Consider the following 72,089-nt stretch of genomic DNA (forward strand, 5'->3'; position numbering starts at 1 on the left):
AAGAAGGATGTCTGCCCTCTAGGATTAGAGGTGCAGAAGATACATGCATGCCCTAATGACTGCATCCTCTACCGCAGTGAGGAGTACGAGAATTTGAATGCATGCCACATATGCGGTGCATTGCGCTATAAGATCAGCCGCAATGACCCTGGTGATGTTGAGGGCGAGCGCCCCAGGAAGAGAATTTCTGCCAAGGTGATGTGGTATGCTCCTATAATACCACGGTTGAAACATTTGTTCCAAAACAAAGAGCAGGCCAAGTTGTTGCGATGGCACAAAGAAAACCGTAAGGAAGACGGGAAGTTGAGAATACCCGCTGATGGGTCGCAGTGGAGAAAAATCAAGATAAAGTGGCGGGAGTTTGCAGATGACGCGAGAAACCTATGGTTTGGTATAAGTGCAGATGGCATTAATCCTTCTGGGGAACATAGCAACAATCATAGCACCTAGCGTGTGACTCTATTTATCTATAACCTTCCTCCTTGATTGTGCATGAAGCAGAAGTTCATTATGATGCTAGTGCTCATCCAAGGCCCTAAGCAACCCGGCAAAAACATTGATGTATACCTAAGTCCATTAGCTGAAGAACTTTTATAGTTGTGGGACATAAAAGGTGTACGTGTGTGGGATGAGTACAAAAAGCAGGAATTTGACCTATGAGCGTTGCTGTTTGTAACCATTAGTAATTGGCTTGTTCTTAGTAACCTTTTAGGACAGACAAATAAGGGATACCACGCATGCACGCACTATTTTGATGAGACCGAAAGTATATATTTGGATAAAGGTAAGAAGAACTTGTACCTGGGACATTGTTGATTTCTTCCTATCAAGCATCTCTTAAGAAAGAAAGGGAAGCATTTCAAAGGTGAGGCAGATCACCGGAAGAAGCCTGACCACCGTACTGGTGATCATATACTTGATATGGTCAAGGATTTAAAAGTAATCTTTGGAAAGGGTCCTGGCAGACAATCTGTTCTGAATGACGTTGACGGACATGCACCCATGTGGAAGAACAAATCTATATTTTGGGACCTACCCTATCACTAGTAGAAAACAGGGCATACATTCGGGCCATATAAACCCATTAGTCCCGGTTTAGTCACGAACCGGGACCCATGGCCCATTGGTCCCGGTTCGTGAGGCCAGGGGGCCTGCCGGGCCTCGTGGGGGCATTGGTCCCGGTTCGTCTAGCACCTTTGGTCCCGGCTGGTGGGATGAACCGGGACCAATGGGCCTCGCTCCTAGCCAACCACCATTGGTCCCGGTTGGTGGCTTGAATCAGGACCAAAGGCTGCCATTTAGTCCCGGTTCATGCCACGAACCGGGACCAATGAGTTTCCTATATATACCCCCTCACCCGCGAGCAGAGCACTCCAGTGCTCTGTTTTTCTGCCCGGCCGTTGGAGAGCTTTGTGGTGCTCTAGCTCACCTCCTATGCACGCAAGATGTTCGATGGAATGCCCGAGCCATACTACTTAAGCTTTCTCCTCCCCAAGCTCGACCTCCAAGATCCATTTTCCTCAATATTTGTCTAGGTTTAGCGTTCCATCACGTCCCGTCCCCATCTTCACAGCCGTCAATCGCCCGCGCCGATCTCGTCGCCGGCACCACCATGGTGAGCCTCTTGTTCTTATCTTCTTTCTGAAAGGGAAATTTTTTTTATTTGTATGTTTATATAGATACTTGTATAATTTTCTTACTTTTACTATTGCTTCTTATTATTTAGTGCGATGGTTTTGGTATCCGCCCCCGTCGGCCCTCGTCCAGTCTATGATTTGGATGTGGTATATACTATCTTTAAAACTATTTGGTTCATTTATTGTTTATGACAATTATGCCGACCAATGTGACATAGATTTTATTTATCTAGGAGGTATGTAAACCGGAAATTCCAACCAACCCTATTGTCGAGAGGTTAAATTTAGTTGAAGAAGAAAATAATTTCTTGAAGAAAAAAATAAAAAAAATTGAGGAGGAGAAGATGATATTGGAGTTGCATGTTGCGGATGTCGTCGATGATCACAAGATGAAGATGGGTGCAATGCGCTTGAAGATTAGGAAGATTAGAAAATATGCCATTCATACCGAGGCTTGGTATCATTATGCCGTTGGATCAATTGTTACCTTGGTTGCTATTATGATTGCATTTGTTTTCACATTGAAATGTTTTACATAGTTTCAATGTATGGTTTAATTAATTAGATGCTCTGGAGAGCTATATGTTGTTCAACGAGAACTATGTATGTGCTTTGGTTTTAATGTGATGTGAACTTATATTAATTTGGTCACTTAATTATCTATTCATGATGTTCTATAATGGTTTTTGACACACTTAATTATATATAATGCACATAGATGAACCGGCAATGGATGTACGGTGACAGACACACCTCCGAATACATTAAGGGCGTGCATGATTTTCTTGAAGTGGCTGAGGCAAACAAGCAGAATGGTTTTATGTGTTGTCCATGCCCTATCTATGAGAATAAGAAGTCTTACTCTAATCGGAAAATCCTTCACATCCACCTTCTTGAGAAGGGTTTCATGCCACACTATAATGTTTGGACCAAGCACGGAGAAATAGGGGTTATGATGGAAGACAGCAAAGAAGAAGAGGACGATGATAACTATGTGCCCCCTGAATACGGTGATGCTGCAACGGAGGAAGCTGTTGAAGATCAAGAGGAACCAGACGATGTGCCCGATGATGATCTCCGCCGGGTCATTGTTGACGCAAGGAGTCAGTGCGAAAGTGAAAAGGAGAAGGTGAAGTTCGATCGCATGCTAGAGGATCACAAAAAAGGTTTGTACCCCAATTGCGAAGATGGCAACACAAAGCTTGGTACCGTACTGGAATTACTGCAGTGGAAGGCAAAGAATGGTGTGTCTGACAAAGGATTTGAGAAGCTACTGAAAATATTGAAGAAGAAGCTTCCAAAGGATAACGAATTGCCCGACAGTATGTATGCAACAAAGAAGGTTGTTTGCCCTCTAGGATTGGAGGTGCAGAAGATACATGCATGCTCTAATGACTGCATCCTGTACCGTGGTGCGTACGAGGATTTGAACGCATGCCCGGTATGCGGTGCATTCCGGTATAAAAATCATATGAGATGACCCTGGTGATATTGACGGCGAGCGCCCCCAGAAGAGGGTTCCTGCCAAGGTGATGTGGTATACTCCTATAATACCACGGTTGAAACGCCTGTTCAGAAATGAAGAGCATGCCAATGTGATGCGATGGCACGGAGATGACCGTAAGAAAGACGGGAAGTTGAGAGCACCCGCTGACGGGTCGCAGTGGAGAAAAATAGAGAGAAAGTACTGGCAGGAGTTTGCAGGTGATGCAAGGAACGTATGGTTGGGTTTAAGCGTGGATGGCATTAATCCTTTTGGGGAGCAGAGTAGCAATCACAGCACCTTGCCCGTGACTCTATGTATCTATAACCTTCCTCCTTGGTTGTGCATGAAGCGGAAGTTCATTATGATGCCAGTTCTCATCCTAGGCCCTAAGCAACCCGGCAACGACATTGATGTGTACCTAAGGCCATTAGTTGAAGAACTTTTACAGTTGTGGATTGGAAACGGTGTATGTGCGTGGGATGAGCACAAACATGAGGAATTTGTCCTGCATGCATTGATGTTTGTCACCATCAATGATTGGTCTGCTCTCAGTAACCTTTCAGGACAGACAAACAAGGGATACCACGCATGCAAGCACTGTTTAGATGACACCGAAAGTATATACCTGGACAAAAGCAGGAAGAATGTTTACCTGGGGCATTGTCGATTCCTTCCGACTAACCATCAATGTCGAAAGAAAGTCAAGCACTTCAAAGGCGAGGCAGATCATCGGAAGAAGCCCGCCATGCGTACCGGTGATCATGTACTTGCCATGGTCAATGGTTTAAAAAGAAATCTTCGGAAAGGGTCCCGGTGGACTATCTGTTCCAAAAAATGCTGAGGGACACGCACCCATGTGGAATAAGAAATCTATATTTTGGGACCTATCCTACTGGAAAGACCTAGAGGTCCGCTCTTCAATGGATGTGATGCACGTGACTAAGAACCTTTGCATGAACCTGCTAGGCTTCTTGGGGGTGTATGGGAAGACAAAAGATATAGCGGAGGCACGGGAGGACCTACAATGTTTGCACGAAAAAGACAGCATGCCTCCAAAGCAGTATGAAGGTCCTGCCAGCTACGCTCTTACCAAAGAAGAGAAGAAAATCTTCTTTGAATGTCTGCTCAGTATGAAGGTCCCGTCTGGCTACTCGTCAAATATGGCAGAGAAAAAGTTCCAGAACCTAAAGTCTCATGACTACCACGTGATTATGACGCAACTGCTTCCGGTTGCATTGAGGGGGCTTCTACCGAAAAACATTCGATTAGCCATTGTGAAGCTATGTTCATTCCTCAATGCAATCTCTCAGAAGGTGTTCGATCCAAAAATCCTACCAAGGTTAAGGAGTGATGTGGCGCAATATCTTGTCAGTTTCGAGCTGGTGTTCCCACCATCCTTCTTCAATATCATGACGCACATCCTAGTTTATCTAGTCGACGAGATTGTCGTTCCGGGCCCTGTATTTCTACACAATATGTTCCCCTTTCAGAGGTTCATGGGAGTCCTAAAAAAATATGTCCGTAACCGCGCTAGGCCAGAAGGAAGTATCTCCATGGGTCATCAAATAGAGGATGTAATCGGGTTTTGTGTTGACTTCATTCCTGACCTTAAGAAGATAGGTCTCCCTCAATCGCGGTATGAGGGGAGACTGGGTGGAAAAGGCACGCTAGAAGGGGACTCAATAGTATGTAGGGACGAGCATTATTGGTCTCAAGCACACTACACGGTTCTACAATAGTATGTAAGGATGGGTGTATTATTCTTGGTGTTTCCCATAACCGCACATGCACTTTTTATGCTCAAATATGTGCAATGTTGGCCTCTTTGCACATGGTGTGAAAAGACGGTGCAAAATTTGGTTCTCTTTGCGTATGATATTCTACATGTGGTCGTGTACGAAAAAGTAAATGATGCAAGCCTATTATGTTGTGTTGGATGTTGTCTCTATGGAATGTTACTCATGGCGGACGCGCAGGAACAATTTCCAGGTGTGTCTGAGATTACTAATATATGCGGCTCTGCTCAAACCTACAACGAAGTCTTGCATAGATTTAGTACACATGGAAGATGTTATGTATGGCGGCAGCCAAACCTTTCCAGATTGTTGGCTTCGCCACTGATTATCATGCCTTGTCACAGTAGAATGTCTAAAAGGCTTACACGACCTCTAATTAGCATACTTCACAAAAACATTAAAGAGGCGAGGGGTTGTATGCCCTGGGCGCCCAGATGGCGCGGCTAGCAACAAGCAGTTGGCTTCATCTTTTTTGTTGTGTTTGATTGTTGGTCCAGATGGACTCAACATTCCATAAAAGGGCTTTATTCTATTTCAATGGTAGCCAATATTTACCATACCATTTTTTTGGTCGTGATCAAAAACAAGGTCTATGTTTGGTTGGTTGTCATTTTTTTGTCATGTCAATTACTTAATGGCCATTCTAGTACAAATTTTGCCAACTCATTGGTAAGTAAAGAGCTAAGTAAACATTTAGCATGTCAATATTTGGGAGCGAAAGTTCGGGCTAAAAGAAAACAAGGTGAGTGAAGGCCTTTTTTCTAAAATTAATGACATTTTCAAGGGAAGAATGTGGCGTCGTGTTCTACCTCCTACTTATCTTAAAACTTTCAGACGTATGCGATCATCGTGTCATGTGGCCATAACTTTTTTTCCTATATGTGTTACCAAAAGTGAAGCAACGTTTCCATCTCTCCATTGCTGGTAATAGCTTGTGGATCTTTAGTGGATAGCGATAACGCATGTGATATCTTCAATCTTTGTTGCTTTTTGCCATTTCTTTCTATTATTTTTATATTCTTGATATTTTTCCTTTGTTCATTAGCACACGATTACTCGTGGATAGGGATATGAGATAGGCTTCATCCTTTGTTTGGATTGTGGGCATTCCTTTCTTTTCTTTCAGCGTTCTTAATATTTGTGTGCACTCTATTCTTTTGTAAAGTCGGGATCTTACTTCCTAATTTGATGTTTGTTACGTAACAACTACCTTATGGGAAAACATGTTTGCTAATTCTCTACCGACAGTCGGAGGAACTTGGTCTAGAATTTTTTCTAGTTCTTCTGAACCCACTTTATAAACTCAAAACTATTTTCCTATGTTTTAGAAAATTATGGAAACAACACGCATATTAGAGTATAGGTAGATTAAGTCCTCTCCGTGTTAGCTGGGCCTCAGCCGTGCTTGCCCTATTTATCTTGTGTGTTTATCGAAGCTTTATTTTTGTTATGATGTGAATTAACAAGTTTGTGAAATCACTAGTTAAGGGACACCCCTTGCAAAGGTTACTTCCAAACTCCTCTGGTGGCAACAACTGGCGCAACGCACGTGTGCCCCTTGTCACCACCAACGAGTTTTGGTGGGCTTTCCCATGGATGGGGATAGGAGGGTTGGGCGTACGAGAAATTTTTTTGGATCCGATTTTCAAAATGAAACAACTCTTAACCAAGTGTTAAAAATTTTAACCGTTTTCATTCCATTGTTCCTCGGAACGATATCTTCGATTCCATGGGGATAGGTTTCGACATACTTTTTTGGGACCCAACTTTATGCTCCCTGAAATGACATACATGTACTCCCTGAGATAACATATTTGCATTGCCTCGTGGGTAGTATACTTCCATTTAGTGAAATTTGTCCTCGTGCATGTGTTATCCATGCAATATAACTTATACTTTGTGTGCAACGCAACGTGTCCTTCCATCATTTTACAACTTGTACTCCTCGGTGTAACATGTACCCCCGACATGGTGCAACATGGTCTCCCCTACAGCAACTTCTACTCCATGCATGGATCAACCTGTACTCCAAACACCAATTTGCATTTTGCGTGTGGTGTAACATGTGCTTTTTAGATAGTGCAACACATGCTCAGCTTGCAGTGCAACCCATACTCCCGTTGCAACTTGCACGCGAGAGAACTCAGTAAACCCCCAAAAAAATAAAGAAAGAAGAAGGGAAAGATAACAAGGAGAAAATCCCACCGAATGCCACAGCATCCTCTTGATTGAATTGGCCCCCTTCCTCGCGATGTGTGCACCCTCCTACTGATCGCCACGTGAAAGGCCAACATTGATCACATGTGTAACCCTACAGGATGTTACCCTTTGGCAACCTCCAAGTAGTTACTCCCACATCTTTTGTTCTTTTATTCTTTCTTTTTTTTTCTTTTTCTTTTCTTGTTTTCCTTTCTTACTTCTTTGTTTTTCTTTCTTCTTGGTTTGATGAATTGTTTACAAATACGTGAAATTTTTCTTCAAATCGATGATTTTTTGTTAAATTCGAGGAACTTTTTTAAAACTGATGAACCTTTTTTTGAAATTTGTGCACATTTCTGAAAGTCCATGAGCTTTTTTCATTTTCAATGACCTTATTTCAAAATGCATGAACTTTTTTTCAAATGCGATGAACGTTTTCCAAATTTGATGAACTTGCTTTCAAAATCAATGAACTTTTTTCAAAATTGATAAAAAAACAATCCGATGAACTTTTTTTCAAAACCGATGAACTTTTTTTATAAATTCTTTTTCAAAATCGATTAACTTTTCTTCAAAGTGATGAACTTTTTTCAAGTTCATAAACTTTTTCAAGATCCTTGAATTTTTTTGAATTCTAGATTTTTTTTGCTTTTTGTGTTTTTACCCTCTCTCTTTTTTTCTCAAATGTCAATGTGTACGTGGGCCAGCCCACCAGCGCCGGCGTGTGGGCGCCAGGGAGCTGCCCTGGCGCCTGAAGCGCCCAATTGGAGCTCGCAATTTAAGTGCTTGTTTTTATTTCCAAAAAAATGGCGACAAAGAGGGGAACTTTATTAATGGGGAATGTAGTTATAATCTACGGTCATAAAGGTTCGCTACATGACTAGGAGCAGCTTGCTGGAATTTTTATCTATTTGGGCCTAGCCCAATAGCAGTTTCAGAAATTCCTAATAAATCCTATAGGCCCACACAACCCATTCATGCAAGGCAAGAGGTGGAACTAAAGTTTAGTCCCACATTGCTAGTTTAGAGGGAGTTGGACCTCTTTATAAGGGAGGTTCTTTCCCCACTTGTATGAGCATGAGAACAAGAGGGACATCTACGCGCGCTCCTCCTCCGTCTCCCGCCTCGGCACGACGCGCCGCTGGTTGCGGGAATGAGCTGATGTCTAAATTTTTGCCACGCACTACGGGCGCCTCCTTCTCTTGCGCCTATAAAAGGGAGGTCGCTCCTCTCAGAGAGATGCACCAGAACTACTTCCTCCTCTCGCCACCGGGTCCTGAGTACTGCGCTGCTGCTACGATCTTCCCCATCCCGGCTTGCGGCGTGCACCGCAGGTTGGGACAGTAGGCCTACGAAACCGCACCTTTTGAGTCCTGTACGGGAGAAGGGTGATAAGGTTTTTGGGGAGCGCTCTACGCGACTACTGACTCCACTCCTTCGTCATGGACTCCGATGACTACTTCCCCGACGACGACTTCTTCCCCGACATCGACAACCTCCTCGACGACATGGCTGGCGAGGACACCGACCCCATGTCCAGTGCTACCGCTACTGCTGCCGTCCCATATGTGTTCTTACTCTTTCTGTTAGACGTCATGTCACAGTTCCTTGTTCTACTGTTTGCCCTACATATGTTAGGCTCTACTTCATATATGTTGCCTGCCCTAGTTATGTTTGCCTACAGTTCATATGTGAAGATGATATTTATCTTCTCTTTGTCAGATCGCATGACTTGCTTTATCTTTGCTATTTTAGTCATGCTTTATTCAGTATTTCCGTTAATAAAATCATATGGTAAATTGCTCATATTTCCAACAATCCAAAAACCTTATGATAGGCAATTTACCCCAAGTGGTTTTGCTGCTTCCATGAGACCTCCTATGTTTGAGGGTATCCACTATAAGAGGTGGCGCGTGAGAGCAGTCTTATGATTTCAAACCATGAGTTGCTATGACGCCACTCTTGGCAAACCTGAAGGAGAGCAAGATGCACAACATGCACAAACTTTTCAGAAAATGGATACCTTGTTTAAGGCTGCTCTCTTGAGTGTTCTTGTTGAGAACATAGTTGACGCTTATGCGTCAATTGATAATGGAAAAGATATGTGGGATGCACTCGAGGCCAAGTTTGGGGTCTCGGATGCTGGCACTGAGCTGTACATCATGGAGCAATTCTATGACTACAGGATGACTGAAGAGCGCCCCGTGGTTGAGAAAGCTCATGAGATACAGTCATTTGCTAGAGAACTTGAGAACTTCAATTGTATCCTACTAGACAAGTTTATTGCCAAAGGTATCATCACTAAGTTTCCTCCCACGTGGAGGAACTTTGCTACCTTACTGAAGCATAAAAGGCAGGATTTTTCCGTTCCGGATCTCATTGGTACTCTTGATGTGGAAGAAAAGATGAGAGCAAAGGAAAACCGTGGTCGAGGTATTGAGGGAGGTTCTAGTTCCAATCTGGTACACAAGAAGAATTTCCAGCCCCACAAGTTCAAGAACAAGGGCAAGTTTGATGGTAAAGCAAAGTTTGATGGGAAGAACAAGGCCGTACAACACACGAACTTCAAGAAGAAGAATGACAAGAAGAAAGGTGTTTGTCATGTGTGTGGGGATCCTGATCATTGGAATCCTAGTTGCCCTAATCGCTATGACAAGCGTCATCCTGGGAAAGGCGGCAAGACCGCTAATGTTGTCATTGGAGACACTGACATGAAGGATGTTGAGTATGGTATATTTCCCACTATTCTTTCAGTATGTCATTCTCCTGATTGGTTGATTGACACGGGTGCTAATGTGCATGTATGCGGCGATATTTCCATGTTTTCCTCTTATCAGACCGCAGGGACTTCCACCGTGCTGATGGGCAACAGTTCAAGTGCTTCTGTTCGTGCTGTTGGCACGGTCGATCTGAAGTTTGCTTCGGGGAAGATCGTGCGGCTGAAGAACATGCATTATGCCCCCTCTGTCAATAAAAATCTTGTTAGCGGATCTCTTCTATGTAGAGATGGCTACAAGCTTGTCTTTGAGTCGAATAAATTTGTAATATCCAAGTATGGAACCTTTGTTGGTAAAGGCTATGAGCCAGGAGGCCTGTTTCGTTTATCCTTATCAGACATTTGCAATAAAGTTGTTAATCATGTTTGCAACAATAGTGAATCAAATGTGTGGCATTCATGTCTTTGTCATGTTAACTTTGGTTGCATGTCGCGACTAGCGAAGTTGAACTTGATCCCTAGTTTCACCACTGTCAAAGGATCTAAGTGTCAAGTGTGTGTGCAAGCTAAGCAACCTTGTAAGTCTCATGTGACTGCGGAAACGAGAAATCTTGCACCACTAGAGCTCATACATTCAGATCTATGTGAAATGAATGGTGTTTTGACAAAAGGTGGAAAGAAGTATTTTATGACGTTAATTGATGACTCCACTAGATACTGTCATGTGTATCTTCTGAAATCTAAGGATGAGGCTTTGAACTATTTCAGGATCTATAAAGCTGAAGCGGAAAACCAACTTCATCGAAAGATCAAGAGGCTTAGGTCCGATCGTGGTGGAGAGTATTTCTCAAATGAATTTGATTCCTTTTGTGCAGAACATGGTATAATCCATGAGAGGACACCTCCCTATTCACCTCGGTCAAATGGGGTGGCCGAAAGAAAGAACCGTACTCTAACCAATTTGGTTAATGCCATGTTAGACACATCGGTTCTCTCCAAGGCATGGTGGGGGGAGGCGATATTGACTGCATGTCATGTCCTAAACTGAGTTCCCACAAAGAACAAAGATATAACTCCATTCGAGGAATGGGAGAAGAAAAGGTTAAAGCTCTCTTATCTACGAACATGGGGTTGTTTGGCGAAAGTAAATGTGCCAATTCCAAAGAAACGGAAGCTTGGACCAAAGACTGTGGATTGTGTTTTCTTGGGATATGCTTTTCATAGCATTGGTTATAGATTCTTGGTTGTAAAATCTGAGGTACCTGACATGCATGTCGGTACGATCATGGAGTTGAATGATGCGACTTTCTTTGAAGATATCTTTCCCATGAAGGATATGGCTACCTCATCTAATCAGAAGATGCCTAGTTCATCGAATCAGGAACCAGTTACAATTACTGAACCTGCCATTTTGATGGAACGCTTTGAAAGTCATGTGGAGGAGAACAATGAAGTTCCTACTAGGAGCAAGAGACAGAGGACTGCAAAGTCCTTTGGTGATGATTTTCTTGTGTATCTCGTAGATGACACTCTCAGTTCTATTTCAGAGGCCTATACATCTGAAGATGCTGACTACTGGAAGGAAGAAGTTCGTAACGAGATGGATTCCATCTTGGCGAATGAAACTTGGGAGATAACTGATCGTCCTTATGGGTGCAAACCTATAGGATGCAAATGGGTATTCAAGAAGAAGCTTAGGCCTGATGGTACTATTGAAAAGTACAAGGCTCGGCTCGTGGCTAAGGGTTATACCAAAGGTGAAGACTTCTTTGATACTTACTCACTTGTGGCTCGATTGAGCACTATTCGAGTTCTACTTTCACTAGCTGCCTCACATGGTCTTCTCTTTCATCAAATGGATGTTAAGACTGCTTTCCTAAATGGAGAGTTGGACGAGGAAATTTATATGGAACAACCAGATGGGATTGTAATAGATGGTCAGGAAGGGAAAGTGTGCGAGTTGCTGAAGTCTTTGTATGGACTCAAGCAAGCACCCAAATAGTGGCATGAGAAGTTTGAAAGAACTTTAACAATTGCAGGCTTTGTTGTGAACGAAGCTGACAAATGTGTGTACTATCGCCATGGTGGGGCGAGGGAGTTATCCTTTGCTTGTATGTTGATGACATACTGATTTTCGGAACAAATTTAAATGTTATTAAGGAGGTCAAGGATTTCCTATCTCACTGTTTTGAGATGAAGGATTTAGGAGTGGCTGATGTCATTCTGAACATCAAGTTGTTGAGGGACGATGATGGTGGGATTACATTGCTTCAATCTCACTGTGTGGAAAAGATCTTGAGTCGCTTTGGCTACAATGACTGCAATCCCTCTCGAACACCATATGATGCTAGTGTGTTGCTTCGAAAGAATCCAAGAATTGCTAGAGACCAATTGGAATATTCTTAGATTATTGGCTCGCTCATGTACTTAGCCAGTGCTACAAGACCTGACATCTCTTTTGTTGTTAGCAAACTGAGTCGGTTTGTCTCAAAACCATGAGATGTGCATTGGAAAGCTCTAGAGAGAGTTTTGCGTTATTTGAAAGGCACTGCAAATTATGGAATTCACTACACTGGGCACCCAAAGGTGCTTGAAGGGTATAGTGACTCAAACTGGATCTCAGATGCTGATGAGATAAAGGCAACGAGCGGATATGTATTCACTCATGGAGGTGGCGCTGTTTCTTGGAAGTCTTGCAAGCAGACCATCTTAACGAGGTCAACAATGGAAGCAGAACTCACAGCACTAGATTCAGCTACGGTCGAAGCAGATTGGCTTCGCCGACTCTTGAATGACTTGCCCGTTGTTGAGAAACATGTACCGGGTATCCTTATGAATTGCGACAATCAAACTGTGATCACGAAAGTGAACAGCTCAAAGGATAACATGAAGTCATCAAGACACGTTCAGAGAAGGTTAAAGTCTGTCAGAAAAATGAGAAACTCCGGAGTTATTGCATTGGATTATATCCAAACGTCTAAAAATCTGGCAGATCCTTTTACTAAGGGTCTATCATGTAATGTGATAGATAATGCATCGAGGGAGATGGGTATGAGACCCATAATATGAGTTGTTCATAGTGATAACATATTCTTTGTGATCGGAGATCCCGTGAATTAGATGTGGAAGACAAGTTGTTGGTCAACTGGGAGGAGAGTACCCTTAGTGTTAAAAAATACCACTCCATGAAGATGCAATACTCTCCTAATCTGCATGGCAGGTTTATTTATATCTTAATGTGTTCTAAGTGGCTCTTTGAATCAGAGATGTTGTCCTGCAGAACATCTTTTGAAGAATGCACCTATATGAGTCTGATTGTTAAACGTCGCAATCTATGAGATTAGGGTTCTCTCTAGTAAACTCATGAAAGGTCTCAGAGTATGACGCATAAGCTCCACCCGCGGGGAAGACCCACGGTAGCCACGTATCGGTCAAGGCTTTGTGTGAAGCTAGATTCGCAGAAAACTAGCAGGTCAAGGCCCAGTCCATTGTTCAAGTTTCTTACCAGTGTAGCATAGAGTTCTAGGTGGAAGTTCAACTTAACAGTCTCCACTGCAGTACCAGTATATAAAACAGTGTTTTGGAACCAAAGGCAAATTTTGTGTGCCTCTGGGATCTCGTGGGGGATTCCTGGAATTTTTGTCTATTTGGGCCTAGTCCAATAGCAGTTCCAGAAATTCCTAATAAATCCTAGAGGCCCACGCAGCCCATTCGTGCAAGGCAAGTGGTGGAACTAAAGTATAGTCCCACATTGCTAGTTTAGAGGGAGTTGGACCTCTTTATAAGGGAGGTTCTTTCCCCACTTGTATGAGCAAGAGAACAAGAGGGACATCCACGCGCGCTCCTCCTCCGCCGCCCACCTCGCCACGCCACGCCTCGCCTCGCCTCGTCACGATGCGACACGGTTTGCAGGAATGAGCCGAGCCGATGTCTAAATTTTTGCCATGCACTACGGGTATACGAAAGGTCACTCGGAAGCTGAAACGTTTTTCTGTAGTGGACACTGAATCCGAACGATGCGCCTCTTCGGCTGCTGCCCGTGTTCCCTTCAGCTCCCAGTGTAGCCTCTCGCCTCCTTCTCTTGCGCCTATAAAAGGGAGGTCGCTCCTCTCAGAGAGACGCACCAGAACTACTTCCTCCTCTCGCCACCGGTTCCTGAGCACTGCGTTGCTGCTACGATCTTCCCCATCCCGGCTTGCGGCATGCACCGTAAGACGGGACAGTAGGCCTCTGAAACCGCACCTTTTGAGTCATGTACGGGAGAAGGGTGATAAGGTTTTTGGTGAGTGCTCTGCGTGACTACTGGCTCCACTCCTTCGTCACGGACTCCGGCAACTACTTCCCCGAAGACGACTTCTTCCCCGACGTCGACAACCTCCTCGACAACATGGCTCGCGAGGACACCGACCCTAAGTCCAGTGCTACCTCTACTGTTGTTGTCCCGTACGTGTTCTTACTCTTTCTGTTAGAGGTCATGTCGCAGTTCTTTGTTCTACTATTTGCCCTATATATGTTAGGCTCTACTTCATATATGCTGCTTTCCCTAGATATGTTTGCCTACAGCTCATATGTGAAGATGACATTTACCTTCTCTCTGTCAGATCGCATGACTTGCTTTATCTCTGCTATTTTAGTCATGCTTTATTCAGTATTTCTGTTAATAAAATCATATGGTAAATTGCTCATATTTCCAACACATCCTACAACCATCCATTAGTTGTTCCAATCTACAATATTAGCTAACAAATCTATAACATTGTATGCAAGCGTTTAACTTTTGCATGTCTAAGTGCCTCCTCCCCCGACATGACGTTTATCTCATGGATGATGTCCCCGACATGACGTTTATCTCATGGATGATGTGTTGTAGGTTAGATCTGCCTTCTCTCTCTTAGGCAGTCAACCAACTTGGCGCAGTCAGACTGAATTACACAATGATGGGTTATGATTGGAGCATCAATTTAATGGCTTCCTTCCGGATAATACCACCACCTCAAAAGCATACTACACTAAAGCAAGGGCGCACTAGATGTTGCGATGGAGTGGCCGATGTGGTCACGAGCGATTGTTCCCATGCCTGCACTTCCATCTTTATCCGAGAAAGAGCCATCCTTCAAGACTGAGATCTAGAAGAATAGATAATGTTAGTAGCATGCAATCACGTCGTGATCTTTCCTTGCTAACTAACCCTCCTATTATTACCATTCCTTTTAAACGTTGGTACGATCTTGGAGTGCAAGTATAGGTTGGATGTAATGTGTATTTATATGTGTAGTATGTGCATCAATACAAGTGGTAGGTACTCTCCACAATATACCGACATATGACACACTTGATTAAAGTATTGTCACTAATGATGAAACTATGTCTACTTGCTGAATTTTTTATTTTTTTATTTTTCTAAAGTGCAATAAAACAAAATAATTATGAACAGAAAGTAACTAAACAAAGTAAATAACAAGGAAGTAAAAAATTTAAATGGCAAACCTATGGACTTCTGAGGAACCTCCCTGGCAACAACGCTAGACGATTGCTTTCTAGCAAGTTGACGGGAGATTTCTTCACCAAGTATACATGTAAAAGACACTCCCCGGCAACGGCACCAGACATTTACTTCCTGATACCCTCCTAGTTAAATCATATTTGTAGAATATCTGTTGGACCATGAAGAACAAGGGTTTGTAGTATCGAAAGAATCGTCCCTCAATATTTTGGAACCAAGGTAAAACTTGCTTTCTCTATTACTTCTTTTGTCCTAATGATATTCAGATCATGTGTATTGATGTGGATATTTGATGATTGTGCATGTAGTCAATCATACATGAATTCCAATCATACTTTTACTACTACGTACTTCCAGATATTTCCAACTTCATGCTACTCAATATTCTGTTTTATCTGTCTTAGTTTAGTACTTAGTACTTCTTCTGTTATTCATGTACAATTTATAATGACATAAGCTACATGCTTAATTGAGTCCATGTCTTGGGTCTTGGGTAAAATGTTGATCAACAAGGTGTTCATTCATTCCATTTCTATTTCGTACATACAGTCATTTGTAACCGGCTGGGTGGACATTAGGTGAGGTAAGATTGATCAGGCCAAAAGCGCCTCTTTTGTTTAGAAATGCTAATTTTTGCTGCTATTACTTTCTTCCAATCATTCCAATCTAGAATGAATCCTTGTGTGGTTGGTTGATGATTAAATTGTTTGTTTATAAATATATTTTTTTCATGTGATTCAAGGGATAATTGCACAAAGAATAAATAATATTTCTTTTTTTGTGTATGAAATCATATTTTTCCATGAATAGGGCTTGTGGTAAGCTTTATTTTCTAGTTCCTTTTTGGCATTCCCATGTTTTCTTTTAATGTTTGTTATCTTGTCGTGTACTTTGTTGCTGGATAAATAGGTACTCTTACATGTCAAGTCAATAATTTTACGGTAATATTGATTTTTGGAAGAACGGATTCTCCAAGTGTCTTTCAACAATTGGAGGCGCTCAATCCGCCCAATTTTTTAAACTTACTGAAAATCTAATTCCTAAGTCTTGAGAAAACATGCATATCAATATAGGGTAGAAACTTACACATACACATGTAAACATTTAGAAAACAATATGAACATTTATGACATGTGTGAAAAATACATAATGGAAATTCTATGGTACAAGTTGTGAAACATAAATGGTAGCATTTCATTTTTCTTATTTTCACTTAGTTCGTAAATGGCCATAACATTTGATGAAATTTTACATGGGTATGTTTCTACTCGATACCTATGTGTGTGATCTTTTCAGAATATTTCAAAACATATATAAAATAAGAATTATAAGAAATTTTAGCATGTGGGTTCACATGCATATAAGACTACGTTGAGCATTTTCTCGGACTCATTTAGTCTATAAGTCTTTTCTGTTTTTTTCTAGTAGAAGGTTTGTTTGGATTATAGATCATATGGCCATATGGGAGGTATAGGCTTATATATTAATTCTTTTCATTGGGTTTGGTAGACCAAAGTTCCACATACCAATATACCTGAGTTGTATAATTTTTTAGGCAACTCATGTTATGCACAAGTGTAATTTATGTTTTGTAAACTTTTGTTTTAACTTTTAAGTTATTAAACTGGGTTACAACTACTCTTATTTAACTAAAACTATATGTATTAACAAATTTTCTAGCTTACTTTTAGCATGATAGTACTTAAGTTATAATCAATTTGATGAAGAGAGGCAATCTTGGTCATTTCCTTGCGCATCTATTTGGATGGTGGCCAATACCTATCCAACCAATTTTTTGGGCATGACCAAAACTTTTGTGTTTGTTTGGAGAGTTACCAATACTTTGGCTTGCCAGTGCCTCCATGGCAACTCTACTTCATTTGCATGCCAGTATTGGCCAAACCATGGACAAAAAGTTTGACCAAAATTGTGGCTAGCCAATGTAGAGCAGACTTGGGCTAAAACCAAACATACCCCAAGTACAATTTCTTGAAGCGATCTTTGCGGGATATGGTAGAATGGTTTTACACATGAGCAGGCCAAGGTCAAAGGTGGAAAGAGCTATAGCCTTGGGGCGCTTTTATGTGGTGCTTATTGGGAGCACTGGCAATGCACAACTCAGCCAGGGTGACCATGTTGTTGGTAGCTCACTGTCTGCCAAAAAATGGTTGCAATCTGTGTTACCCACTATATATTGTATGTTTTTCCTAATTCAATAAAAATGTAATAATCAAATTAATAATAAGGTGATTAATTCTTTTTGTTTGGCTCAAAAATGCATGTATAACATTTCATGATTTGTTTTATTAAATTATGTATTTTTTGATTCTAAAATTGTTCATATTTTATTAAAAAAATCATGTAACTAAAAAAATTATAAGTCCTTCAAAAATGTTCATGTAACTATAAGAAGAGTTCATGCATATCTAAAAAATTCATGTAATTAAAAAAGTGTCCACACAATAAAAAATATTCATTTAATCTCAAAATATGTTCACACATTTTTTTTATATTCATGTAACTAAAAAATGGCCACATATGTAATAATGTATTCTAGTAATGTTTGTCAATGTTCATGCTTGTCCATTTATTTTTGAGAAGTGTCCACGCATTTCGAAAAATGTAGTATATTTTTTAAACATGTTCATATTTTATTTAATTGCCCATATGATGTTAAAAATCATGTACTTACATTCAAAAAAGCATTGTGTGTTTATAGAAAAATAAGTATCTCTTTCAAAACGGAAGTGGAAAATCAACGAGAAAATAAAATTTGAAATAAAAGTAACAAACATACAAATAAAAACCAAAAGAAAAATAATAATTAAACACCAGACAAAAAGTTCCCAAAAAACTCGACAAAAAATTGAGAAACCATTGTTAGAAAAAGAACTATTAAAAGACTGCCGGTCAACTGGGCTCAACCCAGTATACCCACTCCCTCCCCCACCCACCGCGTAGGCGATTTGATTGCTACATATGTCGTGCGATAGGTGGGTGATATGTATAGCATCTAGCAATACAACGCAGATGCTATATTTTGCCTACTACGGTGCGTATTGCGGGCCTGTTCGGAAGCTCTCCAGGTTCAGGAAATCCATGATTCCAGCTCCGTGTACTAGCTTCCATCTTTCCGTGAGGAGCTGCGTGTGTTCGGGACTATGTGACCAGCTTCTCATGGGCTGGCGATGCTTTACAGGGCTATCTGGAGTGAATGGTGTGGACATGGGCTATTAGGGAACACAGATGGTGACATGGGCTGCAGGCCCAATTGGGAGTGAAGCATGTGGATGACCCTAATGCACCCACGTCTACTTTTTTTTTGAGGGAAGGCCTGCACCCACGTCTACTAGCTGGTTCGTACGAGACCTCGGGAGAAAAGAAATCGGGAGGCTCGATGAACCGGTACGCAACTTAGAGGTGGCATTCCCATATAATTTCAGCAAACACCAACTACTCATTTTAGCGAAGCTGGCTGACCGCTGCTTCTCGTCTCCGCGAAATTTGCACAGGTCGGATCCTCGTCTCCGTGAAGCTGGCTCCTCAAAGCTGGAGCGTTTGGTATTCCGGGAAGATAGCTCGTAGAGAGGATCCGAACAGGCCCTACGTATCACATGTAGCAACATAGCAAGGATGCTATATCTCGCCTATGACAAGTTACAACATATGCTCACCAACAAGCGCTTCGATCTGGGCGCCCTAATCTATCGGTTTTTCTTTCCCGTCTGATTGATCACTCGAAGCGTGGACTGCGAATTTGCTGGTTTCTTTCTCATTTATTTTTTTACTTGCATTTACTAGTTTTTTGTTTGTGTCTTCTTTTTTCTTTTCCTTTTCCCTTTTCCGTACCTTTTTTCAATGCTTATTTTTCCTAATAAATAAACTAAATTGTTTGTATTATTTTTTATCTTTATTTAAATACATGTTCTTTCTATATATTGATCGGTTTTCAAAAAATGTTCACCATGTATTTCAAAATTATTCACCATTTTCAGGAAATATTCATTGCATATTACGAAGGATGGTTGGTGTGTATTGAAAACTTATCATTCTGTGTTGAAAAAAAGCTTCATTGTGCATGTAACAAATGTTCATCACATTTAGTGAAACGTTCATTGTGTATTTTTAAAAGATCATCAAGCATTTTTATAAATTTGAGTATTTGTAAGATAATTCATCTTGTATTTCAAAAATGTCCATATTGTATTAAAAAAAACCGCCAGGGGCTAATAAATTTTGACCACATATTAAGCAAATCTGCAATGAGTGTTTTTGGAAAATTTCTCCATGTAGTTAAAAGTTTGATTCACCGTATAATTCAAAAAATTTAACATGTTTTTTTAATTCATGTTTATTTTAAAAAGGTTGTGAATTTAAAAATATCCATTTTGTACCTAAAAAGGGCAACTTATATTAAAAAAGTTCATCATGTGCTTCAAAAGGACAATCAAAAGCTAACTAATTATTATGCATTTCAGATAAGTTCAACTGACGGTGGAAAATTATACCGACGGCCTAATTACAATAGCACACCAAGTTAGCACCTAGTCAGATGCCCCTAATTACAATACCACCAGCAAAACCGCTTTCAGATGTGACATGAAACCACTGAGGGCTTGATTAGGGGGTGACAACTATACTTCTTTCAAGTACGTACGAGAACGAGGTGCTGTGCTGCTCGCTAGAGCAAGATATAGAAGTTGGCGCCCCGGGGCTATCTAGCAGTATCCGTGCCTATGGGCGGGCCCAACACCGCACTTTTATTGGTTCCTCCTTTCTTTTTTTATCTTACCTTATTCATTTGTTCGCTTTGCTTTTTATTGTTTTCTTCTTATTTTTCTTTTTAGTGTGTTTTCCTTCCATTTCTCATTGATTTTCTTCGCTTTTCTTTTGTTTTATCTTTCTTTTTTTGTGTTTTTCCTTTATGGTTGCCATTGGTTTTTGTAAATTTCTTTATTCTTTTCTGGTTTTGCGTGTTTAGTTCATGGTTTTCTTCTCATTTCAGGGGATTTTTTATTTTATTTTTCTCTATATGTGTTTATTTACGATTTCAATGGTTTCCTTTTTTGGAGTTTTATTTTTAGTGTTTGTTCATCAGTTTTCTTTGGGTTTTTGTATTTATTTTATTTTATCTTTTATTTTTCCCCTTTTTTCAAACACATGCATATTCTTCTATACACATTATATATTTCTTATAGAAGTTTAACATTTTTTTTTCAAATATATGTTTTAGTCTTCACAGTTTTTGTGCATGTTGTACATTTTTATACAAATCTAATATTTTTCCTAATATTTCTTTGCCTATGTTTTTCATACATTATATATATTTTCATATACGTATTCATCTGTATATTTTCATATAAAAAATGTAGTTTATTAGACACGTTAAATAATTTCAAATAATTATTTTTTATAAAATAAATATTTTGATGCCTATGATTGCACATTTGCCATATACACCTGAAAGATTTTTAAATACATGTTTAACCATTTTGAAAACATGATTAATAGTTTCTCAAACACATGAATTTGATCATTTCTACGCATGCATGTTAAAAAACTGAAATACACGTTGAAATATTTTTTAATGATATGAAACTTTTTTTCGGAACTACGAAAACATTTTCTGGAAATGACACAAACTTAAATTTTGAAACGTGAGAACATTTTCTTAATTTTGCATGCCTTTTTTGAAATATATGAAATAATTTTCAAATTCTTTGTTTGAAAATTTGTAATTGGAAAATTTACACAAAAAACAAAGGATCTAAACAAATGTAAGCTGTGGAGGTGAAAAACAAAAACAGAGGAGAAAAACTAACAATCCTATGCAGGAACCTGGGCCATCCCATAGGTCTCACGGACGACGCTCCCATACATCTGCTAGGGCTATTTCTCGCATTAAGCAAGACCTATGAATCTCTTGCAGCGAGGGACTAGAGTACCGGGCAGGCCCGTCAGTGCATAATTTTGGAGAGAACAAATATAGTTACAAATGGTGCGCGTGAGCGATCGATCTTGGGATCTCCCTGATTCTTCGAGGAACTACTAGCTAGTGCGCCAGCATGGAGTTAATGTACAACATTTTTCTTCATTTTTATTCATTTTTTCCGGGGTTTCATATTTCTTCCTCAATTTTTTTATTTTTCTTTTGTTTCATTCAAGGTTTTTCCCGGTTTTTCTTTTCTTACCCATTTTCATGTTTTATCCTTCGGGTTTTCTCAACACTTTTTTTTATTTTGTTTCTTTTCTTTTTTCTTCTCGGTTTTTTGTTTTGTATTCATTTTTATTCTTTCTGCATTTGTTTCTTCGGTTATATATTTCACTTTCTTTTTTCTTTGGTTCATTTTGTTTCTTTTTTGGTTTTGTTTGTTTCTCTAGGAGTTCACTCTTCATTTTTTGTATGTCTCAACAACATTTTTCAATTATACATTTAACATTTTTCCAATACAAATATAACATTTTTAATGCATGGTTAATATGTTTTCTATACACATTTTTAATATTTTTCAAATGCTTGAGTAACATTTTTCAAATATAATATTAACATTCTTTGAATAGATGGTCAGCTTTTTCCTGCACATACTTCTAACAATTTCTAAATGCTTGATTGACATTTCTCAAAAACAAGATTAACATTTTCTAATACATGGTCAACTTTATTTCTATGCACATTTTTTTTTTCAAATGCTTGATTAGCATTATCTAAATGCAATACTTAACATTTTCTGAACACATGGTCAATATTTGTTGTATACAAATTTAACATTTTCCAAATGCTTGACGGCAAAAATTCAGATACTTGTTCAACATTTTTTCAAATGCTTGGTTAACATTTTTTATATACATGATCAATAAAAACTGTAATTTTTAGTACATGGTCAACATTATTTCTATACACAATTAACTCAGTTCAAATGCTTGATCAACATTTTTCAGTTACTTGATCTAGCTTTTTTTCAACTGTTTGATTAACATTTTTGTATACATCATAAAAAAGTTCATCATTTTTTAATACATGGCCAACATTTTTTCTATGCACATTTTACATTTTTGAAATGCTCGATCAAGATTTTTAAAATACTTTTTAAAAACAAATTCAAATGCTTGATTAACATTTTTGAAATGCATGATCAATTTTTTTATACACAACTGTTATACATTTCTCATATACATGGTAAATATATTCTCCATACACATTAAACATTCTTCAAATGCTTGGTCAAGATTTTTCAAATGTTCTTTATAGAGTGTTTTTCAAATGCTTGGTCAACATTTTCCAAAATATTTTTTTATACATTTTCCAAGTGTAAACATAAGTAAAAAATAGAAAAATGAAAATCGAAAGGGCCGGCTCATCTCGATGTCCACTTCAACGAGGGTTCCTGCCCTCTTGCTGAACGCGAGATAGGGTCCCCCCCCCCCCCCCAAATACAACTCCCTAGAAGCAAGACATAGCTTCGACCAACTTGGCCTCGCTCGCATGGCGGCTGTCGACCCATGAAACCGCCATACACCCACATTCACTGACATAGTGTAGTCTGCCCAGTAAAAAAGGTACAATTTGGTTATGAGCATGTACCTCTCAAAGTGTGAGCTAAAGCACACACAATTTATTTTTATGTCGACAACCTTTTTTGTTTGGTTGGTTTTCATTTAAAAATGTTTACTATTTTATAAATACGAATGTTTTGGTAAAAAATATGTTTATTATTTGCAATTTTTCTAAAAATCATGAATATGAAAAATATTTTTGAATTTTATGAAAGTTTGTGAATTTGGAATTTTTTTCATGATTTCAAAAGACAGTTCATGAATTTTTTAAAACTCACATATTAGAACAATGTCTTAAAAAAATTCACGTTCAGAAATATTTCCTATGCTAGTGACTTATTTAAAAAAATACTTGTTTACATTTTCTTACAATTTCATAAACATGTTTGCAATTTGAAAACAAGTTGACGAATTAGAAAAAAATATCAAAGATTGAAACAATGTTCTTGAAGTTTTACAAAGTTAATAAATTTTAAATATGTTTACATATTAGAAAAAATGTTTCCAAATTCTAAAAAATGTAAATCAATTTATAAAATATTCATAGTTTCGAAAAATGTTTACTAATTAAAAAATCTTCTTGAATTTACAGTGCTCGGAATCTAAAAAATATTCATGAATTGAGAAAAAGGAGAAATAAGAAAGGAAAAAATGAATACAAAAGGGAAACTAGAATATAAAAAACAAATCAAAACACGTAAAAAGTGACTTATGCAAACAGGGAAAAAGCACCCGGAAGCATCCTAAACCGGTGGAATCTTCCCAAAACCGCTCAGGAGCACTTCCTATTTGTGGATGGGGCCACCAAAGGCTCTATGTGGGTGATTCGTCAGATATGTCGGAACAAGGGATACATACCATTTGCTCATCAGCCGTATAAGGTGTTTGAAGGAAATATGCCCTAGAGGCAATAATAAAATTATTATTTATTTCCTTATATCATGATAAATGTTTATTATTCATGCTAGAATTGTATTAACCGGAAACATAATACATGTGTGAATATATAGACAAACAGAGTGTCACTAGTATGCCTCTACTTGACTAGCTTGTTAATCAAAGATGGTTATGTTTCCTAACCATGAACAAGGAGTTGTTATTTGATTAACGAGGTCACATCATTAGTTGAATGATCTAATTGACATGACCCATTCCGTTAGCTTAGCACCCGATCGTTTAGTATGTTGCTATTGCTTTCTTCATGACTTATACATGTTCCTATGACTATGAGATTATGCAACTCCCGTTTACCGGTGGAACACTTTGTGTGCTACCAAACGTCACAACGTAACTGGGTGATTATAAAGGTGCTCTACAGGTGTCACCAAAGGTACTTGTTGGGTTGGCGTATTTCGAGATTAGGATTTGTCACTCCGAATGTCGGAGAGGTATCTCTGGGCCCTCTCGATAATGCACATCACTTAAAGCCTTGCAAGCATTGCAACTAAATGAGTTAGTTGCGAGATGATGTATTACTGAACGAGTAAAGAGACTTGCCGGTAACGAGATTGAACTAGCTATTGGATAGCGACGATCGAATCTCGAGCAAGTAACATACCGATGACAAAGGGAACAACGTATGTTGTTATGCGGTCTGACCGATAAAGATCTTCGTAGAATATGTAGGAACCAATATGGGCATCCAGGTCCCGCTATTGGTTATTGACCGGAGACGTGTCTCGGTCATGTCTACATTGTTCTTGAACCGTAGGGTCCGCACGCTTAAGGTTTCGATGACAGTTATATTATGAGTTTATGTATTTTGATGTACCGAAGGTTGTTCGGAGTCCTGGATGTGATCACGGATATGACGAGGAGTCTCGAAATGGTCGAGACATAAAGATTGTTATATTGGATGACTATATTCGGACACCGGAAGTGTTCCGGGTGTTTTCGGAGAAAACCCGGAGTACCGGAGGGTTACCGGAACACCCCCCCCCCCCCCGGGAAGTAATGGGCCTTGATGGGCCCTAGTGGAGAGAGAGAGGGGCCGGCTAGGGCAAGAGGCGCGCCCCCTCCCCTTGAGTCCAAATAGGACAAGGAAGGGGGGGGGGCTGCGCCCCCCTGCCTTCCCCCTCTCCCACTCCTTCCTTCCCCCTCCTTGGAATAGGAAAGGGAGGGGGCAAACCTACTTGGAGTAGGTTTCCCCCTCCTAGGGCGCGCCTCCCCTTAGGCCGGCCCCCTCCTCCTCTCCCCCTTTATATACGGGGGAGGGGGGCACCCCATAGACACACAAAATTGATCTTCGTGATCGTTCCTTAGCCGTGTGCGGTGCCCCCCTCCACGATATTACACCTCGGTCATATTGTGGCGGTGCTTAGGCGAAGCCCTGCGACAGTTGAACATCAAGATCGTCACCACGCCGTCGTGCTGACGGAACTCCTCCCCAAGGCTTAGCTGGATCGAAGCCCGGGGTGCGTCATCGAGTTGTACGTGTGTCAAGAACTCGGAGGTGCCGGAGTAACGGTGCTTGGATCGGTTGGACCAGGAAGACGTACGACTACTTTCTCTACGTTGTGTCAACGCTTCCGCTTTGGTCTACGAGGGTACGTAGACAACACTCTCCCCTCTCGTTGCTATATCATCACCATGATCTTACGTGTACGTCGGAATTTTTTTTGAAATTACTATGTTCCCCAACAGTGGCATCCGAGCCTAGGTTTTATGCTTTGATGTTATATGCACGAGTAGAACACAAATAAGTTGTGGGCGATATAAGTCATATTGCTTACCAGCATGTCATACTTTGGTTCGGCGGTATTGTTGGATGAAGCGGCCCGGACCGACATTACGCGTACGCTTACGCGAGACTGGTTTTACCGCCGTGCTTTGCACACAGGTGACTAGCGGGTGTCAGTTTCTCCAACTTTAGTTGAACCGAGTGTGGCTACGCCCGGTCCTTGCGAAGGTTAAAACAGCATCAACTTGACAAACTATCGTTGTGGTTTTGATGCGTAGGTGAGATTGGTTCTTTCTTAAGCCCGTAGCAGCCACGTAAAACTTGCAACAACAAAGTAGAGGACGTCTAACTTGTTTTTGCAGGGCATGTTGTGATGTGATATGGCCAAGACATGATGCTATATTTTATTGTATGAGATGATCATGTTTTGTAACCGAAGTTATCGGCAACTGGCAGGAGCCATATGGTTGTCGCTTTATTGTATGAAATGCAAACGCCCTGTAATTGCTTTACTTTATCACTAAGCGGTAGTGATAGTCGTAGAAGCAATAGATGGCGTAAACGACAAACGATGCTACGATGGAGATCAAGGTGTCGCGCCGGTGACGATGGTGACCATGATGGTGCTTCGGAGATGGAGATCACAAGCACAAGATGATGATGGCCATATCATATCACTTATATTGATTGCATGTGATGTTTATCCTTTATGCATCTTATCTTGCTTTGATTGACGGTAGCATTTTAAGATGATCTCTCATTAAAAATTATCAAGAAGTGTTCTCCCTGAGTATGCACCGTTGCCAAAGTTCATCGTGCCCAGACACCACGTGATGATCGGGTGTGATAAGCTCTACGTCCATCTACAACGGGTGCAAGCCAGTTTTGCACACGCAGAATACTCAGGTTAAACTTGACGAGCCTAGCATATGCAGATATGGCCTTGGAACACGGAGACCGAAAGGTCGAGCGTGAATCATATAGTAGATATGATCAACATAAGATGTTTACCATTGAAAACTACTCCATCTCACGTGATGATCGGTTATGGTTTAGTTGATTTGGATCACGTGATCACTTAGATGACTAGAGAGATGTCTGTCTAAGTGGGAGTTCTTAAGTAATATGATTAATTGAACTTAAATTTATCATGAACTTAGTACCTGGTAGTATCTTGCTTGTCTATGTTGTTTGTAGATAGATGGCCCGTGTTGTTGTTCCGTTGAATTTTAATGCGTTCCTTGAGAAAGCAAAGTTGAAAGATGATGGTAGCAACTATGCGGACTGGGTCCGTAACTTGAGGATTATCCTCATTGCTGCACAGAAAAATTACGTCCTGGAAGCACCGCTGGGTGCCAGGCCTGCTGCTGATGCAACTGACGATGTTAAGAACGTCTGGCAGAGCAAAGCTGATGACTACTCGATAGTTCAATGTGCCATGCTTTACGACTTAGAACCGGGACTTCAACGACGTTTTGAACGCCATGGAGCATATGAGATGTTCCAGGAGTTGAAGTTAATATTCCAGAAGAATGCCCGGATTGAGAGATATGAAGTCTCCAATAAGTTCTATAGCTGCAAGATGGAGGAGAATAGTTCTGTCAGTGAGCATATACTCAAGATGTCTGGGTATTGTAATCACTTGATTCAACTGGGAGTTACTCTTTCGGATGATAGCGTCATTGACAGAATTCTCCAATCACTTCCACCAAGCTATAAGAGCTTCGTGATGAACTATAATATGCAAGGGATGGATAAAACGATTCCCGAGCTCTTCGCAATGCTAAAGGCTGCGGAAGTAGAAATCAAGAAGGAGCATCAAGTGTTGATGGTCAACAAGACCACCAGTTTCAAGAAAAAGGGCAAAGGGAAGAAGAAGGGGAACTTCAAGAAGAACAGCAAGCAAGTTGCTGCTCAAGAGAAGAAACCCAAATCTGGACCTAAGCCTGAAACTGAGTGCTTCTACTGCAAGCAGACTGGACACTGGAAGCGGAACTGCCCCAAGTATTTGGCGGATAAGAAGGATGGCAAGGTGAACAAAGGTATATGTGATATACATGTTATTGATGTGTACCTTACTAGAGCTCGCAGTAGCACCTGGGTATTTGATACTGGCTCTGTTGCTAATATTTGCAACTCGAAACAGGGACTACGGATTAAGCGAACACTAGCAAAGGACGAGGTGACGATGCGCGTGGGAAATGGTTCCAAAGTTGATGTGATCGCGGTCGGCACGCTACCTCTACATCTACCTTCGGGATTAGTATTAGACCTAAATAATTGTTATTTGGTGCCAGCGTTGAGCATGAACATTATTTCTGGATCTTGTTTGATGCGAGACGGTTATTCATTTAAATCAGAGAATAATGGTTGTTCTATTTATATGAGTAATATCTTTTATGGTCATGCACCCTTGAAGAGTGGTCTATTTTTGATGAATCTCGATAGTAGTGATACACATATTCATAGTATTGAAGCCAAAAGATGCAGAGTTGATAATGATAGTGCAACTTATTTGTGGCACTGCCGTTTAGGTCATATCGGTGTAAAGCGCATGAAGAAACTTCATACTGATGGATTTTTGGAACCACTTGATTATGAATCACTTGGTACTTGCGAACCGTGCCTCATGGGCAAGATGACCAAAACGCCATTCTCCGGTACTATGGAGAGAGCAACAGATTTGTTGGAAATCATACATACAGATGTATGTGGTCCGATGAATGTTGAAGCTCGTGGCGGATATCGTTATTTTCTCACCTTCACATATGATTTAAGCAGATATGGGTATATCTACTTAATGAAGCATAAGTCTGAAACATTTGAAAAGTTCAAAGAATTTCAGAGTGAAGTTGAAAATCATCGTAACAAGAAAATAAAGTTTCTACGATCTGATCGTGGAGGAGAATATTTGAGTTACGAGTTTGGTCTACACTTGAAACAATGCGGAATAGTTTCGCAACTCACGCTACCCGGAACACCACAGCGTAATGGTGTGTCCGAACGTCGTAATCGTACTTTACTTGATATGGTGCGATCTATGATGTCTCTTACTGATTTACCGTTATCATTTTGGGGTTATGCTTTAGAGACGGCCACATTCACATTAAATAGGGCACCATCAAAATCCGTTGAGACGACACCTTATGAACTATGGTTTGGTAAGAAACCAAAGTTGTCGTTTCTTAAAGTTTGGGGCTGCGATGCTTATGTGAAAAAACTTCAACCTGATAAGCTCGAACCCAAATCGGAGAAATGTGTCTTCATAGGATACCCAAAGGAGACAGTTGGGTACACCTTCTATCACAGATCCGAAGGCAAGACATTCGTTTCTAAGAATGGATCCTTTCTAGAGAAGGAGTTTCTCTCGAAAGAAGTGAGTGGGAGGAAAGTAGAACTTGATGAGGTAACTGTACCTACTCCTTTGTTGGAAATTAATACATCACAGGAACCGGTTTCTGTGACGTAAAAACCAACTATTGAGGAAGTTGATGATGATGATCATAGAACTTCAGATCAAGTTACTACAGAACCGCGTAGGTCAAACAGAATAAGATCTGCACCAGAGTGGTACGGTAATCCTATTCTGGAAGTCATGCTACTAGATCATGATGAACCTACGAACTATGAAGAAGCGATGGTGAGCCCAGATTCCGCAAAATGGCTTGAAGCCATGAAATCTGAGATGGGATCCATGTATGAGAACAAAGTATGGACTTTGGTTGACTTGCCCGATGATCGGCACGCAATTGAGAATAAATGGATCTTCAAGAAGAAGACTGACGCTGACGGTAATGTTACTGTCTACAAAGCTCGACTTGTTGCAAAAGGTTTTCGACAAGTTCAAGGGATTGACTATGATGAGACCTTCTCACCCGTAGCGATGCTTAAGTCTGTCCGAATCATGTTAGCAATTGCCGCATTTTATGATTATGAAATTTGGCAAATGGATGTAAAAACTGCGTTCCTGAATGGGTTTCTGGAGGAAGAGTTGTATATGATGCAACCATAAGGTTTTATCGATCCAAAGGGAGCTAACAAAGTGTGCAAGCTCCAGCGATCCATTTATGGACTGGTGCAAGCCTCTCGGAGTTGGAATAAACGCTTTGATAGTGTGATCAAAGCATTTGGGTTTATACAGACTTTTGGAGAAGCCTGTATTTACAAGAAAGTGAGTGGGAGCTCTGTAGCATTTCTAATATTATATGTGGATGACATATTGTTGATTGGAAATGATATAGAATTTCTGGATAGCATAAAGGGATACTTGAATAAAAGTTTTTCAATGAAAGACCTCGGTGAAGCTGCTTACATATTGGGCATTAAGATCTATAGAGATAGATCAAAACGCTTAATTGGACTTTCACAAAGCACATACCTTGACAAAGTTTTGAAGAAGTTCAAAATGGATCAAGCAAAGAAAGGGTTCTTGCCTGTATTGCAAGGTGTGAAGTTGAGTAAGACTCAATGTCCGACCACTGCAGAAGATAGAGAGAAAATGAAAGATGTTCCCTATGCTTCAGCCATAGGCTCTATCATGTATGCAATGCTGTGTACCAGACCTGATGTGTGCCTTGCTATAAGTTTAGCAGGGAGGTACCAAAGTAATCCAGGAGTGGATCACTGGACAGCAGTCAAGAACATCCTGAAGTACCTGAAAAGGACTAAGGATATGTTTCTCATATATGGAGGTGACAGAGAGCTCATCGTAAATGGTTACATTGATGCAAGCTTTGACACTGATCCGGACGATTCTAAATCGCAAACCGGATACGTGTTTACATTAAACGGTGGAGCTGTCAGTTGGTGCAGTTCAAAGCAAAGCGTCGTGGCGGGATCTACATGTGAAGCGGAATACATAGCTGCTTCGGAAGCAGCCAATGAAGGAGTCTGGATGAAGGAGTTCATATCCGATTTAGGTGTCATACCTAGTGCATCGGGTCCAATGAAAATCTTTTGTGACAATACTGGAGCGATTGCCTTAGCGAAGGAATCCAGATTTCACAAGAGAACCAAACACATCAAGAGACGCTTCAATTCCATCCGGGATCTAGTCCAGGTGGGAGACATAGAGATTTGCAAGAAACATACGGATCTGAATGTTGTAGACCCGTTGACTAAGCCTCTTCCACGAGCAAAACATGATCAGCACCAAGACTCCATGGGTGTTAGAATCATTACTGTGTAATCTAGATTATTGACTCTAGTGCAAGTGGGAGACTGAAGGAAATATGCCCTAGAGGCAATAATAAAATTATTATTTATTTCCTTATATCATGATAAATGTTTATTATTCATGCTAGAATTGTATTAACCGGAAACATAATACATGTGTGAATATATAGACAAACAGAGTGTCACTAGTATGCCTCTACTTGACTAGCTTGTTAATCAAAGATGGTTATGTTTCCTAACCATGAACAAGGAGTTGTTATTTGATTAACGAGGTCACATCATTAGTTGAATGATCTGATTGACATGACCCATTCCGTTAGCTTAGCACCCGATCGTTTAGTATGTTGTTGTTGCTTTCTTCATGACTTATACATGTTCCTATGACTATGAGAGTATGCAACTCCCGTTTACCGGAGGAACACTTTGTGTGCTACCAAACGTCACAACGTAACTGGGTGATTATAAAGGTGCTCTACAGGTGTCACCGAAGGTACTTGTTGGGTTGGCGTATTTCGAGATTAGGATTTGTCACTCTGAATGTCGGAGAGGTATCTCTGGGCCCTCTCGGTAATGCACATCACTTAAAGCCTTGCAAGCATTGCAACTAAATGAGTTAGTTGCGAGATGATGTATTACGGAACGAGTAAAGAGACTTGCCGGTAACGAGATTGAACTAGGTATTGGATACCGACGATCGAATCTCGAGCAAGTAACATACCGATGACAAAGGGAACAACGTATGTTGTTATGCGATCTGACCGATAAAGATCTTCGTAGAATATGTAGGAACCAATATGGGCATCCAGGTCCCGCTACTGGTTATTGACCGGAGACGTGTATCGGTCATGTCTACATTGTTCTCGAACCGTAGGGTCCGCACGCTTAAGGTTTTGATGACAGTTATATTATGAGTTTATGTATTTTGATGTACCGAAGGTTGTTCAGAGTCCCGGATGTGATCACGGACATGACGAGGAGTCTCGAAATGGTCGAGACATAAAGATTGATATATTGGATGACTATATTCGGACACCGGAAGTGTTCCGGGTGTTTTCGGAGAAAACCTGGAGTACCGGAGGGTTACCGGAACCCCCCCGGGAAGTAATGGGCCTTGATGGGCCCTAGTAGAGAGAGAGAGGGGCCGGCCAGGGCAAGAGGCGCGCCCCCTCCCCTTGAGTCCGAATAGGACAAGGAAGGGGGGGCGCCCCCCTTGCCTTCCCCCTCTCCCACTCCTTCCTTCCCCCTCCTTCTTGGAATAGGAAAGGGAGGGGGCAAACCTACTTGGAGTAGGTTTCCCCCTCCTAGGGCGCGCTTCCCCTTAGGCCGGCTCCCTCCTCCTCTCCCCCTTTATATACGGGGGAGGGGGGCACCCCATAGACACACAAAATTGATCTTCGTGATCGTTCCTTAGCCGTGTGCGGTGCCCCCCTCCACGATATTACACCTCGGTCATATTGTAGCGGTGCTTAGGCGAAGCCCTGCGACAGTTGAACATCAAGATCGTCACCACGCTGTCGTGCTGACGGAACTCCTCCCCAAGGCTTTGCTGGATCAAAGCCCGGGGTGCGTCATCGAGCTGTACGTGTGTCAAGAACTCGGAGGTGCCGGAGTAACGGTGCTTGGATCGGTTGGACCGGGAAGACGTACGACTACTTCCTCTATGTTGTGTCAACGCTTTCGCTTCGGTCTATGAGGGTATGTAGACAACACTCTCCCCTCTCATTGCTATATCATCACCATGATCTTGCGTGTACGTAGGAATTTTTTTTGAAATTACTACGTTCCACAACAGTGTTTTCCCAATATAGTACATTATCGGTCCTACTCTGGGTTGGGTTTATATATGTTTCTTCTCAGTATAAAGCGTTGACTTATTTTTGCCTCAATTAAGTGTTAATCTTACTAAAGAATTACCTGTTCAAAAAGTTAGTTAATCACTTCATCAATAAAATTTGCAGTGAAGCTAGTTGGTACTTGATTGAACTTGTATGTTAATCTCTTTTTTTCGAAACAACAGGAACATCTCCTCCCACTGATCGCACATCGCTGGAAGGCCTTGTAATAAATCTTGAAAAATGTGAGCACCAGTATCAAGTCTAGGACTTGAACCCTGGTGGGCTGGAAATATCACTGTCCTCCTAACCAGTGGCGGTGCCAGCAATCCAATCGTGTGTAGTCAATTGAATGTTGTGCAGTCAGATATATGCATTTATAAGATTTTTTGGCATGATTTCTACCTTATGCATGTAGTTTTTGCAAAAAGTTGTGTAGTCATTTGACTACCCAGCCCAAGTGTGGCTTCGCCACTGCTCCTAACCATCTAATCACAGGTTGATTCGCGTTAATCCTTTTCATAGGCCTCAATAGAGAAATGTGGGAGGTACACTTTCTCCATCAATATACCTAAGTTGTCGACTTTTTATGCAAATGTGGATAGGTACACTTTCTCCAACATTATTTCGTGTTAAACTTTTTGTTTAATACTCCCTCCCGTTCATATTAATTATCATTGATTTAGTATAGGTTTTACTAAATTAGCAAAGTTAACATTGATAGGAGCGGATATAATACTTACGAATAAGCAAAGTATTGTTTCTTGATGCTAAGATTAATATGAGTTTTAGATGTCGGAGAGAAGAGAAGCAGAATACCATTTCCATTCAAAATCTTCACCTGCTCTTTCAGCGCAACTACATCCTTGTTGCAAAAGGAAATGCATCTTGTCCTCTTGTCTGCCAGTCACAACAAGGTTTCCTAGTCAGAGGAAATAAAAAAAACACAAGACACAAAACTACACACAACACGAAGGAGAAACGGCCAGATCAACACATGGAAAAATTAACCTTGTCCACATACGGCGTCCTTCGTTGTGCTCCATATGTCGTGGAGCTAAAACTAGTTGTCTGCTGGTGGATCATGTATCATACACTTTGACATCATCTCTAATACATAACAGCTAGAGTGTTACTTGTTCAGTTAATGGACCCAATCAATTATATATGGATCACCTAATCATCATCGATTATTTGCTCAGCGGCCTAATAAGGTGCCCTCTCGACATAGTGCATTATCGGGCCTGCTCTGGGCTATGTTTGTATATGTTTCTTCTCACCATAATGCCCTGATATTCTATACCTCAGTTAATTGTTAATGTTACTCAAAAAAATTGTTTATCCATTCAAATAGTTCGTTAATCACTTCATCATTAACTTTTTCAATGATGCTTAGGAGCTAGTTGATACTTGATTGACCTTGTATGTTAATCATCTTCATAGGGCTCAATAGATATAAGGGGGAGGTACCCTTTCTCCATCATTACATACCTAAGTTGCCCCCTTCTCTGTGCAAAACTATGGGTAGGTACACTTTCTCCAATATTATTTCGTGTTAAACTTTTAATTTAATACAATATTTCCCAATAAGCAAAGTATTGTTCCTTTCCTTTTTTTTACATGGTAATACATGTCTCGTTCATATCATAAAAAATAAAGTACAAGTCATGTAAAGACCGACATGACAAAATTGAAAAGACAGTAGAACGTCTCTGAGCTTGAAACCAACGCCCTTCACCTGCCTCCGGCACCACCATAGCAGCCACCAAAGGAAAAATAATAATGGATCACCTCCTCATCTGAGCCCGACGCGGCTTCATCATTGATATGCACCTTTGCAGACCTTCAAGGTGGCTCACCAAAAGTGAAGCCATTGCCATTGAATGAATCAAACTGGGGCAACATCCCAAACACACCAGATCTGGCACCCCAGCACGGCTAAGACGCCGAAGGAGGAAACAATACCTGCCATCCATCAACCACGAGCCTAGTACATGTTTTGGCTTCCAGATGTCGTCGATGTAGACCACAATCTGCATCCGCTACTCGACTACCTCCCAAGCTCCGCACCGGCGTTGGAGCAAACGTCGTCGCAACTGCGGAGCCCGAGGATACAGGTCCACCACGAGGATGACGCCGCTGCCGCACCATCCTTGCTTGAACAAACTGATTTCCATATTCGTCCCCAACCATAGGACCAATTGCCTCGTTGGGGACATATCTGAAACTTCATTATACATCGTCGCCACCTCCGCCGCCGAAACAAAGACTATGTACAGCCAAACCTAAGATACTAGGGCCTAACCTAAAGCTACACGATCCACACGCGTAGATCCGGCGACACCCCCCCCCCCCCCCCCCCCCCCCCCCGCCTCCCTCACTGGGATGACTCTCCTGGCGGCGGCTAGGGTTTCTTGATTAATATGAGTTTCCAATGTCTGAGAGAAGAGAAGCACAATACCATTTCCACTCAAAAGCTTCACCTGCTCCTTTCAGCGCAACCAATTCCTGGTAGCAAAAAGGAAGTTCATCTTGGCCTCCTGTCTGCCAATCACAACAGGCTTTCCAATCCAAGTCAAATGAAAAACAAATATGATAAAGCACAAGACACAAACTACACACAACACAAAGAAGAAACGGTCAGATCAACATGTGCAAAAATTAACCTTGTCCATGTACGGCGTCCTTCGTTCCGCTCCATATGTCGTGGAGCTAAACCAAGTTGTCCGCTGGTGGGTCATACACCATACCCTTTGACATCATCTCTAAAACACAACAGCTATTACTTGCTCCGTTAATGGACCCGATCAATCAGTGGATCACATAATCATCATCGATCATGTCATGCGCTCGAGAGGAACGGGTCCACGGCCGCCGGCCGGTCACCTTGTCACGTCGACTAGTGGGCATACATATATGGCCACAAAGCCACGAGACTGGTGTCCATCACCGCACGTCAACGCCATCTCCATTACCTACCTAACCCTGTCATCAACCTCGATCAACAGGTTTTGTCAAGAAACATAAGCTCGTTCAACAAGCATCCGTCGCTCCGATCCGATATGCCGCCGTCTCACTGCTGCCGGCTGCTGGCGGTGGCCCTGCTCTCCGTGCTGCTCCTGTGGCGGCCGGCCGGCGCGGCCGAGTACCCGGTCGGCGACGGCATCAACGGCTGGGACACCGGCACCAACTACGCCTCCTGGGCGCAGAGCCGCTCCTTCGCCCCCGGCGACGTCCTAGGTCAGTATCTCCATCAACCTAGACAGCCGATTAGCTAACTAACCACGCGCATGATTTGATTCGATCGATTAATCTGGGGTGGCCGGTGCACGCAGTGTTCGAGTACGTCAAGAGCCAGCACAACGTCTACCAGGTGACGGAGGCCGCGTACCGGACGTGCGACCCCTCCGCCCCCGGCTCCGTGCTCGCCACCTACGACACCGGCTTCGACAAGGTCCCTCTCCCGGAGGCCAAGAGCTACTGGTTCATCTGCGAGATCTCCGGTCACTGCATGGGCGGTATGAAGCTCGCCGTCAACGTCTCTGCGGGCTCTTCCGGAGGGGGTGCACCGGCGCCTGACACGCCGCCGTCCCCGTCAGCCGGTGCCGCTTGCCGGAGCAGCTGGGTGGCCTGGGCCGCCGGCTTGGTGGTGCTCGGCGCAGTGCACGTCTTGGTCAACTGAGCTAGCTAGTCTGACCTGTTCAAAATTGGCTCCTGTATGCTACTAGCTGTTTATTCTTCTGTCCTTTTCCATTTTTTGTATTTAATTTATGATTTTTGGCGGATCAATCATGATTCACAGATACAACATTCGATTCAATTGCAGCCGCTGTTTGCCGCAAACATTTCCATGAAATTTGTATGTTCAGTTGAATTTATTCGGCAAGTTTTTTTTGTTTTTCCACCCTATCTATCTAGCTCTGTTCAACAACAAATCTTCGTCATTTTAAGTCTTGGCGTATGCAAAACGATGCCAAATCCAGCCAGTGCAAACTCCAATTACTCGTTTTGCCAGCAAAAGTCTTCCCACTATCAATGAGATGAGAAGTTGTTATACAAAGGTGGAAAGGTGCACGCCGGGATAACATGATAGCCGTTCAATTACATTCCAAAAGTTCCTTTTGTTGCTTAGTTTCAAACAGAACAAACCAATTGCTTACCACAAAACAGAGAAGCAACACTATGATGGTAGAAATAATGTATTTTTTTGGGGAAACATAGAAAATGATGATGATGGTGGAGCAATAAGCCACCGGTGGTGGCTGACAGTGACATCGGACAAGCCTACCTGTCCCTAAGATAAAGAACATTAGCGAAGCAAACTAAAGCTTAATTGTGTACCCATGAAAATGTGTTTCTTCACGCGTGCGTGTGCACACACTAGATAAAAATAGGAATTTCCCAAGGTTTCCTCTCTCTTTCTCCAGTAGCCCATGTGGTACTAATTATGTACCCCATGCATGAAGTATTATCGGTCGTATTTTTTGGATATATAAGAAACACATATTTCTATCATGGGTCCCACCATAGTATCGCTTTCTTTTTACATTTGGTGAATCAATAAATGTTATGTTGTTGCTATTTGTGACGCTCAACAAGAAAGTTAAAATAGTACTATCTATTTACTATGTTTGTTAATTGTCATGTGTCAAGAGTTCTTCCTTCCACTGTCATGAAAAGATGTTGAGAAATACACAAATGTGGAAAGGTGGGCATGGGGATAACATGATATATATATATATAACCATTCTCAAAGTGCTAAATTCCATTACATTCATTACGCTCGGTGTTAAACAGAACAACCGTGTGCTTATTGTAGTACTTGACAACTCTTCAAGTACATAAAATATAATTAGAGTTGTGTTTGGTGATAATACAAACAATACTATTAAACTAGCAGAGAAAACAATACCATCGTGGTAATAAAAAAAACAGAGGCCAGAAGAGCAATAATATTCTTCATTTTAAATAAAATTACGTCATAGGTCTTAATGTCAAGGGGAGTGGTGCATCGACCCAACTAATGGCAGAGCTAGCACTTCGCCCAAGCCTGGGCAGACTGCAGACTCAAACAACAAAGTATCAATGATGTGCTCAATATGTCTCTAACGAATAATGGCCAGACAGTACTCCGGTCATCTCCTGGTCCGCCTACAACAGCACGGTTTTTGGGCTTCACATGTTGCATATGACCTCGAAGGGAGATGATGAAAAAAAAAATGTTCATGTCGACGAGATCACAACTTCCGTGCTGAACATTTTTCAATTTAATGTCATCTTGAGGCCAAAATTGCTCAATTTCTAACTGGTCAAACCAAAAAAAAACATGGGCCAGAGAAGTCCCTGACAGTCCAACCACTTGTTAAACAAATCATTTCGGAGGCTCATGGTTTGAAATAATCTAGCAATATAAAATATAGTATGATACTATGCTAAATAGACCAGTATTAAGTCTAAGATTTTTAGAGTGGACGTTAAAGTTCACTATCTTGGAAAATGAAAACATAGAATGGTCGTGCTCGAGACATGCCAAAATATTGATAAAACAGTAAATTTTAATGAATAATTTGGACGAAGGATGAAATTATTTAAAGAAAAAAAGTTTTAAGTCAGTGATACTTGAACACGTGACCTTATATTTGGTTGCTCCTACCAAGATGTTAACTTATATATTTTTGACAACATTTGGTAACATGGACCTTTTCTCCCGAATACTTTTTTCAGGTGGGTCGGTGGGGAGGGGGACTATGTCTTGCTTATGGCGAGTCGGAAGATACAGTAGCCTGGAAGTTTTTTTTTTGACTTGCGGTGTCATGGGACGACCCATTCTTCTCCTCGCTCGCTCGCTCGGGATCGGTCAATGTACCGGTGTTGGTACGGATTTCCGCTGGGATTTTTGTTTTTCTTCCCTTTTCATTTTTTTCTTTCTATTTTCTTTATTCCTTCACCTATTCTTTTTGTTTTTTTATGCTTTTCTTTGTTTCACATCGTTTTTGTATTTTTGGCAGTTTTTCACTGTTCTGCAGCAGGTTTTCTTTTACCTTTTAATTGTTTACATATGGTTTCTTCTGTTTTTCTGTGATTTCTTTGGTTTTGTTGTTTTTATGTGCTCTATTTAAGGTTTTCATTTATTTTTTATTTCTTAATTTTTATGTATTTTCCTTTTTTTTCTTTGGGTTTTCAACGCCTTTTGTTCTTCTTTTTCAGTTTTTTGTTTATTTATAAGTTTTCTTCGGGGTTTTTTAACACGAGTACATACTTTTCATATATATCAGATTTACATGTTTAAGATTTTTCAAATACACGATTTTTTTAAAATATATGTTCTTATGCCTATTTTTCTTTTTCATAAATTTGTACATTTTTTAGTATACATCTAAAATTATTTTGTATACATTTAACATTTCTGAAGCACATGATTAATTTTTCACATTTTCTAAGTACATGATAACATTTTCTTATATTCATGTTTTGCTGCCTACATTTTTCATACACGTTTTACATTTTACATACATCTTTTACCATTTTCTTCACATTTATTAAATACGCGATTAACATGTTTCCATATTTATGTTTTGATGTCTACTTTTTTCATACACGTTTTACATTTTCCCCATACATTAGAAAGTTTGTTTATACAGTTTTAACATGTTTTTAATACATGATAAACATTTTTTTCATTTTATGTTTTGATATCTCATTTTTCTCATACATATTGTACATTATGTATACACCTTGCACATTGTTTTATACATCAGGAACATTTCCTAATACATGTTAAACATTTTGAAAATACGTGATTAACATTTCTTTCCTTATTTATATGTTTTGATGTCTACTTTTTTCATACACATTGTACCTTTGTGATATACATTAAAAACATTTTCTGTACATGGTTAACATTTTTCAAATGTATGGTTAATACTTTCAAAAATAAAAAAAGAAAAAATAGAAAGAAAAAACGAAAAATAAATACGAAACAAGGAATGAAACAAACGAGGACTTCTGCCCCTGTGCGCTGGCCCGGGCCGTTAGTGCAGGCGTTTCAGTTAGTTCTGCATCCTACCCTGTGAAGGCCCAAGTCTAGTTGTTTTCTTTCAAAGAAGGCCCAAATAGAGTTATACAAGTAAAGGAATAGTATGTTGTTTAAGGGCCGAGCCATGGGTGCAACATTTTATTCAGCCCAACAAGCAGTAGGTCATGTTCTTCAGGAAAAAAATATGTTCAGCCTCTTCTTAAAAAAAAAGTTCAGCCTGTCACGAGGCCCTAGCTTTGGACACTGGTCTGATGTCATCTCATGTCATAACTCGTAAACTCATAATTTCTTCGAAATGTAAGGGCGTTGTTAATGATATCAAGCAGGAATCAGGAGGAACTTATGCTAGTATTGTGAAGGAGATTAGATCAACTTGGCTGCAGTTACATCAATGCACCTTCGTCTTCGAAGGCCGCTTTGAGGCACATAGCCTTGCCAAGCATGCTTTCGGTCTTGATGTGCGGCGCCATTTGTGGCTGCTCAATCCAACCACTTACATTGTATCCCAATGAACGTTATTGAGTAATACAATGAGTGTGTTTGGACTAAAAAAAGCCTTTTGGGATGCTTAACAAGAAAGTAAATAAATAATTAATAATAATAGCAAACCGGTACAAGGTGTGAAGCATGGCCGAAATACCCATTGTTATGTGCAAATCAACAATAATAAATTTGAATGTAATGCCCGCACAGCAATACCGAATTAGGCGGTGCAAATTACAATTTGCTCTATTTGTTAATTGTCACGTGGCAAAAGTTCTTCCATCTGCTATCACTAAAAGTGTGCTGAGCGCACAAATGTGGTAAGGTGGGCGCCGGGATAACATGATAGCCATCCAAAGACTGCTTCCATTATATTCCAAAATGGAATGAGCACTTTGCACCCACCTTTTTTTGCTCAATTTTAAACAGAACCAACCTACACTTATTGTCCAAGTAAAGAAAATGTTATCCGAGTTCACTGCAGTTGTCCTGTGACAATACAAACAACAGTAGGAATATAACAAATAAAGCAAACCATAATGGTAATAAATAATTATAAAGAGGCCAGAAGAGCAATAAAAATTCTTCGGACGCACACAAGGGGGGAGAACTAGAACCCCTCTCGTCTCAGAGCTAAGGAGAGTGGTGCGTTGACCGAATGTTGCGACCACGTAGGCTCAAACTCCATGGATCAGGGCTTATCATCATGTCCTACCCATGCGGGGATTACCTCGGTTCAAGACGGTGGTTGCTGTCTTGCTGACAGAAGGCACTTTATCCCAGCAAAGCACTAGGGAAAAGTGGCAAGATAGGTTAGTCTGAACAAAAACACAAAAAGTTAATTCTCCACCGACGAAACTCCGTTTCTTTCTTTTTACAGACACACACAAAAAGGCCCAAGAGCATTTATAGGTTTGGATCGATCATGTACATAGCTAGGTATACACACACACAGAGTAGACGAAATGTGCAGAGGTTTGATTAATTTTCTCCTAAATTTGTACTGCCAAAATGCGCTTTTGCTCTGCGTCTTGGGCCGTCCGATCCCCTTTCAGAACTGGGTGGATGCGGTTCGCCGTAGAGAGCTCTTGGTGGGCAGGATCAGGGCGGCCACCTCCCGCTTCAGCTGCCGATCAGATTGCAGAATCAAAGGACAATTAAGTGTGGTCAGATTACAGAACCGAAGGATTATATGTTGCTAATTGAAGAGAGTAATTTTAAGATGCTCCTTGTTATCCCTTCTTTTCGCATGACAGGTAAGAGTACATAATTTTAGCATTTGGATGTAATATGTTGCAGAGGTTATGGAAAACTTATAAGATAAGCGTCTCTAAGCAGATAAATGAGAAGCAAGAGAAGATCACTTTGAGTTGCACTGGTGAGGTAATTTTTTGCAGTTTCATAAAGTACAATTTGGCGGTGTTCAGAAATTAACTACTTCCTTCGTCCCACAATGTAAGACGTTTTTACAAGGGACGGAGGGAGTAATAATTGGTTGAGTGCTGCGTGGGTACCTCTTTGCACTGTTTCTTCAGCTTGAGGTTGTCATCCACCAGACGTCGAACCTCCTTCTCGAGTTCCTCCACATATGCCTGCAAGTGCATTATTTACTTCACTAATCAGTGTTAATTCCTGCTAAAAGCTTGCAAATCTTGCAGAATACTAGTGCTCCTGCGGGCAATTGTGGTTTGATTTCAGGTGTATGCCTACTTGTGCCGCACTAGCTAGCACTTTAGATAAGAACATGCATGAGAGAAAGCCATAGAGAATTATTGGTTCATTTGAAGTTGTTATCTTCTGCGAAGTCTTGTCAACGTAATCATGAGCACATGAAGACAAAGTTAATTTGGAGCAGTTAGTTGGATGGATGTCAGCAGCTGAACTGACACCGCTCTATCGATGTCTACCGTGATGTGCTGCTGAACAGAGCCGTGGAATATAGTTTGGTTTTAGGCTTTTTAATATAACTTAAAGTGCACATATGTGTTGTTAATATATCTTAATCAAGATGTTGCTTTTCAACCGGAAATGCAATTTGGCTCCCGGGAGCGCATGCTCCAGCCTGTAGAAAATGATTTTTGAAATGTCAAAAAAATCACAACAAATCCCCAGAGTTTACTTACTTTTATCTTGTAACAGCCTGGATGTTTATGTATTGATGTCTATATCCAGCTGATCACAAACTTCCAAGATGCAAGGATATATATGCCGTCCAAGAGATGTATATTGTTCCTTCTGTTGTTCTTTTGCTAGAGTTGGATTAGGTCGACGAACTCGCTTGTTTTCTTAAAGCTATATTTTCTAGGGCCTACTGGGGTTTATATTGAAATCAACATTCTGTATTAGGTGAAAGCAGAGCACTAATCACAGAAGGGATATATATTTTTAGCCCATGTTGACCAAAAAATATTTGCGTGAATGCAACATGATGCGAGACAGAAAGAGATGCCACATTCCATTTGCCTTTCGGGCTGCCTTTCAACACATTGACCAAACTTAGTCACTAGTTGAGAGTTTGTCCGGAGACACTTATCTTTTGCTACGAAGTTGATAAGTTCCCACGCGAATTCAAACATTTATAGCTAGTGAATCCTCTTTTTCTTAAAAAAAAGGGACTAGTGAATCTCTTGGTGTAACATAGTCAAAATTTCACCCAGGTTTACCTGGAGTTAAAAGGTTTATTGAACTAGAAGATCCAAGGTTTGAACTTGTAAATAAGAATCCGAATTTTGAAACCAAAAGAAGAATCAAATTTTGAGCAAATGATAGAATTCCTTCTGCAATTCTATACTTATATACGAAGGAATGTGGGTATTCGTGTACGTACCCTCTTCCTGGCCCTGGAGCGCAGGGCAGACTCCCTGTTGCGCATCATCCGGACCGTCCTCCGGTCGTCGCCGCCACTGCTGCCACCCTGCTGCTGCAGCTCCATGTCGACCTCATCACCGCCGGCGAACCCACCAAACGAGACAGGCGTGGACGGCAGCGAGCGCGCGCCGGCCAGGAGGTGGAGGTCGGCATCGTCGTCCCGCAGGCCGGAGATGGAGAAGAGGGAGCTACACCCGCTCATGAGGCTCAGCTGCGGGCTCTCCGGCCCCCTCCACGCCGCGGCCGCTGCCGCCGCCATCTCGTAGTGCCCGTTGCCGCCGCCGCCGAGCCGGTAGTTCGCCATGGGAGCCGGAACTCAAGACACCTAGATCGATTGATCGACCTGATCGAGCAACCGATGCCAAGAACCAACTACCAGTGGTGCTGCTTTTTTGTGCTGGGTGGGTGCTGGGTTAAGCTAAACTAAGCTGCTTTGTTCGATCCACGTATCCACATATCTATCTATCCAGCTTTTGCTCCCATATATATCATGCTGCTGCTGCTGGTGTGCTGGCTGTGCTGGCTCTCAGGGTCAGGGACCAATGTTCCACTAGCGTAGCTAGCTGGGCTGTAAGATTGTGAGGAGGGTGATGGGTACAACTACAAATATATACTCGCTGGCTGATGCAGCTGCCTGGCCGAGCTGTCGAATGCCTACCTGATTAATTAGCTAGCTAGCTAGCTAGGTCTCTCTCTACTCTCTAAGACTAGGACTCCATGCGATTAATTAATTGTTAATCATTACTCCTACTGTAGTGATCTCAACTCTCTTATATTATTTTTTACAGAGGGAGTAGTTGTTTTCATTCTTTATTTTTTGGGTATTATCTCCACACAAAAAATGTGATAAGACAGGGATGTTGTCTTGATTTTTGGGAGGCAGGCAGTTGACTAAACACACTCGGTGATGAGGCTGCGTAGCCATGCTGTCGAACGGCTACGTGCTTAGCCGGGTCCCCCTGTGTCGTTAACAGTTGATAATGCATTTTTTACTCTGTTATCCATTTAAAAGAGAGGTTTGTGAGATCGACAGAGAGTTGCGTGTGTAGATTTTTCCTGACAGTGCCAGTTAATCATGGACGATTATCTACGTAATTATATATTGCTTGCAGTTCTAGGTTTCATCTTGGAGGCTAGATGCGACCGGCGTATGATGCCGCCTACATGGGCGATCGACGGCGATCGCCCAATCTATCCACACACACCGTACGTGCGCGACGGTGACAGTAAAGTTGGCACGTCCGAAAAATGGGAAGCTGAAGAGATTTTTTGAGAGCACGTGTGAAATGGAGATGAAATCAGATGCACAGCTACGACGGATGGCCATGAGATATATGGGCAATCTTGTCCTTAACCTCGGACTGAGAGACAGCCAATTGAGTAAATTGATTGATGCCATGCCACGACAACACAGAAGAAAGAGGAGTAAATAGCATAACACTACTACTTTACAGGCCATGGTTCCAAAAAACTACCGGTTTTTATTTTTTTCTCAGATAACTTCCAAGTCAGGCGTTGGATGTTTCAAAAACCCTAAACACTCGTTGCTAGCGATTTAAATCGTTTTATGACAGGTCGCGCGCCCACTCATAAACAATCTGTTGGTTTGACCGTTAACTTGCATGTGGGACCCACGTGTAAGTTGCCTCTTCTTCCTTTTATTTTCTCTTCTCTCCTCCTGTCTCTGTCTTTTTCCTCTCCCCCTCCCGACAACCACCACCCACCGACGGCCACCTCCACCACCCGTCGCGCGCTAAGACAAGCTCGACTGCAGGAACGAACGCCGCGCGGAGGGCAGCCGCATCGTAGGGGCACGGGCCGCCGCCAGCCGCGCGCCATGGCTAGGAGCAACGGCAGCTGTCGGCAAGGAGCTCCTCCACCTAGCCCGGCGCCCGACTAGAGAACCCCGCCTTCGCGACGAGGAATGCGGCGGCCACGCCGTCTCCTTTCGCTTGGTCGGCGACCTGGACGCCGGCGAGCTGCTCCTCGATGCCGCCGCGGGCTCCGGCGTGGCCGTAGACCTGTAGGACGTGCTCGGGCGCTTTTTCTTTGACAAAGTCTATGGCGTGACATTCGGCGTCGAGAGCACCACTCTGCTCGAGCTCGAGGTAGGGGATTGCCGCAGCTGGAGGCATGAGGCGTTCTTCGCGGCGTTCGACAACGCCGTCGAGATCTCCTTCGCGCGGCGGGTGGAGTGCGGCGGTCGACGGCGACCACGCCGGCGATGGTGTAGCGCTGCAGGCCGCGACCCTCACGGCGGCTGCTGGCGCACGGCCACGGGAGGGATCCGATTGCTTTTTTCAAAAGCTTGCATGGACCCAGTTGCATTTTTGAAAGTTTACAGGGGCCCGTGGCATTTTTGAAAAGTTTGCAGACACTGACATGTGGGACCCACATGTCAGTTAACGGTGAAACAAATGGTCAAATAGACGGATCGTTTAGGTGCGGGCCCGACCTGTCATAAACCATGTTTAGTTTTGTAAGAACGAAGATTTTAGATTTTTTTTTTTTGAAACAGCCGACCACCCATTTGATAGTTATCTGAGGAAAAATAAAAATCGATAGTTTTTTAAAAACCTAGCATGTAAAGTAGTAGTTTTATGCTATTTACTCAAGAAAGCGAGATATGCTTAAAGTTGTAATCAGGCCGTAGGATCACTGCTAATGCTATGGAAATGGTCGTCCGTGGTCACATATCACTGACGGGCCACACATACTCCGTCAGTGGTATCAACAAGACCGAGGACTGGGTGGTTAGTTGTGCTGTCGAGTAGTTACATGCTTAGCCAGGTCCGCGTATGTAGTTAATCATGATTGGTTCTATTTTTTTTTTGTTATATCCTATAATAAAAGAAGTTTGTGAGAAAGAGTTTTGTGTTGTTTTTAATGTCTGATGATGACAGTCATTTTATTGTATATCTAAGAAAAGTAATAAGGAATACAAAGCAGCGGGTTGGGGCTAGGATATGACAAACATCATAAACAAGCCCCTACATAAACAAGAAATTGTACAAAATTCCACACAAAGCACCCTCCTCAACCTCGCCGTCTTCTCCTTCTGCCGCGCTCCCTCCTCCCATCTCCATAGCAACACCCGCAGAAGGAAGGCATAAACTCATCAACTTCCGTCAAGCCTGCCCAGGTAGTGGCCACCATTGGATTTGAACCGTCCTGGACGGCGATCGTGATCAAAGAGAAAGAACATCAACCAAGAATCTACCCATGCACAACAGACCACCCTCCACCCTCACCGTACGAAAGAGGAATAGGAGCACAAACAACCTCGACGACGATGAAGAAACAACCATATCTCGGTGATGAGGCTGCGTAGCCATGCTGTCGAACGGCTACGTGCTTAGCCGGGTCCCCCTGTGTCGTTAACAGTTGATAATACATTTTTCACTCTGTTATCCATTTAAAAGATGGCTTTGTGAGATCGACAGAGAGTTGCGTGTGTAGATTTTTCCTGACAGTGCCAGTTAATCATGGACAATTATCTATGTAATTGTATTGCAGTTGGAGGTTTCATCTTGGAGGCGTGATGCGACCGGAGGTCCCGACGGCGTAAGATGCCGGCCCGGCGATCCACGGTGATCGGCTGATCTATCTACGCACTGTGCGTAGGGATGACGAGGCAGATTAGCCGCAGCTCTGCACGCAAGCACAGTAAGTTGGCACGTCCCAAAAGTGGGAAGCTGAAGAGATTTTCCAAGAATGTGTGTGAAATGGAAATGGAATTGGATGAGCGACGGACAGCCACATATACGTGCAATCTTGTGGTTAACCTCGGACAGATAGGCAGCAAATTGATGTCATGACGTATCATGATAAAACAAGAGAAATGTATGTTTTTGGTCCCTCAAGTTTCCAAAACATATAGACTTGGCCCCTCAAGATTTTTTTGGTACAAATTTGGTCCTTCAAGTATCGAAACCGGGTAAGTTTTGTCCAAAACCAGATTTTTGACCGGGTTTGACCGCCCAGATTTTGATCGGGTCTGACCGGATGAACAGTAAATTCAAAAAAAATTCAAAAAGATCTGAATTTTTTTGCCACCCAATATGCTTACATGCGCGCCAATTTTCATGGTTTTTTGACACTCAATAAGCTCGTGGCAAAAAAAAATCTACTCTAGGTGAATAGTAAATTCGAAAACAATAGCAGAAAACTCAAAAATCCTGAAATTTTGGCAGCTTGGGTGCGTTACGTGCGTCCAATTTTTGTGTGAAATGACACGTGATGAGCTCTAGCAAAAAAATAAATAAATTTGGTTATGGTTTGTGAGAGAAATTTTGTTCTTGTTGCTGCGAGCTCCTCAAATGTCCAACGATGAAAAGTATTTGCAATCACCCAAAATATTTCAGAGTTTTTAATCCTTTTTGCTTTTTTTTAATTTACTGTTTTCCCATAGTAGATGTTTTGTGTTTTAAAAGCAACGGGCTCCTCGAGTGTCAAAAGACCATGAAAATTGGCACGCACCTTTCGCATGTAAGCATATTAGATGGCAAAAAACTTCAGTTTTTTTCGAATTTACTGTTCATCCCATCAAACTCAGCCAAATCTGGGCGGTCAAAATGGTTAAAATCTGGTTTTAGACTAAACTTACACGGTTTTGAGACTTGAAGGATCAAATGTGTACCTAAAAATCTTGACGGATCAAGTCTATACTTTTGGGAAACTTGAGGGACAAAAACATACTTTTCTCAAATAAGAGATATCCTTGCAATCAGGCCGTAGGATCACTGCTACAGCTACGAAAACGGTCGTCTGTGGTCGCATATCAGTGTCAGGCTACACACAACCCTTCAGTTGTATCAGACATATCAGTGTCAGACTAGACACAACCTGTCATCAAGCTCGATCAACAACACCAACAAATGGAAAATCGGGTCGCCATGGCGACTTGAGCAGAGGGGAAAAGGGGAAATTGAATGTAGTACAATTGTAGATGCCCATAAACACAAATATACATTCACCTCTATGAATGCACACACACTCTATCTCTATAAGCCCATTCAAGATACTGAGCCAACACAATATCTTGAGATTGACAAAGTCACAATACGCACCTTTGTAGTTGATAGGCAGGTCTCCTCCCTCTAAACGAACATCGTCAGAAAGTCTGAAATAAATTCAGAAAGATGCAAGCACCATTGCCATGTCTACGTTGGTGGACTGGTTCCACCATAAGGAACGTAGCCATCTGAACTACGCTCAATCTGTGCACATAGGCGAATTTCGACGGATTGGTTTTTATTTTTTTCGTCTCTTGGTCTTGAAAAAGATATGATGAGAAAACGATGTTAATACTTTTGATTTTTTTTTGAGGCAAACAGTTGACTAATGACTAGAAACTCACTTACTTACGAGATAGTTTTACTTTTTTGGAGTATATGAACTAGTTACTTGTGACGTAGGGATAAGTTAGACCATGTTTCATTTTTGTTCCACTTTAATTAATTTAGAATTTGCATAAATGATTTCATTTTTGAACAGTGTTTGGTACCAACATTGGCTTCGACGTATCTGCTTTCAGAACACCTAAACTTAGCCGCCGCCTCCCAAAAACCCTAGCTTTCTGCCTCTCACCGGCGCCGGCGCCGGTCCATCCCGTCTCCGGTGGCCCTATGGTCATAGAGGCGGGGTGGATCTCGGCCCTTGTCGGTGGGAGGGCTTCATTTTTAGATCTTTTTTCGAGCTTTGCTAGGGTTTGTGTCCTGCTCAGGAAGGCGAGACGGTGGCGGCTCCCTGAAGATGGAATAAATGTCTCCCCGCCTAGCCCCCGTTCCAGTGATGCATCTTGCATCATCGGTGGGCGTGTGGAGTTGTGTCTCCGGCGGATCTGTCTTTGGTGGATTTGTTCGGATCTGTTCGTCGTTCATCTTCGTTCGTGTGTTTTCAGGTTGGATTCTTTTGATCTACACTCTTCATCAGCGGCGGTTGCTGTTCTGGTGTGTTGGTTCTACGGGGCCTTAGCACGACGACTTCCCGACTGTCTACTACAACAAGGTTTGCCCGGCTCCGGCGATGGAGGGGCGATGATAGCGGCGCGCCTTCGGCTCGCTTCAGTGCTTGTAGTCGTCGCTAGGTGGTCTACGGATCTAGATGTAATTTTTATTATTTCTAGTGCCCGTTGTACTACCATGATTGAAGATGAATAGATTTAAAGTTTTCCCTGCAAAAAAAAAAAACATTGGCTTCGACAGGTAGCCCGACATGTGTGCTAGCAATAGGGTGCACATTTTTGCAAGTAACACATCTAATGTTTCCTGACACGCAAATCAATTAGCATGCCACTGCATGCCCAACAATAAGCACCGAATCGATGAATGGGTCCAGATGGCACTCTAAATCGTCATTTGGCGTGAATTACATGGAAAATCTAAATCGGAGAGACACAGAAAAAAACAAATTTGGCCTGTCATCATGCCTACATCCCAACTGTGGTTGACCTATAATGAAGCATCAAGCGGTTACAAGTACCACACCCAGCCTCTGCAAGGTCAGGCCAGCCCACACCAATGCACACGTAAAGGATCATCATCGTAAAGAAGCAAAGTTATACTACAAGACAGCCATCAAATGCTTGGTTCAAAACAAAATTTAACACTGATTGTTAGCCGGTGTAACAGAAAGACAACAAGAGCATATTAAATGTACATGTGCTGGACACTCTGGCTAAATCTATAGCACCGTGCTGTACTATATTGTTTTTTTTAAATACACCCAAAGAGCATATTAAATCACACACTGATTGTTAGCCGGTGTAACAGAAAGACAACAAGATACAAACTGCTAGTAAAAAGAACACTACCAAAACCATATCGATCATCCACTTCTTTCTATTTGTGTCTCATGTCATCTTATGTTCGTGATGATCTAGACCGTCCGATGTTAGAAGTGAACAAGAGTTAGTTAGGGCATCTCCAACACTGACTGTCAAATCGGACACCGATCCGTTGTGGACCGATGGAGACTAGTGCGTAGACACTGATACAGGAACCGGTCATCCGATTTTATATTTTTTATTAACTAAAAAATGATTAGTAATTTTTAGTTTGACGGAAGTCTTCTAATCATAGTTTCCGCCTAATCTGGCCGGCTAAATCATGGCTACTAAGCACCAAGAAGGAGAAAGCTAAGCATTTGGCTTCCGCCAAATGAAGTTGCTAAACGTTTGGCGCCAAATGAAATTTGCTTCCCACACCTTCCGCCAACTAGTGATTGTCAAAAAAAAAAAAAACTAGTGCATATGGTACCTTCTGCCAAATGACTGTCTAATTTAATTGCATAATAAAAAACTATTTGCAAAATTAGCACTAAATGCAAAAATACTTGGCAGTCTTCCGCCAAATTAGTATAAGCTAGCGATCCGTGGCAATTAGCACAATGCCTTCCGCCAAATGCTAGCCATCCCGAATGATGGTTTTTGTTTGGTCAGACGGATGTCCGGACTACCGAAAGGCCCTCCTATTTTGCTTTCGGTTTGCCGAAAAACGGACGATTAGACCGTTCCACAGACAGATGGAGTACCGTGTTGGATGACCAAATGCATCCGAACCACTTAGGAATTGGCAACTAATTAAATAATTAGGCAGATAACCTCTTGAGATAGGCAAAAGTAATGCACATCCAAAATTAATAAGCTTACGGCCGGAACAGGGGATGCAGTGATTTTTGCTGTGAGCAGGAAAATGTCGTCTTCTCGATTAAGGAACTTCCTGCTCTGAGTTTGTCGACATGCATGGCACTGCGTTTTTCTGAACCGGCAAGATATGTTTGTATTTGCCGACCTTAATCAGGTTGCCACACAATTAGTTAGTTAATTAATGGGTAGTCGTAGCCCGCACCATGGAAAATGACAAGACAAGCTACATCATCAACATCAGTTGTAAACTGAATACAGTTCACAGTTGGATACGATTGTTGCAGAAAATAATCAGGGATGGTGAATGTGGGCACAGCTTTAGATTCGATCAAGATGTAATTTTGGTTATTTTTTTACTCGCTGGAAAAAACTACTCCCTCTGTCCCAAAATATAAGAACGTTTTCAACACTATACCAGTGTAAAAAACGTTTTTATATTATGAGACGGGGGGAGTAGTTAACTAGCTGCTCTAGTGCAACTTGTCCACTATGAAAGGATCAGTATGGTGAAATGCCTCAGAGTTCACCGTTCTCTTTGAAATGCATGTACTTGGCCGGGCTTGGTCGCTGTCAGAGTTCACCGTTCTCTTTGAAATGCCTCAGATTTTAATTTGACTTGCAAACTGATCAATATTAGAATAACAAAACTAAGCAAGCACAAAGTGCGAACACTAGTGCAGATCAGCGCCATTAAGCACTACCCAGTAGTGGATCCAGCCCAATGCTCCAGGACTCCAGGGCTGGCTAATAGTAGAACTGTTCATAAAAATACTCCCCCCTTTCTAGAATATAAAGTGTATTGATTTTCGTGTCAGTCAACCATTTGAATGTTTGACCAAGATTTATAGAATAAAATAACAATATATGCAATACTTAATAGATATAATATGAAGCTACTTTTCATGATAGATCAAATGATATAAGTTTCATATTGTGGATATTGATATATTTTCCTAAAACCTCAGTCAAAGACGCACTCGTTTGACTTTCAAAAAAATAAATACACTCTATATAAAGGAATGGAGGGAATAATAAAATTGCTATGATATAAAGCTATTGGAAAAATCCCAGGTGTCGCCCTCTAGCTCAGCCACTGTCCCCACCTATCACATACTCTACGTCGAACTGTGTGCGATGAATGCATTGCACACACTATAAATATAAAAAGAGAAATTTTACGGTACATTATGCTACTGCTTTTAGTGTGTATTATTAATCTAATCCAACGGTAGATGTAAAGGGCATTTTAGTCAACTGAATTTCTTTTCAATCAGCGTTTTCCACCCCTGAAGTCACCGCGCACGGGACAAGTTTCTGTTCATATTCTCCTTGCCCTTGCCGTTCACCGCCGCCGTCACTCGCCCCAGTACAACCACGGACGTACCAGCGCCCATGCCCCTCGCCTCCCGCTGCGCTGCTCCTCATCATAGCCATGAGCTAGGTTAGGTAACTAGCACCTACCTGCAGCTAGCCCGGCCATGCTCATGAGCTGGTTCATGCTTTCACGGCCTTCAATTTTAGAAACACGAAATCCGAACAAATCGTACCACAGCTAGCGGAGTGCCCCAGTCACTCACGTGAGCTAGCCCATGCCTCCCTGGTGGGCTGTGCTTCAGTTTTTGGGACAGTGAGGCCGAGCCAATCCCGCCATCTTTTCTTCTGCGTGGGAGCAGGGCGACGTAACTTGCAGGCCGGGCAGTTAGCTGGGAGAGTTGGTGATCCATGTACCAGAGCGCTCATACTTGTGCAGGCTCAACCTCGTCAGAGATTTTGTTGTAGTGGCCTGCGGCATGGCGGGCCAACGCGGGAGGCGTACAAACCTCGAAAATTCCTCTGTCTTGTCCATCTGTTGCCCTCTTGCCGGCCAACTCTGCTAGGCTGCTCGCCACGAACCTTCTCTCGAATCTGCTGGTCACCAGAACGGTGAGAGGCACCAATCCTGCCCATGTTCCCCGCATAATCGCGCTAGTTCCCATCTCGATGAAATTAGACTCTTCCGATTGTGCCCTTTTCGAAGCAGATGCTACACGTCAAGTCCAGTAGTATAGATTAATATTAACCTTTAGATCAGCAAAAATGGATGGTCAACATTTATCTGATGTACCGTAAAAGGTCTCTATAAAAATTGTACAAAAAATATTACTGTGTGTGATCCCGGGCCCATCGCACAGGATTGCCTTATAGTCGAACCAAGTGTGGTACCTTACACACGGTTTCATTGAACAAAGTGTGTCATGCCATGAATCAATCATGTGTGACTTTTAGCACGCGATTCTGGTAATCCAATCGAGTGCCATGATAAGACATATCACACACAATTTTAGTTGTGTCCATCGTTTGTGATGCACGCACACAATTGGTTTCCATAACTGTGTGCTATGATTTGTACCTTCCCCGACGGTTCTTCAGAGTTACTCCCTCCGTTCCAAAATAGACGACCCAATTTTGTACTAACTTTAGTACAAAGTTGGGTCATCTATTTTGGAACGGAGGGAGTAGTTATGTGTGAAGTTGTCCACCAATTAATTCAGACATACAGTACTCCGACGACAGAATTACTTAATTTACAAAGCTAAAATATGCAAGTTTAAGACTAAAATATCTAACTATTTTTAGCTAGCTAGGTGTCGTCTTCTGCTTCGACGCTGGCTAAGAACACATGGGCGTCCTCTATGCGGCCGACAGTCAGGTCCATAGCTTCGATCGCTTGTGCCATGTCGGCTTCACATTCTACGTGTTCAACGTTGTGGTTCATCCGCACAGTTGAACCCTTCATACTTGAAACTAGCTATATCTAGTTGAACTAGCTGGTTCAGTATGTAGTTACTGAAATTTGGGGTCTATTTTGTTTAGTTCATCTATATGCGAACTATTTGTACATAGAACTACCATTTATGGATATGAATGAAATAAATGTTGAGTGAATTTCAGCTTGTGTTGCCATGTTTGTGTAATGTTCAGTTGCCAAATTAGACGGTGCCTATATATAGTTCTTAGTAGGCAGTGCTCAGTGAATGAACAGTTTAGTTCCCAAATTAAAAATTGTCAATGTTCCAGAACTAACAAATGTCAATGTTACATTGCATACAAGACTATTTAATAAATCATGTATGATGAGTTACCAAAGGAGAGGTGGCTGTAGGCGGAAATAAGTGTGTGAGGAGTGATCCTTCACGTTCGAATTTCTGCATGCCCTTAGATTACTAATGAAGTAGCACCATGTCACACACGGTCCAAGAAAGAAAACTGTGTGAAAAGTCCAGACAATTCAGAACAAAATTGATTCAGACTTCAGTTCGATTTCATTGCTAATATTGATGGACGGTAAATTGATCGCATTGCAACTTACATTGGCAGATCATACTTTGTTAAACTATACACTAATAAGTACTAGCTAATAGTCTCTGTCACGATCACGAGGACCGCCACCCCTGCCACCGCTACGGCCACTGCCACCATCAGGGTGTAGTATAGTTTACAATCTTAGTTGCTTTCCTCGCTGGAAAAATTAGTTAACTCGCTAGCTGCTCTCAGTGAAGTACCCGACTACTAGGGAGGGGTAGATATGGTGAAGGCCCCGTTCATGCATATGCATGTACTTGCCGGACTTAGTCGCCATCAGAGTTCACCTGCCTCTTGGAAAGCTTGGAGTTTTGACTTAAAACGAACTAATATTTAAATTTGAGTAAAGAAAACTAAGCAAGGACAATAATGTGTGTAGTTAATGCTAGCTATATCTTAACCACGAGCTTAAAAAATATGTTTGTTTGCAGTTGGCATACATAGACCTATAGTCGGTCTAGCTAGCTAGGGTACATCATCAGAGAAGGATGGTTATGTGTTTCTTAAAATTTGTGTCGTTGGCTTGGATACCGTCTTGCATGCAATAATTGTAAGTCAACAAGGTGGGTACTACTAACTTACATTTCTTATATAATCTGCAGTCTTTAGAAACATATATGAGGAGAGCATCTTCCAAGCAAGTTCCATCAACCATCAACTTCTCGAAGTTTCTCAGAGAAATAAACACATGATTTAACGCCAGTAGGGCACATACCACCACAATGGCAGTGTCAGTGTCATGTGATTGTTGAAATTTTGCAATTATTGTTGAGAGCCAGGCGTTGCTTGTTGAGAAACCTATTGAGCTCGACACCGCTGACATTGCCTTCCTCGGCTGTATGCGTGTGTGATTGGCTAGTGGAGCTTTTGCTTGGTTTGGATTTGCCATGCAAAACATAACATGCTAGGTGAACACACGCATCTAGAACGCACAAGAAATTGTAAGCTGCACACAAGAGAAAGTTAACACACCCACATGGGTGCAATAAAAACAAGTCTTGAGAGAAAAATAATATCTCAAACCATCTGTCCGATTTACAATGAGATTTCACTATGGATCCTTATCCTTACCAGCGAGGTATTCAACAAAAAATTCACTTGAATATGTTTCAAAAAAACTTAATTTTCCCGGGAGAAGGGGATGACTGTTGCATCGGCATTGGGAGCTTGCCAGAACCTTGCCAAAGTTGGGGACAACATGGTTTGCCGCAACATCACAGAAGGTTGAAAGGAAGGATGAAACGGGTAGAAACCGTGTGTTGTACTGGAGTAAGAAGATGAACAATGACGGTTGGGAGTGGAAGATTAAAAGGTAGTCGTTGGGAATCCAACAGATGTTTCACATCAAATCATTAGAAAGTAGAAACATTTTGTAACTAACTTAGGGCTTCTTTAATTCAAATGACTTTCATATGAATTTTGAAGGATTATAATCCTTAGGAATTTTTTAATTCTTGCTTGTTTGATTCCTATGATTGAATCCTATAGGAATATTCCCTAAGAACTCCTGTGGAATACATTCCATAAGAATTTTACCATCCACTCAAACATTTTTGAGATAATCTTTTGTTTTTCTTATGATGGAATCAAACATACAGAAATCATGTAGGATTGTTTGCAGTTCGCATACATAGACATATATTGTTGTAGATAGCTTGGTTACATCATCAGAGATGGATGGTTACGTGTTTCGTAATTAGTTCATAGTCTAGGAGTCACATCTTGCATGCAATAATTGGAAGTCAGCAAATTGGGTACTACCAACTGAGATTTCTTATATATTGTGTAGTCTTTAGAAACATATATGAGGAGAGCATCTTGCAAGCAAGTTGCATCGACCATCAATTTCTCGAAGTTTCCCAGAGAAATAAACACATCATCTAACATAAGTAGGGCACACACAACACAATGTCAGTATCAGTGTCAAGTAGGGGTTGAAATTCCGCAATTATTGTTGAGAACCAGGTGTAGCTTGCTGGGAAATCTATTGACCTCGATGATGCTGACATTGCATTCCTTGGCTGCATGGGCATGTGATTATCAAGTGCAGAATTTGCTTGGTTTGGATTTGCCACCCAAAAAGTAAGATGCTAGCTGAACATGCCCATCCACAACACAGAAGATATTGTAAGCTGCACACAAGAGAAAGTTAGCAGGACGACATGGCTGAAATTAGAACTAATTCTGAGAGCGAAATAATATCTCAAACCATCTGCCTGATTCAAGATCAAATTTCACCATTGGATCCTTATCCTTATTGGCGAGGGATTCAAAACAAAATTTCCCTTTCATTTGTTCCGAGAAATCTTTAATTTTCCCGAAAGATGCATCACCGTTGGGGGCTCGCCAAAACCTTGCTGGAGGTGGGGACAATGCAGCTTGCCACAACATCGCATAAGGAGGAAAGTCATTAGGAAGATGAAAACAAATCGTGTGATGTGCTGTAGGTAGAAGATGAACAATGATGGTTTGGAGAGGAAAACGAATGGGCATCCATTGGATATAAATCCAACAGACAAGTCACATCCGGCTGAATGTTGAAATTTTTGTAACTAACTTAGGGTTTCTTTGATTCAAATGATTTTCACATGAATTTTGAAGGATTATAGTCCTTAGGAATTTTTTCCCATCTTGTTTGTTTGATTCATGCGACTGAATAGTATAGGAATTTTCCCTAGGGACTCCTGTGCACTACATTCCATATGAATTTTACCATCCACTCAAATCTTTTGAAGAGAATCTTTTGTTTTTCCTATGATTTAATCAAACAAATCAAAATCCTATAGGATTGAGATGAGTATGATTTTCTTTTAAAAGATGTTTGTTTGCAGTTTGCATGCACAGACATATGGTTAGTCTAGCTAACTAGGGTTACATCATCAGAGATGGATGGTTATGTGTTTCATAATTCGTGTCCTAGGCTTGGATCACGTATTGCATGCAATAATTGTAAGTCATCAAAGGTGGGTACTACTAACTGAGATTTCTTGTGCAATCTTTAGAAACATACATGAGGAGAGCATCTTGCAAGCAAGTTGCATCGGCCATCAAATTGTTGATGTTTCTCATGGAAATAAACGCATGATCTAATGTCACTGGGGCACACACTACCACAATGTCAGTATCGGTGTCAAGCGAGGGTTGAAATTTCATTATTATTGCTGACAACAAGACATTGCTTGTTGGGAAACCTATTGAGCTCGACGTTGCTGACATTGCCGTCCTTGGCTGCTTGCGCATGTGCTTGGCAAGTGGATCTTTCGCTTGGCTTGGATTTGCCACGCAAAAATAACATGCTAGGTGAACATGCGCATCTGGAACACACAAGAAATTGTAATCTGCACACAAAAGGAAGTTAACATGACGACATGGCTGCAATTGAAACTAATTTTGAGAGGAAAATAATATCTCAAACCATCTGCCCGATTTACAATCAGATTTCACCATTGGATCCTTATCCTTATCGCCGAGGGATTCAAAACTAGATTTCACTTTAATTTGTTTGTAGAAAACCAAAGAGCTGACGTTCCCAACACCGCTGATGTTTGCCTTCCTCAGCTCGATGCGCATGTAATTGGTCAGTGGAGCTTCGATTTTTTGTTGGTCTGGATTGGCAACACAAAAACTAACATGCTAGGTGAGCATGCACATCTGGAACACACAAGAAAAATTGTAAGCTGGACACAAGAGAAAGTCAACATGACGACATGCCTGCAATTAAAACTAATTTATTGAAGAAAATAATATCTCGTGGGTCAAACCATATGGCCCGATTCCCAATCAGATTTCACCGTTGAACCCTTACCGGCGAGGCATTCAAAACAAAAATTATTTTGAATATGTTTAGAGAATATATTTCCTTTTTCTACTTTGCTATTTAAAACAAGAAACCACATAACCATCTGCTTGATGCAGACGTACGGTGCTGGTGGAACGTTTACAATCCAGCTATATGAGATCGATTGCTAACCACACATACGCCAATTATTGCCGGTGCACGGACAGACAACGGACGTGGACGCGACGGGAGGTCCGACGACGTTCTACAAACCGGCGTGAAAGAATATGGAATTAGACGCAGGGCAACGGATGGCCATACATGTCTAGCCAAATAAAACTGATACCATACCATGAGGAGAAGAAAAGCTTCGACATGTTAATACTCACGATGGAACGTGCGTGACAGATCTATCTGGCCGTATAGATGGGACCGGATGGATGATCGAGGACGACGAACGGATGGGCAGATACACGCGAGACGACGCTCGAACGGAGATCCGATGATCTCTGTGAGGGCGACAGGGGGACAGGAGTGGATCCGCGGCATGCAGCTTTGCAAGTACGCAAGCGCCGGGTCTTGACATTGACAAAGCCATCACACACGCCTTACTATTGATTGAAATGTCGTTTCCCACTGGTAGAATATTACGCTTTTTTTATACAACAAAACATCAAAACTAGGATTTGATCCCTGGTAGACTTGGGGTACAACTAGCCTCCAAAGCATCCACCCAATAGTTGGTTCTCTTGCTAGCTAGATATATTATGACATAAAGTTTGAAAAAATATACTGTGACATATATGTATATAGAGTTAATTCCACACCCCGCCCTTGCTTATATGTCACTCAATATTACATGCCTCAGATATATATTACTGCAATTTTGCATCTGGTAGGCGATGAGAGGGGAGTCTACGGTTTCTTGTGCCACCCCCAACCCTCTCCTCCCTCGCCGCCAACCGAGACGGTCGACATTTCGGAGCGCAATACTCCCGTATTAGTCGGAGCCGGCAAAACAAATGGCCGAGTCCGTAATTAGTGCTTGCTTCTCATTTTTTTTCTCATTCCGCCTGGTTTTTGAAAAATCGTCACACCTCAAGAGCTGTCACTTAAAATCCGGTTGCTATTATTGGGGTAGGTATATTACCAGCGTAAAAGCAATATGGGTGTAAAGTTATTCCATGCTCCCAGTTAGGGCCTTAATGATGAGATTTACTATTTTGCGAATTAGTGACGAGATTTTTAATTACCTTTGGGGATTAGTTAGAAGGCTCATCACTAACCAGGCCCAAAATTAGTTGAGTGTGATTAATCAACTATCCTATTTTGGCATCACTAATCACACGTTCTCCTTGATGCTGACGCACGTTCTCCCGATGGAATGTGTGCATGATCGATTGATCTGTACAGCTATATATACCGCATATATATTTGGTACTAGCTTGCCATCAACCTAGCTCGCAATAATGGACATCAAAATGTTGGTGTCATATCAAGACTAAAAGAAATGCACGGCCCATGTGATCGTTAGATCGAACGTGACAGGAGCGGTGGGCACGCAATATCATTGCGACAAGGGTGATGCACGCACTAGGCAGTGTTGTACATCAATGCAACATGGGTCTTGCAACATGCAACATCGGTGATGCAACATGCATGCAATGTTGGTGTGAAATCAATTAAGGATGCTGTTCCTAATTTGGAATGTCAATTATGTCCATGGGCGCTACCTAGCTAGGGGGTGTGCCACACTACCGTCTGCATGATGAAGACATATGTACGGTCCCGACGGGAACGTGTGTGATCTTGTTGTTGCATATATAAGATCAAACACGATACCACATATGTTCCAATTATAGGTGGCATGCGGACAGTGGATGGTTGAATCGCAAGACGATAAGATCCATGTGACCGAAGAGCCAATGATGATGATGTCGCCAGTGCAACCGACAATGATGATCTCTGTGGCGGTGATAAGGCGGATCAGCGACAACTTTGTAGACAGAAATGGCATGTGTATCAAACATTTTAAGCTACCTAATCGAGAGGGAGAGATTTGGGGGGGGGGGGGGGGGGGGGGGGGAGAGAGACTATTGGCTTGACTCTAAGGCTAGTTATTAATCGAAATTCCTGAGCAAGAAAACGCTCGCCCCCTAGAATCCCCATCGAGTTGTTGTCTCGCGCGGTCATCCCTCTAAACCGCCTTCTTCTCCAGCATTGGCGAACCACTCTCGCATTCTCACCCACACCCGAACCCATCAACCTCAGCATTGCCTCCACCCATGACATGGTGGCCAGGCACACCGTCCTCGTCTCCGACTAATTGTTGGCGTCCATATGCGGCTGCATCGTCTCCTGCTCAGGATTGTGTTTCCTCAAGCCAAAATCAACCGAACTATTTTGTTAGTTGTACGAGGAATAGCAAAAGTGCCTCATCTTTATCGGGAAAGGAAAGTGTGCCATTAATCTCAGTTAAATTTCATTGACATGGTGTATCAAGAAAAAAGAAAAGAAAAACGCAGGGCAGGTACTTGTAAAAAAAAGCTTAAATTATATGTGTGTGAATGTGGGTTAGATCAATGTCACAGGTGAACTGTGGTTAATTACTACTACCTCCGTCCTGGTTTATAAATCTCTTTGTCTTTTGCGCCATATTTTGACTAGAGATTTAACTAACAAAATATTAATGCATGTCACCAAAATTTATATCGTTGAATTCGTATTTGAACATAGTTTTTAATTATATTAACTTTTATGACATGCATTAAACTTTTGATAGTTAAATTCAAAGTCAAAATTTGGCACATAATACAAAGAGGACTTATAAAGCAGGACGATTAGTAGCTAGGTAGTGCGCCATGTCCTTAGTAGTATATGGTCCTTCTAAGCTATTGTTAATAGATCTGGTCCTTTCTCTCCTTCGAAGAGTCGTTCTTGCGTGCATGCTTGTCGACCGACGGACCATCTTGTACTCCCTAGCTAGTCCCTACACTAGATACAATCTAGGAGTTGTTGACCACCAACTGAAGAAAACAATTTGAAGCAAAAGTTGTTGTATGAATCTTGCTGCTCCAAAAGATGATGGCGCCTACATAGCTGAACAGTTACTTAATTCAGCGTGAAGTGATTGTTAATCTTCTCAGAGGGGTAGTTACAGAAGGCGTTTTGCATGCATGCTCATCACTCATCAGTCCCCAGAATTAATTCAGCGTGATTAATCAACTATCTCTCCGTTTCTAAATATAAGTATTTTTAGAGATTACTATATGAACTACACATGCGGATGTATATAGACGTTTTTTAGACCAACCCGGGCTAGACTAGACTGTTGGCATTTTTTTATACAAGAAAACTCTGTGAGCACCAAACGCTCAAGCCGAGACTTGAACCCTGGTGGGCTGGCTGCGAACTCCCTCGCCTTGCCAACTGTTCTCGATCGGTCGATCTATCAGCTGTGAAGTTTATAGACCATTTTGTCGACTGACCGACCATTCTGTCTTGTACTCCAACACTACAATCTAGGAGTTGTTGAGGACTAATTGAAGAAAAAAAGGTTGAAGCAAAAGCTGTTGTATGAATCTTCCTACACACCAAATGATGATGTAACAGACTGGAGAAATGCCATGTCTGAAAAAAGATTATGCTCTCCGGTGTCTGTCCCTTTTGCGGCCACTACCTACTAGATAGAGTATTTCCGGCTAAACTCTAACTTCAATCGTCATCGCCACACGTATAGCTGTATGTGCCCCAGATTAACCCAGCATAATTTTTGTTCCACTCCTGGACTATCACGCATGTCGTTACATACATACATTACACACATTTGTCTGTGTTGCACGAAAGACCACCTGACTTTCTCGGCAAAAAAAAAAAACCTTGAAAGTCAATGTCATTTTCAGAAACAAACTTAATTAGATGCGAATATCGACACCTCAGAGTTAAGAAATCTGCCCTCTGACTCCGGCGCAGAGCATTTGATTCCCCTGGCCGCCTGATCGAACTCTCCGAGCCGGCGAGATATGCTTGTATTTGCCGACCATAGCTTACAAAATGCAGGGTGACGAGGCATCATCTCATCAGCTGTGCAAAACAGGATAGCTACTGACTTGTACATACTAGTTATTAAAATCTTGGTCCCTTACTCAATTGGGAGTTTACACCGGGTGCTCCGTGACTCCATTGGTGTTGCAACTTGGCCACTTTGGGCAAGCAGGTGAATGTTCCGTGTACTTGGCAGACACTGGTCGCTTTCAGAGCTAGCTCACCGGCGATTCATGAGAGTTTGCCGGAAGCTTTTCGTGGTCTGTCTGATCTGCAACTGGTGTATTACGGTATACTCCCTCCGTTTCAAAGTAAGTGCCGTGGTTTTAGTTTAAACTACGGAGGGAGTAGCTGTTTGTTTTGTCTGTTTGCAATTTGCGAGAACGACCACTATACATAAGCCTAGCTAGGAGTACATCAGCAAATGATTATATTTTCTGGCTACTCAGTTTGGATCAAGTATTATTGCATTGGTAAAATAACAAGGTGGTGTATGTACTACTAGTTGACAGTTGCAGTTTGTAACCATCCTTCAAGATAAATTTGTCAACGACGACCTTCAAATTGGACGGCATCTGCGTGTGCGTGCGCATTCTTCTAGCTCGTCATCATTGACAAACTTTAAGGTCACATCTACTGATACTAGACATCAACATCAACTTCTTCAGCCCGGGTCTCACTTTGCAGCACATCATGGATTTCTATGGCCTTTGTATGCATCTTCATGACATCCATCTTAGTCAGGCCGCAGTGGACACCATAGTTTGAATGTGACAGTTCTTGTACCTACTCGGCTACTCCACGTCCTCGGCATACAAGGAGCAACTCGATAATGTGAATGCTTCCATCTTTAAACCAGCAGTATATATGCAGCACTTGGGCACCGCCAAAGCACAAGTTATACGGCTTATTCTTCATGATCGGGTTCGAACAGCCTTATGTCAATTTTGCAAGAGGCAACCGGAGTCCGCTGTGCATTTTCTTTCAAATGTAGATTCACTCGCCATGTTTGGGACGATATTAAACCTTGGTTTGGCCTCACTGAGGCCAACAAGATAATTGGGTCAATTTCAACTCAGTGATGGATTGGTAGTTTGCAATGACCAACATGTGACCAATGACACTGGTAAAGTGAGAAGAGGAACGCTAGCAAAGATATTGAGCAAGCACCACATGTTGAAGGATCTATGACAATATAACGAATGGCACTGGTAAAGTGAGAAGAGGGACCGCTTCCTTTCTCATGCTCGCCTCGTGGGAGGTTTGGAATGAGCATAATGTTTCTCTTTAGGAATGTTTCCTCCATGCCACATTTAATTACGTGTCAGATTAGAGATGAGGCAAATCTGTGGGTTGTAGTGGGTGCTAAACATTTGAGTTCATTCATGTTGCAAGAGTAGTTCTTTGGGAAGTCAGTGTGTAATTCTGCAGAAGTCCTCTTCATTAACCTGATGAGGCGAAGCTTTTGTGTCCATTTAAACGGGCATCCATAGGCGTTGGATGGACTTAGAATGTGCTACTGATCGAACGTTGGTTTGGCCATAGAATCACTACTCAAAAAAACGGTCATCTATAATCAGTCATCTATGATCAGATTCAACGAAGAGCCACAATCAAAGTGGTTAAACAAAATAAGGTTGTTAGTGTGTAGTTTTATGAAAAATTCATCACTACGGGCATAAATTGTGCATGTAGAGGGTCTTCTCCTCGATGCCACTACTACATTCTCCTCGGTTCCCTTGACTGCCAGTGCCCCCGTCTCCTGTACCACTAGCGTGTCAACCAGGCACCAGCATTGCCACCACACGTTGGCATCCACCACCACGATGGCTAGAATGCCCCTACATTCTTAGCAAGTCCTCTATGTAATTAATTAATAATTAGCTCAATTGGTTCCCTTTTTTCATCTCCAAGGAAATTGTTGTGATGATAATTGGTTGTTGTTATATTTTTTTTTCTAGGTAGACGGTTGAGTAGACCCACTTAGCGAGATTGTTAACTTGTTGTAATGTCAAGTGCCTACATGCTTAGCTAGGTCACTCTATGTTATTAATTTATAGTAGAGTCAGTTGGTTTCTTTTTTGTTATCTCCATCAATTTGTGATGAAAAAGGATGTTATAGTTTCAAAAAAAATCAGGTAGGCAGTTGAGTAGACCCACTTACTGATGTGGTTGTAACTACCTGAGTTGCTTAATTCCTACATGCTTAGCTAGGTATTTTTACGTAATTAATAATAGTTAGTTCGGTTGGTTTTGTTTTGCTATCTCAAAAAAATGTGTTTGACAAAAGGATGATGTCATAGTTTTGACTTTTGGTGGTAGACAGTGACTAGACCCACTTAGTGACGATATTGTTAACTAGTTGTGATGTCAAATGCCTCATGCTTAGCTAGGTCTATGAAATTAATAAATAGTTAGGTCAGTTGGTTTTGTATTTGCTATCTTCAAAAATGTGATGAGAAAAGGATGATGTTATAGTTTTCTTTTGAAGGTGGGTTGACTGGACCCACTTAGGTCATCTCCATCACCAACCCGCAAACGGACACGGTATTTGTCTAAAAATCAGTCTGGATTGGTGTCTGGACATGGATATGGATGCCATCCATTCAACCCTGTACCGTAAATATTCACCACCACTTCCGCCAAAAAGCAATAATCATCCGCCAAATATATTAGCAGCAATCACGTTTTACATGGATAAAAGCACTTGAAAAAAAAAGAGTGTAAACACACGCATGCAAGCTAAAACCGGGCATGGACAACGCGACCCGACGACCCAGCCCGAGCCCCACCCGAAAAAAGGGCTTCAGGCTTGACATTCGGGCTGGGCTTGGGCCTCATTTTGCAGCCTGGAAGGTACTTCGGGCCGGGCTCGGGCTTCTCTTTTCAAGAATTTCAGGCCGGGCTTTCAGGCTTCGGGCTGGGATTACACGTGCGAACACTAGAAAAAAAACATTTGTGGCGGGCTTTCGGCTTCAGGGCTTGATTTTGGACCGTTCTCGGGCTTGAGAAAAGAGTGCATTTCGGGCTCCGTGCCGGACTCGGGCTTGAGAGAAGAAGGTCGAACTTTTACAAGCCCGGACTGAAACCCGGCCCAGCCCGGCATATGCCCGGGTTTAATGCAAGCTAACCTTCCACCAACAACATGCATGCATGTTAAACCTTCCGCCAACTACATGCTACACCTTCTGCCCAACAACATATATGCATGCTATAACCTTCTGCCAAACAATATGCTATTCGATCACTTTCTGCCAAAGCAACATGCATCAGCCAAATAGCAGCGTGGCCTTCCGCCATCCGGACATGGAGAAGAGGGTACGTGGTGGCTTTTTGTTGGCCAGCCAGATGTCCAGACTCTCACAAAGCCTCTCTTTGTTTGTCTCAGATTTGCGGAAAAAACGGACATCCGGACGCGTCGACGGACCGATGCATGACTGCATTGGATGGCAAACTGCGTCCGAACAGCGCGGTCCGAAGTCCGAACGCTTGCGGGAGGTTTGAGGGACCTCTTTGAAGATACCCATAGTGATGAGATTGTCAACGGGCGTTTGAGAGGTTGGATTTGATGTATCGAGATGCTCTTATGGACCACACATGCGCCAATTATTGCCGGTGTATGGGCGGGCGGGCGGTGGATGGATGGATGCGACCGGAGGCCCGTCCGACGACATCGTTTGAACGATGCTGCCGGCGCAACCGGCGACGGCGACCGGTCGCGAATCCATCTGCTGATAGATACCGCGCCGATACGTGCGGACAGAGTCAGGGCGTGTTCGGATCTCCTCCCGCTCCACGCTTCACCAAATTCTGGAGCGGAGCGGAGCCGAACGAAATATGCCCGAGAAGCTGGCTTCGAGAAGTAGCGATCGATTGTAGTGTAAAAATCTGGAGCGAGGAAGACCCAGCTCCACAGAAACCAGAATCTAGAGTTCCCCTATATTACAGCTGAAATGCCACCGCCAAAGAAAACGGTTCGGTGAGCCACGCACAAGAAAACGATTCAGCCCTCGATAGCCACGCATCGCTTGGAATATCTCCCCTCGACAGCCGTAGTGGGCTTGTTCCAGCCGGCCCAATATGGTCCTAGACAGCCCAACAACTACTCCCAGCCCAAAATCGCGATGGGAAGCTGATTTAGTTGCCGAACGGAACGAGATCGCTGTGTGGAGTGAGAAGCCGAGAAGAGAAGCTGGATTTGGGAAGATTTGTGAAGTTGGAGGAGATCCGAACAGGCCCTTAGTGGCATGTTTGAAACGTGTGGGGCTCAAACGGATCGGAAAGTCGATCGAGGGTGAGAGCTGCCTCCATTGGATATTTTGCTTTGGCTTTCAAAAAGATGGCGAACCATCGGACGAGGATTGATTTGGATAGCTAGCTAAGGTGCGTGAGAGAATAAATACATGTGGAATTAGATGCAGGGCATGCAACGGACGGCCATGCATGCATGTCTGGTGTCTCCCCCTATCTTGTCGATCAGTAACCTCACTCACATTGATAGGATACAAGATGAATTTGATGCCATGCCATGACAAGAAGAAAAGCCCCGACATGTTACTCCCGATCGATGAGTGGGTACCATGTCATCTGTCATAGCCATATGAGAGCATGATAGTGGTGCACGATCAGGACAATGGATGGATGGATGGATGGACGGACGGATGCAACGCGCGAGACGACGCGCGCTCGGAGATCCGATGATCTCTGTGACGGCGACCGGCGGACAGGAGTGGACCGGCGGCACGCAGCTTTGCACGTACGCGAGGGCGCGTGGACACATGCAGCAGTGGAGTCTTGCGGGAAACTTGTGACCGGTCGATAGATCATGAAAGATGCAGGGCTGGTCTTCTTTGTCTAGCTGGTCTTCTTTGTCTGCGGCGAGATCTTCAGTGGTTCACACTATGCTACTGCTCCTCCGTCCGTTCCGTTCCGGCAGCTCTTTCTCATTCGTGTCCAGTCCGTGGGTGTTGGGTGGTGCTTTGTTCCAAGAGATCATTCCGTAGCTAGTCGGGTGAGCTAGGTTCCTTTCCAGATGCAGCCTGCCGATGTCTTTCCTCCCAGGTTCTAGGGTGAACTGCTACACTGTCAACGGTTCAGTGCCTTCGAGCCAGGCGAGGAGATAGGGGTCTTCTTTGACAGTGGAGCTGGGAGGACATGGCAAGCCGGGGCCGCTAGTGATTTGGCGACGGCAATGCCCTTCCTCGCCGTCAGAAATGCTGCTCCTATGCTGACATTTTTCTACTCCCTGGTGATTTGTATGCGAATGAGGACCTCCACTTCCCCGAGCTGTGTGTCTCCTTGTTCGATCATTTAGCTGGGTGTGTGTGAGGCTTGTGTGCTACTGTCCAGCACCTTTGTATCTTGTCGTTTTTCTGCTTTCTTGTGTTGGTTTCGAGTTTGTAATCCTGGCCAGTTGATGGCTTTGCTAATTCAAAGCCGGGCTCTTCTTGAGCCTTCGTTCTAAAAAAAAAGATGCAGGGCAACAGCCGCGCGGCTACATGCATCCGCTGGAATCTACTACCTCTATTCTTAAATATAAGACATCGGGCAATAAATCTAGATACATCCACTTCTGTGACAAGTAATTCTGGACAGAGGGAACATATGCATGTAGAGTTTTTTTATTTTTGCGAAATATATGTAGAGTTAATTCCACACACCACGGCCCTTGGTTATAATGCCACACACATTTACCTGTCCCCAATGCACATGAGATGCAGAGCGACAGATGGACATGAGAGTATGAGATATATGTGCAATCTTACTGTTATCCTCGGACTGGTAGAAAGAAAGAACACCCTTGGCTAGGGTTTCTCGTGTCTCCCGCCGGTGCCGCCATCGGTCTACCTCGTCTTATGTGGCCTTAGGCCATGGAGGCGTGGTGGATCCCGGCCCCCTGCCGGCGGGAGGCCTCCGGTTTTTCATACTCTTTTGAATGTTTTTAGGGTTTGTGTCCTGCTTAGAGAGACGGATCTCACATAATTCGGTCGGCGTTTGTCTTCAGTGGATCATCTGTTGTTCGTGTGTCTACAGGTTGGATCCTTCTGATCTACGCATCTCTTCATCGGCGGCGGATGTTGTTCTGGTGCGCTGGTCCTATGGGACCTTAGCACGACGACTTCCTGACTGTCTACTACAACAAGATTTCCCCAGCTCCGATGAGGGAGGGGCGAAGACGACGGCGCGCCTTCGGCTCATTTCAGTGCTAGTAGTCGTCGCTAGGTGGCATGGACCTAGATGTATTTTTTACTTCTGGTATTCTTTGTACTACCTTGACAGTTGATAAATAGATCAGAAGTTATTCTCGTAAAAAAAACCTCATATTAATAGACAAAAAATTGAGTAAATTGATGCCATGCCATGCCATGACAGAAAAAAGCAGTATCCTTGCAATCAGGCCGTAGGATCACTGCTACAGTAACGATAGGTCGACCACGGTCACATATCAGTGACGGGCCACACACAACCCGTCAGTGGTATCAACAACACTGGCTGGAACTAACTATTGATTTAACTAACCAAATGACATGACCACTTGACGAGTGAAACGTTAGACATAGTGGATAATGCGCCCTTTGAGTCCGATCGCACCAGTATATGGATGGTAGACCAGTGGAGAGCTAGTGATATCCATCCCATTATTGCATGAATCTCCGCCTCAAGTGCATCACTGAAAAGAACAACAATTGACATGAGGCAAAAATCACCTCTCCGTTGATGTTTCTGGGGATCATGCCCGCACCTGCAGATCCATTCTCGGGGGAGAAGGAAGCGTCTACTGAAAAGGCCAGCCGACTCATAGGTGATGTCACGACCTCCACCTCTGGCATTTCGTCAAATGGAAATTTGCCTTTGATAATTTCATCAACACAATGATGTGTCATGTTTTGGACAGAACTCAAATAGATGCATAAGAAGTTCATCAATACTAGCATAGGAGGAATTTCTTCCCCGTGTACTAAGTCACTTCGGAGATTCCAAATCTCCAAATTAGCATAACGATCATATCATGTACTTCACTTGAATGCAAGTGCAATAGATGCAAGAACCATTCGCCTCCCGAATTCATAAGTTCCTTCTGGGGTATCAGCCAAACCTCGCTCATTGCATTCCAAAGTATTGTTGCCTTATCACATCTCACAAGGGCATTGAAACTATCCTCATTAGCCTTTCGACATACCGGGCAAGTCGCTCACTGAGCTGGGTGCCGGTGACATTTGTTTTGCATGGTAGCTAAGGCTCCGGAGGCCACATTCCAAGCATTGACCCGCATCCTGTTAAGGACGTCCACGTGCCAGACCAGGTTCCAAAGTGTCATGTTCCCATCCGGACTAGAGCATCAAACTCCCAGCTAAAACACTGCCTCATGCGCTTCCATTGCTAGCTTGTATGCACTCCGAACACTAAATTGTCCCTCTAGGGTCTGGCTGCCAACAGAGGAAGTCCTTTTGTTTCCTTGGTGAGGTGAGAATTTTCCGAATAGCCAGCACACCCGTAGAAAGGAAATATTGTTGTAGCAATTTTTTCCACACTCCGTCATTATCCAAAAAAATCGCCACTTTGTTCAGCCTACACTGACGTTTGGTGTAGTGGATGGAACGACGGTTCCCTAGGAATCCATGGGTCACACCAAGCATGTATTGATGTACCATTACCAACACGCGGGATTAATCCCTTCTTCAGTAACTCGAGACCGTGTTCCACACCTCGCCAAACCGCCGAGGCATTGGCGGTAAATACCATGTCCATGAGACTGCCATTAGGGTAGTACATAGCTTTTAAAACAGATGTAAAGATAGACCTCTAGGTTGAGCCAACAATTGCCAAGTTTATTTGGCCAACAAGGTTTGGTAGAAAGCACTCATGTCCCTAAAATCCAGACCACTTTTTTGTTTGTTTTGGCAGCACTATTTTATCCCAAGCAACCTAAGGCATTTTCCTTCTTCCTTTCTCAACACCCCACCAATAATATTGTATCATCCTGGTTCGAATTCACAAACATAATATGTCATCTTAGAAACACTCATAACTTAAGTAGGGATTGCCTGGGTCACCGATTTGACAAGAATTTCCTTTCTAGAAGATGCCATATACACATTCATGCATGGAAATTGCCGCTTTACTCTTGAGATAAACCTAATTAACATTCAGCTTGGTTTTTATCATGTTCTAGCTAGTAGCTTGCAAAAGGTCACCCATGCATGGCAATTGGTGCCATTGCCAAATATCATAAGCAAAAAAATTAACCAAAGTGTGAACACTACGTCTATCATCTCTAGCTAGATGCAAGATCGATCCATGTCATTATTTTTCAGAGCAATTGGATGCGAAAATGTCGTCACCTGGATTAAGAGACTTTCTGCTCTGAGTCTGTCTACATGCATGGCATTGCGGGTTTTTTAACCGCAAGATATGTATGTATTTGCCGACCTTAATCAGGTTGCGACACAATTAGTTATTTAATTAATGGGTACGTAGTCGTAGCCCACACCATGGAAAATGACAAGACACTTACATCATCATCATCAATTGTAAATTGAAGACAGTTCACAGTTGGATACGATCCCTGCAGGAAATAATCAGGGGTGGTGAATGTGAGCACAGCTTTAGATTCAATCAAGATGTAGTTTTGATTATTTTTTATCTTTCTAGAAAGGATTTTTAAAGGAAAGGAAGAAAGTCCATGTGTTGTTAGGTGTTGATGGCTATAGCTTAATAGTATAGTTTAAAATCTTAGTTGCTTTACTCACTGGAAAAACTAGTTAACTAGCTGCTCTTAGTGCAACTTGTCCACTAGGAAACGATCGGTGAAAGTTCCATTCATGCATGCATGTACTTGGCCGGACTTGGTCGCTGTCAGAGTTCACCGGACTCTTGGAAATGTCTGGAGCTTAATTTGACTTGCAAACTGAGCCTAAATTAGAATAAACAAATCTATGCAAGGACAATGTGTGAAGACTAGCGCAGATCGGTGCTATTAAGCCCCATCTATCACACACCCAAGCGTTGAACTTTGTTGGATGAATTGCATCACACGCGTTATAAATATTGAGCTGTGTGCAAAAGAAAATATCATGTGCGATCGCTGACACATGGTGCATGATTGGCTTAGCTGAATAGTATGTGATACCTTACACACAGTTTCCCTGAATAAAGCGTATGCAACGACAGGAATCATCACACATGATTCATAGCAACAGCTCATGTGTGATTTTTAGCACACAATTCTCCAATCTAGTGCGATGATGAGGCACGTCAGCACACATTTCTTGTGCCCATCGTGTGTGATACAGGCACACAATTGGTTTCCATAATCATGCTCTGTGATTGCTACCATCATCAACAGTTCTTCATAATTAGTTGTGTGTGGAGTTGTTCAGTCGACTAATTCGAACATATAGTACTCCAACGGCGGACTTTCCATAATTATATGATAAAATGTTGGAATTACATTTACATAGGTAAAATGTGAAATTTTAAAACTAAAATACTATATGGAGCTAGTTAGGCGTTGTCTTCTACTTCGACGATGGCTAAGAACATGCGGCGTCCATGTGACCGACAGCCACATCCACCGCGTCGACCGACTGCACCATGATGGCTTCACAGCCCGGACCAACCTCTACTACGGTGATAAAATGAAGTGCTGCGGGGACATGGATAGGACCGGACAGCTTATTCCGCAACTGCACAGGAATTTTGGATTCATGAAAGAAAACCGTCCAAAACACAATTCAGAACAAAATTGATTCAGACATCATTTCAATTTCATTCTTAATCTTGTTGAATGAAAAATTGATCACAGTGTGACTTACATTGATAGATCATACTTTGTTCAACTATGCACTAATAAGTATTCACACGTATCAAATATAAGACTTTTTTTTGTCTCAATTTAGACAAAAAAAACACCTTATATTTTGATACAGAGGGAGTAGCTAATAGTTTCGGTGATGACCACAGCGACCGCCACGACCGTGGCCGCTGCCATGGCCACTCCCACGTTCACGGCGTAGGTGCTGATAGCTATTGCTTTAGTATAGTTTAAAATCTATGAATGTACGTTAAGTAGTTAGCTGCTCTCAATACAACTGGTCCACTATGAAAAGATCGATATGGTGAAGGTTCCAATCATGCATATGCATTTACTTGACCAGACTTAGTCGGCATCAGAGTTCACCGGCCTCTTGGAAAGCTTGGAGTTTTGACTTGCAAACTGGCCAATACTTAAATTTGAACAAAGCAAGGACAATAATATGTGTAGTTAATTCTAGCTAGCTTCACCATGACCTTTTAAAAAAAGATGTTTATT

General features: G+C 42.2%; 2 protein-coding genes across 2 annotated transcripts; one reads left to right on the forward strand and one right to left on the reverse strand.

The window, feature by feature from the left end:
• The first annotated feature begins 35,534 nt into the window (after positions 1 to 35,534).
• On the forward strand, positions 35,535 to 36,487 carry LOC123161789 (basic blue protein). Its single transcript, XM_044579600.1, has 2 exons — positions 35,535 to 35,818; positions 35,914 to 36,487. The coding sequence occupies exons 1-2, from the start codon at positions 35,641 to 35,643 to the stop codon at positions 36,258 to 36,260; spliced, it is 525 nt and encodes a 174-aa protein (XP_044435535.1). The 5' UTR covers positions 35,535 to 35,640; the 3' UTR covers positions 36,261 to 36,487.
• A 4,429-nt stretch (positions 36,488 to 40,916) lies between these two features.
• On the reverse strand, positions 40,917 to 43,551 carry LOC123160873 (bZIP transcription factor 27). Its single transcript, XM_044578721.1, has 3 exons — positions 42,925 to 43,551; positions 41,612 to 41,689; positions 40,917 to 41,223 (listed from the first exon to the last, which is right to left on the reverse strand). The coding sequence occupies exons 1-3, from the start codon at positions 43,267 to 43,269 to the stop codon at positions 41,149 to 41,151; spliced, it is 498 nt and encodes a 165-aa protein (XP_044434656.1). The 5' UTR covers positions 43,270 to 43,551; the 3' UTR covers positions 40,917 to 41,148.
• Positions 43,552 to 72,089: the final 28,538 nt, after the last annotated feature.

This window comes from Triticum aestivum, chromosome 7B (genome assembly GCF_018294505.1).
Source record: "Triticum aestivum cultivar Chinese Spring chromosome 7B, IWGSC CS RefSeq v2.1, whole genome shotgun sequence".
Classification (NCBI taxonomy): domain Eukaryota; kingdom Viridiplantae; phylum Streptophyta; class Magnoliopsida; order Poales; family Poaceae; genus Triticum; species Triticum aestivum.

Bases quoted from the DNA above. Each gene is read 5' to 3' on its own strand.
- LOC123161789 (XM_044579600.1), top strand. From the start codon at position 35,641: ATGCCGCCGTCTCACTGCTGCCGGCTGCTGGCGGTGGCCCTGCTCTCC. The intron at 35,819-35,913 runs GTCAGTATCTCC...CGGTGCACGCAG, and splicing joins CGCCCCCGGCGACGTCCTAG to TGTTCGAGTACGTCAAGAGC.
- LOC123160873 (XM_044578721.1), bottom strand. From the start codon at position 43,269: ATGGCGAACTACCGGCTCGGCGGCGGCGGCAACGGGCACTACGAGATG. The intron at 41,690-42,924 runs GTACGTACACGA...ATGCACTTGCAG, and splicing joins GCTCCAGGGCCAGGAAGAGG to GCATATGTGGAGGAACTCGA. The intron at 41,224-41,611 runs GTACCCACGCAG...TCTGATCGGCAG, and splicing joins TGAAGAAACAGTGCAAAGAG to CTGAAGCGGGAGGTGGCCGC.